The 70790-nt window shown below is 42.7% G+C and overlaps 4 protein-coding genes and 1 long non-coding RNA gene across 7 annotated transcripts in view; 3 read left to right on the forward strand and 2 right to left on the reverse strand.

Annotated features, from left to right (window-relative positions):
* Positions 1–8290: 8290 nt before the first annotated feature.
* Positions 8291–17281, forward strand: CCNG1 (cyclin G1). Its single transcript, XM_030571437.1, has 7 exons — positions 8291–8474; positions 9558–9821; positions 11155–11408; positions 12472–12550; positions 12642–12740; positions 13783–13977; positions 15506–17281. Exons 2-6 carry the CDS (start codon positions 9558–9560, stop codon positions 13972–13974), a joined length of 888 nt encoding a protein of 295 aa, XP_030427297.1. The 5' UTR covers positions 8291–8474; the 3' UTR covers positions 13975–13977; positions 15506–17281.
* Positions 17282–19526: 2245 nt separating this feature from the next.
* Positions 19527–28726, reverse strand: NUDCD2 (NudC domain containing 2). The gene is made up of 4 exons (XM_030571438.1): positions 28454–28726; positions 25978–26026; positions 21664–21815; positions 19527–20543 (listed from the first exon to the last, which is right to left on the reverse strand). Exons 1-4 carry the CDS (start codon positions 28640–28642, stop codon positions 20460–20462), a joined length of 474 nt encoding a protein of 157 aa, XP_030427298.1. The 5' UTR covers positions 28643–28726; the 3' UTR covers positions 19527–20459.
* A 201-nt stretch (positions 28727–28927) lies between these two features.
* Positions 28928–57257, forward strand: HMMR (hyaluronan mediated motility receptor). 2 transcript variants are annotated; one of them, XR_004001486.1, is made up of 20 exons: positions 28928–29022; positions 32355–32453; positions 33282–33370; positions 34313–34363; positions 35215–35403; positions 36677–36763; positions 39588–39688; positions 41772–41846; positions 43055–43233; positions 43962–44110; positions 44374–44588; positions 46124–46240; positions 48076–48234; positions 49694–49846; positions 49932–50031; positions 52374–52550; positions 53122–53284; positions 53812–53935; positions 55310–55337; positions 56220–57257. XR_004001486.1 is itself a non-coding variant. In XM_030571435.1 (18 exons), the coding sequence occupies exons 1-18, from the start codon at positions 28977–28979 to the stop codon at positions 53829–53831; spliced, it is 2169 nt and encodes a 722-aa protein (XP_030427295.1). In that variant the 5' UTR covers positions 28928–28976; the 3' UTR covers positions 53832–55174. The 2 variants fall into 2 exon arrangements, 1 of the variants encoding a protein (XP_030427295.1); XM_030571435.1 differs by lacking the exons at positions 55310–55337; positions 56220–57257 and having other exon boundaries at positions 53812–55174.
* On the reverse strand, positions 39167–50951 carry LOC115655717. Its single transcript, XR_004001487.1, has 2 exons — positions 50913–50951; positions 39167–39296 (listed from the first exon to the last, which is right to left on the reverse strand). It is a non-coding gene; the product is annotated as an uncharacterized LOC115655717 (long non-coding RNA).
* A 10892-nt stretch (positions 57258–68149) lies between the features above and the next one.
* The window catches only part of MAT2B (methionine adenosyltransferase 2B), a 15425-nt gene continuing 12784 nt past the window's right edge, over positions 68150–70790 (forward strand). Inside the window, exon 1 of one of the 2 annotated variants that reach the window (XM_030572133.1) lies at positions 68150–68318. In XM_030572133.1, coding sequence (XP_030427993.1) covers positions 68256–68318 — 63 coding nt within the window. In that variant the 5' untranslated portion in view covers positions 68150–68255. The remainder of the gene's footprint in view (positions 68319–70790) is intronic. The other variant, XM_030572132.1, reaches the window with a different exon arrangement.

Consider the following 70790-nt stretch of genomic DNA (forward strand, 5'->3'; position numbering starts at 1 on the left):
GCCCAGTCTGAGGCCTGAAGCTTGAACCAAAATACTTCCAGGCATCACTAACCAAAAGCTGGGCTGTAAGCCAAAGCCAGGCCCCACTCACAGAAGCTGGCAAGAAGAGGGCTGCTAGAAGCAGATTCATCCATACATAATTGCTAATAAGAGGAACTTGTGCCCAGATAGCATCAGAACACTCCACAGAGATAACAAGGAACAGGCAGGTGCATATTAAAGACAGGGTCAAAAGGACAACATGATGGATAGATTTGTTTGAAACAACACGATCAAAGAGGGAGACAGCCCCCAGTGAGTCAAGGGGCTGTACTTCCATACATCAGTAGGGACAGGGCCAGCTCCAGGCACCAGCGCAGCAAGTGCGTGTCTGGGGCGGCAAGCCACGGGGGGCAGCGTGCCAGTCGCCATGAGGGCGGCAGTGAGCCAGCCTTCAGTGGCACTTCTGCAGGAGGTCCTTTGGTTCCACAGCTTTGGTGGTAATTCGGCAGCGGGTATGCCGAAAGCACGGAACCAGCAGATGACCAGCAGAACCGCCACCAAATCCATGTGACCAGCTGACCTCTCGCAGAAATGCCACCGAAGGCTGCCTGACTGCCATGCTTGGGGCGGCAAAAAATATAGAGCTTCCCCTGCGTAGGGATGAGTAATCTGTCCTGTAACTGTATAAAACTAGGTCCCAGAGTGCACATCTTTGTTTGGCCTAGGGGGCAATGGAAAGTCCTGCCACTGACTGAGCCGATCCATTGCCAGGGGGCAAAATTTTTTGGTATGTCTTGTAGAGTCTATGGGAAACTATTACTATGTTTCATTTGACAATAAACCTGGCTCAGGTTCCTTCATATCTTACTAGAGTCTGTGGTCTTTGGGAGTTCTCTTGGGTTTTGCTGTGTCAGCTATCTGCGCAGAGCTGGGGCAGCACACAGAGGGAACACGCACGCAGTCAACTGTTATAATCATCGAACAAGAGCAGAGCACCACACCGGTAGCTACTGACAACACACCTGTCACAGGATTGGATTAGATGACCTCTCAAGGTCCCTTCCAGTCCTACGATTCTATGATAACTATTGTCTGGAAGTTCCCTCAGGAATCCTGCAAGGTCCTGAGTAACTTACATTCCTCTTGATTTCAGTGGAGGTTAGAGGTGTCCATCCCCTTTCAGGAGGCAAACAGCACCTCAGTGGATCTTAAAGTACAGGCTCTAACCCTTTCTCCATTTGCAAATGATTTAATACAGTCAACTACTCTGATATCTGTGTATCTATCTTCAGTTTTTTATGTCATGGTTATTATCTGCTTTCCGCAAAGGCATTGCATGTGATAATCAGATACTACAGCTGGATTCATACTATATGTTGATTTTCATTTTTTTTAAATTAAGCTTTATTAAGGTCAGTGTTTCCTGTATGTGTGCTTGTCACTGTAAGAAGACTAGACTGCTTTTTGCTGACACAAGCTCTTTAGATAAAATGTAGAGAGACAAAGTTTAGAGCCAAACTTCCAGGAACCCTAACAAAACCCAAAGTTTTCTTTGGAAAAGGTGAAGATACATTAAAGGACTGTATTTGCACACACAATTTAGGATGAACACTTCCTAATGCACATTTTAGTTCCTTTGTAGTTAAGGAAAACAATTTATCAGTTTATGATCCACTATGACCCCCAAATTCTTTTCTGCAGTATTCCTTCTTAGGTAGTCATTTCCCATTTTGTATCTGTGCAATTGATTATTCCTTCCTAAATTAGTTCTTTATATTTGTCCTTATTGAATTTCATCCTATTTATTTCAGATCATTTCTCTAGTTTGTCAAGATCATTTTGAATTCTAAGCCTCTCCTCCAAAGTGCTTTCAATCACTCCCATCTTGGTATCATCCACAAACTTTATAAGTGTACGTTCTATGCCATTATCCAAATAATTTATGAAACATATTTATTAGCATAACGCATATTGAGCCAAATTCTGCAGCTCTCAATTGTGTAAAATTCCTGTTGAAGTCAATAGGAATTTTACACAATTAGGAACTTCAAAATTTGGCCCATAGTTTGTAAAATAATTTGGGATCCTTCAATATGATACGCCCATAGTGGAACAGTGCCATAAATGTACATGAGTCTAAGAATTATATCTAGGGGAATGGAGGGACTGCAGGAGCCAAACAGACAGCTGACTGGACAAAAAGAAGGAGGGGAATAGGAGAAGGATATGTTCTAATACAGACTTTTAAATAGCACATCATAGATGGGGCATGGATAACTACAAAAAATTATATCATTAGAAGAATTGTTACAGCTGTCCTATATAAATGAAAAATATTGTTATTAGTGAAAGAAATTCATAAGTAACAAATTGGAATCAACTTGGTTTCTGTTCCAATTTTGTTAATGTTAATAATAATTAATAACAATAATTTGCACTTATTGTGCTTGTCACCCAAAGATCTCACAATACTTCTCAACAAATTAATCAATCTAAATAAACAATCCTTTGAGGCAGATAAATATTATTAAACCACTAAGAAATATTGTACACAAAAGTAGTGTTTGCCAAATATAAAAGAATAAACTGTAGGAAGAGACATTTTGTTTTCTAGGGCAGTTTTACAAACAGTGGACATAAAAGCAAATACACTACAAAAATATAGCTGCCAGTTTTCTTCTGAAGGAGAACATCGGCAAGGGATTGTTTGTCATTTGTTTATACTGCATGTGAGTTGGTTTGTCTGCTGTGTGTCTAACAGCAAGTTGTAGTCACTTTTTAAATATTCTAAAAGGCAGTGTGTAAACACTGGTTAACAAATTAAATAAATCCTGAAGGTTATAACTTCACTATGGAACCTCTTTTCATGGGAGGTCAATCTGTTTGCCAAACAGCTTTAACTATGTCTTAGGGCAGAGTCGGGACATAAAAATTAGTGTCAATATAAACACTTGCTTTCAGAATGATATTACACTATATATACTTTGCAGTTTACAAGTTTATAATTTGCAACTGTAATGACCTAGTATGTAAGAACTTCCAGTTTCAGCTCTTTGAATGACAGCTAAATAATTAACTAAAATTAATTGCTGTAATATAAATAACATTTGGCCCTGGAGTGAATAGGTTTCTGAATTCACTCTATCTCCGCTGTCACTCATAAACCTGTTCACAGGGTTGTTCTTGTATATTCTTCAGTATAACTGGTAAGGAAAGATCACTGAATGAATTAACAAATATTTTTATGACCTTTTTTTCCTTGTGCAGGTAACTTTAAAAGGGCTCAGCAGTGAAACTTCACATGAGAAATGTGTTTATTTATTCCTGCAAAGGTTTCCAACAAAGGAAATTTCTGGGGTACTACTTGTTCTCCAAAACATATAAGTAGTCTCATTGAACAAGTGTGAGCCAGATGGATCTGCTGATGTAATGCCTTCGTAATGAAACAGGACCCTGAAAAGGCTCCCCTCAATTGCCCAGTACCTCTGTGTGCCTCAAATAAACATCAAACATGAGCAATATATGTAAGAAATGTGGAGGGAGGGAGAGAAAGAGAAAGTATGCCCAATTAATTAGTCCAATTAGTGTTTTATCCCTAAATTCAAAATTACAATTAGATCAGTCAAAATCATACCTATACCCAAATTTGTTGAACCATTGGTAATACAAAGTCAGCCAAGCTTTGGTTCTAAGCCAATGCAGTTTCTACCTAACTATATAGTACCTAGGCTATTGCTAAGTTAAACGTATAACTAAAATCTTTGTTAAAATGAAATAGAAATCATTTCTTTCCTATGTGAAAAAAAACTGAGTACACTAATCAAATAGAGCTGGTGGGATCTAATAAATACAGTTGGGAACATATGGTTGCCGCATTCAATTTTAAGATATTGTTATTGATACAAGTGTTAATAATTATAGGAATGCTTACAATGTTTTGTAAAATATAGTTTTTATTAAAAGACTGGTAAAAAAAGGCAGGAAAGAAAACAGGCATTGGAACACATCTCCATACTCCACCATGTAAAATAAGTGACACCTTCGAAAATATAGTATTTCCAAGGGTGCCAAAGGAAGGAGTGCTGGGGAATATTGAAACATCACAGCCCTAAACTGAATAAGCACCTCAAAATTCAATAGGCAAAATTGCTGACAGAGCTTTTTATGATTTACAAGCATGGTGGGAAAGCATGTGCAAAATTCACTTGAAAATCCATGTTTGGAAAAGATAAGAATGCACAGGCATTAGAACATGTGTTCTGCATACCTTTGCTATTCAAATAAGAAAAATAAAAATTATGTTAATGAATAATTTAGGAAGATACATATGCACTGAACTATTGAAATATTACAAAAATTGCTGACCGGTTAGTTTAATGTTAAGACTTTATGACAAGTTGTGTTGAATGGTAAAAGGATAGCTGATGTAAAGTTATTGTTAATAATTAACAATAATAGAATGGAAAATGAAAAACAAATTATGAAAGTTTGAGTAAATGTATAACTGGGTATGTGTAATGTTAGATGGCATACAGGGACAAAATAATGTATAAAAAAACAAGTGAACACAGGCCAAACTTAGAGAACACTGTCCAGAGACTGAGACTACCACCATGAAGTGGAGATCTTCCTGGTACCTCAGAATTTGGTAACTTAGTCCCGTACCAGTTTTGTCTTATCTGTCTACTATATGTGTATGATCAAAAACTATACATAATTGACAATGACTCTGTCTGAAAAATTGATTAATCTGAAATGGGGTGGATTTGTGCTTAAGTTTCCCACCTTACATATAAGTAAGGCCTCCTAGCATAAATAATAGTTACAGAATTAATAGTTACAGAATTGAACCCTTAGCATGTTGGTTTCTCAGAATGTTAAAAGGCAAATGCTTGGCTTTATTCCCTCTTAGCTTGGACCTTTCTACCCTGTGCCCAGGCCTCTAGTTTTTCCCACCCAGCCTTACTTTATATATATATATATATATATATGGATCAACAATGTGATTCAACTTTCAGCTCTTGGGCTTTTTATCCCAGAATGACCTGTAGCTCCCAGAGCTCAGGAAAATTGCACTATATGCCTAGAGAATGAATCCCCACTCCCTAAGTCACTATCAGATCTCCTGGCTGGAGACTGTATCCTCAGGCATCTCTTAAGCCCTCTGCAATATGATTTGTAAGAGGTTGTTTAGGTCAATCCTCTTTTCCATTGTTCTTTATGATACTCCAGGAAGGACATGAATGGTAAGCTTGTGGCAAGCAGGCACCTATTTCACCCTTGTGGCTTAGTTTAGATTAAGGCCTGCTCTCTGCTGTTCCTTTATTGTTTCTCATGCTCCCACTACACTCACTGTTTGGGTCCCTTGGCTGTCAGGGAACCAAACCTGGATGTGGTGATTGGGTTCCTGCCCCAGGTAGGGTCTGGAGGCAGAGAGGCTGGATAGGTTGACCCTTCTTCTAGTTGCATATTCTGTTTGTATGTTCCTGGGGCATAGCTTGGTGCAAGTGCAAACCCACTGCTTTGCTTATTGCATGCAGTAAAGGCCATGTGTAAGGACAGGTGCATATGTGTATGTGCAAAAACAGGGCACACTTTTTTTTTTAAATTAGGTCTTTGCTATATCATTTTTACAGTCCTTGAAAGAATACCGTGGATTCAAGGTTTTTCACTATTACGAAATACTCTTCTTCCACAAGCAACATCTCCAATAAGGAGGCTGTCAATCACCACCTTCCATCTTTTGCAGTCTTGACTGTGTTGCAAAACTTCCATTCTCCTTTGGATACCAGTCCATCTGGTGATATTTCTGACATAGCTGGATCTCTTTCTTCCTCTTCCTGGTTTGCCTGCAATTTTGGCTGATATAGCCTGAGTACTGGAATTGTGTCACTCTGTGATCGGCAAGCAATATGTCCGCAGAAAGATGTTGTTCTCTTACCAAGGGTCTCATGTAATTGTGATCTTTTTAAACTTATCCTTCTCATCACCTCATTGTTCAGAGTTTTGATTATCCAGCAATTTTTTTAAAATTCTTCCATAACACCAAAAAGTTCAATGCTCAGAGTCATCTCTCAGTGCCTTTTTTAAGTGCCCAGCTCTCATATCCGTACAAGAGTGCTGATCATATGTTGCATTTCAGCAATCTAGTGCAGCTGTGTAGTTTTCACTTTTGACAACACAGAAGTCCTTGAAAATTGTTGAATACATCTTTAGCAAGGGGTATCTCTCTGATTTTTTTGTTCTATCCTCCATCTGATGTTATTAGACATCCTAAAAAGGGAAACTACTCACTACTTGACCATCAAGATAAAGGTGCTACCAAGGGCCGGCTCCAGGCCACAGCGCGCCAAGCGCGTGCTTGGGGTGGCACGTCGCAAGGGGCGCTCTGCCGGTTGCTGGGAGGGCGGCAGGCGGCTCCCGTGGAGCTGCCACAGGCGTGGCTGCGGATGGTCTGCTGGTCCCACAGCTCAGGTGGATCTCCTGCAGACACGCCTGTGGCAGCTTCACCGGACCTGCGGGACTATCGGACCCTCTGCAGAAATGCCTACGGCAGGACCACTGGAGCCACGGGACCAGCAGACCGTCCGCAGAAACGCCTGCGGGAAGTCCACTGGAACCGCAGGACCAGCAAGCAGCAGAGCACTCCCCGCGGCGTATCGCCGTGCTAGGGGCAGCAAAATTGCTAGAGCCGGCCCTGGTGCTACGTACCTTGTCCACTGCTAAATTTACTTATTTTTATCCTTTTTGTCTTCCTGACATCAATTATCATTCCATATTTCTTTTACTGTCAGCAAACCCCTCTACCTCCCAACTTTCAAGTACCATAGTGCGCACCTCATAACATAGTGCTGTTTAGACATAGCCAGGCCAGGCTGCTTCATACCTAGGCTAGGAAGAATTAGATCTTTGTTGATAAATATTGGTAAACACTGATTGCATAATATGCACACAGACCAATGAAAATTTTTTCCATCAATAATAACAGAAATGTACAGATAGATATAGTAAGAAAAATGCAGCCTGAGAATTTATGAGTCAAAATCAAGTGATTTAGACTTTCAGATTAGGCTTGTTACCAATGAAATAGCAAATAAATAGTAAAAATAGGTATGATTTGTTGATTTAAGGATATTTACTTCGTATATTTTGATGTGATACTGACAATTTGTGTTTTAATGGTCTATAAAGCTTTAACTTTTGAATCTCAGTGTCTACTGTCATTAAATAACTGTCTGATCCCCCCATAATTTCCTACAACTGTGAAAATGTAAATTGATAAAAATAGAAAAAAATGCTTAAAACACTCATGAGTTTGCACAAATATGAAAATTTAAATAGATAAAAATCTAAAAAAAATTAAAAATAAATATCAGTATTATCCTTTTAATTTATTTTTAAAATGTATTCTGACAAGCCTACTCATAATACAATATTGCTTAGATGTAGCCAGGTGAGGTTGCTGTGTTGCTCACATTAGAGATTTCAGCCCGAATCTCTCATTATTTGATGTTTTTCTTAAAGTCCCAGCTCGAGTTATATAATCAGGTGAGAAACTCACATTTCATTAAAAGATAAAGTAAGCTTCAACTTGGATGTTATTTCTACCTTGACATACAGATGTGCAAGCTGGAAATCCACCAAAGTTATAGACAGCTGTCTAAATGCTTTCAAGGAAAATAAATGTATAAATTTATAAATTTAAAACAAAATAGTGTGAGTTCAACAATTTAAAGTTTTCTAGAAGAGAAGACAGAAACATCAGGCCCCTGCTATATGAATGAAGCAACATGTAAAAGGTGCCAGACGAAATAATCCCTCTGTCAGATGGTACCTAGATTGGGAAAAGCTTATGGGACTTAAACACGTGCAAAGTGCAGCCAGCATAAGTAGGCATGGTGCAGAGTTATGTGGTGGTGCCGGAAAGATCCAGATTCTAGCCCTGCAGAGTCCATGGTGGCTCGTGGGCCGTTTGACCCGTGGCACAGCCCTAGCAGAGAAGCGCCCAGAAGCCAGGGACTCTGGGGAGCAGGGAAGCAAGGTGCCATTGGTGACCCTCAGGCGCATCTAGGCACGAGCCTGACCTTTCTATGGTTTAAGGAGCTGTCTCTGCCCCCTGGTGGCCAAAGCAGGCGGCGCTTCGGATCAGCGACTCCTCCCCTGCCCGACCCCCGAGGCTACATCTGAGGCCCGTAGACGCCAGCCACAGCCTCCCTCTCAGTCAGCGTCTTGATTGGCCGACTGGCTGGTCGATCAGATCAGGAGCAGCCAACCGAAGGCGAGTATAGGCGGCTTCCGCCCTCCCCTCTCTACATAAGGGCTAGGGGCTGAGGGTGGTGGGGGTAGGCGCCGCCGCCGTAGTGGGGTCTCGGGGCGCGCGGTTATTTATTTATTTTTAAACGTGGCGGGGTTTTAAGAAACGTTTTGTAAGTATTAATCTGCGAGGTGCCCGCGGCCCCGAGCAGGACCCGGCGCCTGCCCCCGATCACGCGGTAAGGAGCCGGCGGGGGGATGGAGCGTTCGCGGGTTTGGGCTGGGGCCGGGGGGAACGGTCCAGCCTTGGGCAGGTCGCGTGAGGGTTTGGGGGACCAGAGGCTCCAGGCTGGGCGGTCGGTTCCCCGACCCAGCCGGCCTGTGCTGTTACAGCCTGGGGGTGTCATGGGTCAAGCTGGAATTGCTAGGAGGAGGAGGAGGATTTGAAGCCCCCCCCCCACCCCGCACTAAGATTGTGTCTCGGGGTCTATGAGCCCGAATCCCTTCTCTCCCGAGCCGGGCGGACAAGCCCAGGCATGTCACCGTGGAGGGGGAGGTGCTGAGTGATTGGAGGGCTCGGGCAGCTGACGTGTGCCATGTGTCTGTGCTCTTCAGTCAGCGCTACAGCTCCGTTGTCTGCAAAGTGCTGAGCTCTCTCTTGGAGGAATACTTCCGAACTTGAGTTTGGGTTCCTTGCATACATGAAACACCAGCACTGATTCCTGTATAATGTGGGTGTTTCGGGGTGTATACTAAAGGGGAAGGCTGCTTGCTGGCTATAACACACCAACTGAAGGCCACCCACATCCATAAATAATAAAATCTTCTGTAAAATGTGTACTAGAAAATCAAAAGTTTAAGTTCAGATATATAACAGCAGAAATGTCTGATTAGAACAGTGGTTCTCCAACTTTTGTACTTGTGACCCCTTTCACATGGCAAGCCTCTAAGTGTGGACACTCTCCTTATACATTAAAAACACTTCTTAATATATTTAACACCATTATAAATGCTGGAAGCAAAGCAGGGTTTGGGGTGGAGGCTGGCGGCTCATGACTCCCCTGTAGTAACCTTGTGACCCCCTGAGTGGTTCTGACCCCCAATTTGAGAACTCCTGGTCTAGAACAATAGAGAGGGAGTCTTTATAAATCTAAGTAGAGCTCTCTAATATTATGATGTAATTCTATCGTGCTGGGGAAAATTGAAGAGCTTTCCCTTTGCCACTGATTGATATTCGGGCAAATGTAACTCCCCAGCATATCGTAGAGTCCCAAAATGCCTTTTAGTAGCTTCTTGCATTAAGTATTTGTGTTTCATTACAGATGATTGAAATGCTTGTAACAACTCAAGCTCAAGAATTGCTAGATCAGCTCAATGCTCTGTTGGAACAAGAGTTAAGATATCAGCCAAAGGCTTCTGGCCTGAGACTAATTGAAACTGCTCATGACAATGGCCTCCGAATGACTGCAAGGTTGCGAGACTTTGAAGTAAAAGATCTCCTCAGCTTAACTCAATTCTTTGGCTTCAGTACAGAAACATTTTCTTTAGCTGTGAATTTCTTAGACAGGTTTCTGTCAAAAATGAAGGTATGTTTTGGAAACATAAGCTTTTATACATTAACTTTCTATGGCCTTGCCTTCACTTAAGGGAAAAAAGTTAGCCATGCTTCATAGCCTCCTAACTTATGTGAAAACTACATAGTGTTTGTCTTCAATAAGATTTTAACTCTAGTTAAGAAGACCTTTATTCCAAGTGAAGATACAGCCTATGGGCTTGTCTACACTTAGAGTGCTATAATGGCACAGCTGTGCTGCTATAGCACTTCACTGCAAACATACTTATGCTTGCTTAACAGGGGAGGGTCTCTCATCTGTGCAAGTAATACACAGCCCCCAGAAGTGGTAGCTAGGTTGATTTAAGAATTCTGTTGACCTAGTGCTGTCTAAACCAGGGTTAGGTCAGTTCAACTGTGGGTTGTCAGAGTAACATCTCCGGTTAGTCTTAAACAGCAAACTTCTCTTGTACACATGCTTTCTCTTACTCCTTTCAATACAAAATGTATGTGTACATTCTGTAAGCTACTTTTTATCTTACTACTCTAGATCTGTAAGGTTCTTGTCCAAAATGCCAAGTGATCAACAGACATCAGATGTTGGTCAGTACTGAGTACTTCAGTAGTTTTTGGGAAGGAGGATTTGGGGACTGAAGCATACTCCTATAATTACACAGAGTGACCAGAGGATCTCATTATGCCATAGTGTATGCTATCAGAAATAAAAGTTCTCAAAGATACTTTTTATAATAATCAAAAGTAAGCAATTCAAAATCTTCCAGCTCAGACTTAAGGCAATTTAAGCATACCACGGAGACCATGCATATTCCTAAATGGGGTGGTGGGGTGGGAGTGGAAAGATTACTGAATCCAAAAAATATCCTTTAGAAAATTTTAAAGCCACCCTCATCAGATTAAAAAAGGACTAGACACACACTCGCTTCTGAGCACGTGCCAGTTTCTTTCAGTGTTTTGGAAGAAATGTCCATTAGTTAGATTATTCATTAATTCTTCTCCAAGGAACTTCTTGTACCTCACAGTCTAACTCTCCAGTAGGATTTTGGATTAGTGACCCTGATCTAACCTGGTATAGAAATGTCTAGATTTCTAATACAATAAGGAAAGGTCAGTATAAGAGGAAATCTCTCTCATGCCCCTGCTTGTAGAAGGCAGAGTGAGAAGTAATTTTGGGTGTCTGACATCGTGGTGTATAGATGTGGGATGGTTGAGTTACAGTATGCAAAATGATTGCTACCTGCAGAGCTTGGCTTAAAAAGAGAACCCAACATCTATTTTAGCTGAACACGTTTATTTTTCTGACTTGCTATAAAATGCTTTCAATATAATAAATTTGACCTTTCTTTTAGGTGCAGCCTAAACACTTAGGCTGTGTTGGACTGAGCTGCTTCTACCTGGCTGTGAAAGCAACAGAAGAAGAAAGAAGCATTCCCTTAGCCACTGACTTAATTCAAATAAGCCAGTACAGGTTCACTGTATCGGACATGATGAGAATGGAGAAAATTGTGTTAGAGAAGCTATACTGGAGAGTCAAAGCTACAACTGCCTTTCAGTTTCTACAACTCTATCACTTGCTTACCCATGAGAATTTACCTTGTGAAAGGTAAAACAACTATTACACTGTGACTTTGAAGCTTCACTGCCCACTGGAAAGGGCTGGTGAAGAAAATCACTCAAGTAATCTACTTTAATGTATACAATTTAAATCAAAAGTGAGAATGCAAACTTTTACAAACTGGTAAACAGTGGCTGATGTGAATCCCTGTGGATTGATACTGTGCTGTAATGAACAGAGCTTTCTCCTACTTCAGGGACAATGTTGATTACAGCTAAAATAAAAATGACCCAGGGCATAGTTTTAGATCAGGGAAACAGCCTTGCTGAACAGGTGCAGGTTAATGCACTGCTGCTCAAGCAGCAGTGTCTGGCAGTCTTTCAAAATCTTTTCTCTGAAAAGACAGCTGGTTTATGAATATCCTTAGTTACTTCAAGATCAAAACTTGCTTGGTCAACAAATACTGTAAGCACATCAAACGTGTAAAACCCCTTAGCTGAGTCAGAACAACCGGGGATATAAAGCCAAAACTTTTTTTACTTTACCATGTTGCCAGTCTTGCAAATGTATATAGAAAAATATCTGTGCAAAAAACAAAGCAAAAGCACATTAAGCTGCAACACTTAATTGTATAGTACAGAAACTGAGTCCTAGAGCTAGTCTACAATGGGAACTTACACTGGCATACCTACAGCTCTCAGGTGTGAAAAATCTACACCCTGAATGTAGCTATGCCAACCTAACACCTGGTATAGACACTACTAGTCCCCAGCAGAAGTGAGGAGGTGGATTACGTACAATGACAGGAAAACCCCTGTCACTGACATAGGTTACTGTATAAGCTGAATTGTAGAAGCAGCATTGCTGTAGTAGTATAAGTGTAGATATAGCGAACACCCCTGAACTTAAAAAGCCTGTCATTATTCTTTCACACACATTTCTGGAACTGATGGAACCCTTAAAGAGTATCAGATAGAATGCCTGAGTAATTTTGTATTAAATGCTCAGCAAATTTCTAAGGCTTTTGGAGTCTTGATTTGACTTATATACCTAAAAAGAAAATTTCATGCTCTCTACAACTAACTAAACTCTTAATGCCATTCTCTTACAGGAGAAAGCATCTTAATTTTGAGAGACTTGAAGCCCAGCTTAAGGCATGTCACTGCAGAATCATGTTCTCTAAAGCCAAGGTACGTGGTTTCTAATACCATAAGCACACTGAGTTTACTGCAGCTTAACAGTCTCAGCTGTCAGTATTAACATTTACTTTGTTTCCCTTAGCCTTCTGTTTTGGCATTATCTATATTGGCACTAGAGACTGAAGAAAAGAAACTGTTAGAGTTGAAAGAAGTGATAGAATGCCTTCAGATACATTCCAAGGTATGTCATTGGGATGGGAGGTGGGGGGAGAATGACCTTAACAGTGAAGGGTAGAGCCTCTGAACAGGTTTAACATTAGGTTGTTGAACAGAATTCTGCGTGTTTTTTTTTTTTTTTTTTTTTTTTTTTTTTGAGGAACCTTCAAGACAGATTCTAGTTTGCTATTGTTAAAAATGAAATAATTCTTTACTTGCTCGGACAAATTGGAGTTGACTTTTTTCTCCCAAGATGGGGAGATTTTGAAAAACTTGCATGTAACTTTTATGCAGCATTCATGTGACTGGCTCATAGATGACAAAAAGGCACAACAGTCCTTCACAGTATCCATGATGTAAATCAGGATTCTGCATCCTTTGGCATGCAGCCAGTCAGGGAACTATGCGGCTGGGCCGGTTTGTTTACCTGCAGTGTCCACAGGTTCAGCCAATCACAGCTCCCACTGGCAGCAGTTTGCTGTTCCAGGCCAATGGGGGCTGCAGGAAACAGCAGCCAGCACATCCTTCAGCCCATGCTGCTTCCTGCAGCCCCCATTGGCCTGGAATGGTGGACCATGGCTAGTGGGAACTGCAATTGGCTGAACCTTCAGATGCTGCAGGTAAACAAACCAGCCCGGCCTGTCAGCAGATTTCCCTCACGGGCCGCATACTAAAGATTGCCAATCCCTGATGCAAATAAACCGCCAAGGAAAACCAACAAGTCAAGTTTTGGCTCAACTTGACTATTACTATCATCTACAACTTATATGGTGTCATTCTGTGAAACTATTGTGAAACTTGTTCACAAGGGAACAACTACTCCATTCTGTTGGAGCTCAGTAATCACAAAAATAATGTGAAGTATTTTGTCCAAGCTCTTGTGTGTTAAGAACTAAGGGCCTTCAGCAGTCCATTGGCACCCAAGCTTGTCCCCTTCACACCTTCCCCCAACTGGCATGTGGTACAAGGCTTTTCTTAATGTAGCTTGCTTGTAGGAGGTGGTGAGGGTAGATTAAAACCACTGGAAAATGAGTGCTTCATTCTAGCTTCAACCTTTCTTCATTCAGACAAATAGCAGAGATCTAACTTTCTGGAAGGAGCTGGTATTAAAGTGCCTTGCAGAATATTCATCAAACAAGTGTTCAAAACCAAATGTTCAGAAGCTGAAGTGGATTGTGTCAGGACATACAGCACGGCAGCTGAAGCATAGCTACTACAGAATCTCGCACCTCCCCACAATCCCAGAGACTGGCTCGTAACAGGTAACTTTCTTTAGCTGCTTTCAACTTCAATTTGTGCACAAACAGGAATCTTTAAACAAATAACTTTCTTCATGCTTACTAGACTGGAGGAGGTTTCTTCAGCCCCCTAGGCACAGCCTAGATATTCAACTTAGTTGTCAAACAAAGCAACTCTTCAATTTAATCAACACATTCCAAGTGGCCTGTCAATCCTTGGACACCTACTGCTGACCTTTAGGTGCATCAACACTAATACCTGAAAATATAAACTGGCAACCCTCCCAATGTCTCCATAGTGAAGTACCAGTTTTCCCATACTGTGGTGTCCATCACTTGAATCTCACTGAAGTCTGGAGCACAGCTAGATTAGCAGAGCAAGTGGTGGGATGTGACAAAGATGCCAGGTGGTTAACCTGCTTCACATTCTGATGCTTACAAGGAAAAAGAAGAAAGGAAGAAGTGTCTATACTTGAGCAGTAGGTCAATGTATTAATCAGTGCACCAAAACTTGTAGTGAAGGTTGGTTAGCCCATCCTCCAGACAGAGTTACTGAAATTGGCTTGCCTGTAACAACAACTTTCTGGTTGTCCTAGGACTCCTATATGCATGTTAGGAACAAGTCCTGAACATACAATAAAGATTCTGAGATAATTGTCATAGAAAAGTCTACAAAGCTGATGTTATACAACAATGATTTTCCTACAAAAATACCCTGTCAACTGAAGTAGTATGTAATGCATTAAGACACTGCTTTCTTTCTCACTTCCAAAGCTCTACAGTAGAAATGCAGTTACAAACACCAGAGTTAAAAACTGACCAGTCAACCACACTTCATTTGGACCTGAAAGTATGCAGTCAGGCAGTAGAGATTTGTGGGGTGGGGAAGCAAATACTGCACAGTATAGAATTGTGTTAAATGTAAACTGCTAAAAATTAGTCGGTGTAAAAATTGACACAGTAAGAAAACTGTTTGTGCTTTTCACTGTTTGAGATGGTTAAAAGCATTTTTCTTCTACATAAAGTTTCAAAGCTGTATTAAGTTGATCAGTTGTGAACTCTTGAAAGAACTGTAACATTTTGTTCAGAGTAACAAACAACCTCCATTCCTGAGGTTGTAACTGAGGTTCTATTGTATCTACATAGTTTAAACATGGTTAAACTGAATCTGGCAAAACTAGCCTCTAACTCTTTGTCCTGTGCATTGACTAGACAAGCTGTTTTCCAACACTTTATTGGAACGCTGCTTTTATCTATCCAATGTATAATAAACCAGTCTTGCTGAAACAGATTTTAAAGGCCTGAAATAAACTTGAGGGGTGAGGAGTCTAAGCTGGACATAAGTTAATTACTGTTTTAGCCTATTACTCAACTAACTTTCACTGCTGAGTTGCTACTTTCATTTCATTTTTTTAAATGACTGCCATTAACTGTCTCTTCCTTGGAGTATCCTTCCCCCTCCCCATCCTCTTCCTACTTTTGGGGGCAGAAATTTTCTTATAACAGATATAGTACAGCAACAGCTGTTTAGTTGACTTAATGTCTCTCTTAGTGTCTGCACAGGAATCTTAAAATAGAAAGATGACTATCCTGAAGGCTGGCTTACAGAATTCAGCTGTGGAATTGAAAACTGAAGCCTAAAACCTGACAACTGTTCAACTCGTGGGAAAACTAAAACATCCAGGTTTCTTTAATAGACCTTTCCAGCAAATGCAGTTGTACTGGTGCTGACTACAGGAGTAGTGAACAGTTCCTGAAGGATGAATGACTAAAACCTGCCTGAATATTGAAATATGAAAATGTAACAGTGAAGAATCGTAATACTGTTTATAGCAGTGAATAGCCTCAAGACAACTCAGTAGTTAACTGACAGAACAGCTAGTGTAGTTTAACCTTGGTTACTACAGCTGTGGCTGTTTAGCTGGATTACATAACTTCATGCAATTTGATTTTCCACCTCCTAAAACTTGTACTTGAAACATAGGAGGCATAATGTGCTTCAGGACTCCTGAGGCTACCAAACAGTCTCTGACATCTCCCTGATACTGCACTGGATAGATAACTGCATCCCAGAGACTAAGTCAAATGTTTTGTATTGTGTTTTTCTTTTTGAGTAGCCATGTCATCGTGCACAAGGCAGTGGTCCTTTGATGCAGTGCTGTCCACCTCCAGTGCAGAGTTGACAACTCTGGCTAAGATGATAAAATACAAATCAGACAGATGCTATGCTGGGGCAAGCCTGCAGTTGTTACTCTGTATCATTATTGAACTTAGCCATCCTTCTACCCTCATTTTGTGAAGAGTGTAATTTTGGGAACTTTGAATGGTGGAGATTGAAAGCATGGCTTTCACAAGCAAACTGCACCCTATATCAGTTTGCAATGTCAGTAAAACTGCTACTTTGCTATTGCTGTTTAAAGTCAGTTGTAGAGCCTGACAAAATCTTCCCCCTAGATTCCATTCTAGACAATGGGGCAACTTCTGATTATTATGCAGATGCTGTTTGCATGCCCTCAATAGAAATTGTACCAGTACCACCACCATGTAAGATGACATCAGCTTTTGTTGCCTAAATAGGAGATTGTATCTATTCCTTTAATAGTTGGAGTTCTGAATCAGCTCTGCTACTTTGAACAAATACAGCTTCATTCCTTGTTTGTCACTAAAAGATCTAAACCTGTGTGTCAATACTAGCTCTTCAGCACTAGAGGAATGAGAGAGTACATTCAAAAGATGTTCATAAATGGGATGCCTAAGCACAAATAAAGCTGCAGCATTGTATGTCATGAAACAAATGTCTGAAGCTGGGATGTAGGCAGTGAGCTCTGAATGCTCTGCACTGCATTGCATGAGAACCTCTTACTGGTCAATCATTAACTCCTGCATGCACCCTAAACTTATCTGGGCAATGGGAGAAAAGAACTGTCAATAGTTAAATAAAACATGGGGCTGGTACACTAACATCTACTTTCCAATGTCAACACTGATTTTTGGGGAGCTCCTCACCTTCCTTCTAATGTAGTAAAAGCATAGTCAAACTTCCTACAGAACACTTTAAACTACTGCAAGTAGTGAACAGCTTGAGGAGGAAAATTTTTTTACTATAAACTTATAGGTGAATGTTGTTGCTAACCTTGACCACGCAGATAGCAGCGGTAACTACATACAGCGTACCTAACTGGTGAAAGGGGCAAGGGATGTAAAGGATAGTACATGCTATGCAAGTTGAATGCAACTGCTGAAGATGCACTGAGCTAGTTTTAGCAGAAGTAACATTGTTTTAGTTTCATTATAGAATGTACCTTTCAATAAAACTTATTGTAATGCAGGTAGCTGAGTAACTGTCCTTTTGACCCTCTTCTCAATACCTATTACAAAACTGTTTGTTTCTTTATTACTATTCTGTGAACAGTAATTAAACTTCCCCCATAAATGCTCTTATGAAAGTAAACTTAAACTGTAGGTGCTAAGAGCTATTGTAGAGATATCATTGTCATCTATTTTAAAACAGCTGTCAACTCCTGGTGTAAGGAAAGATGATTTTTTTGTACTGGTGACACCTAAGACCAAATCTTGATATGTTTGTTTAATGTACAGATGATAGGGTTGGTTTTCACTTCCCCTCTCTAATTTGATTTTAAATGTCAAAGTAGGAGCCAAATGTCTGAAATAGACTAGCCTTTTTTTCTAAATGATTGCTCCATCTGAAATGAAGGGTATGGTAAAGTCCACAGTGGGTTGCAACACCACACTATACTAGTAGGCTACATCTTCCTACTTTAAAAAAAAAAACCTTGGATACCTTCTATTGGGATACTCAGATTTTGAACACAAGGCTTAAAACTATCCTCCCCAAGAACTGGGAGTTTGGTATTAGCACCTGTTTCCATAGCTAATAAAATTAGTGTAGGAGGGCTTCAGAACAGCTGTGAGGAAAGCTCTACTGCAGCCCTAAACAGAGCATTATAGTGGCCTTCTTACATAAGCAGTTCTTGAGAAAGGACTAAGTGTCCATTACATACCTTTGCTAATGCTTTTACAATTGATTTTGAAGGGTTGACTAAGCAGTTACTTCTCCCTCAGCTGTAGGGGTAATTTCTTGACTGGAGCTGTATATGAAAGCCTAAATGAAACTGTTGGATAACTATGCTCCTATCCAGAAAGCTCACATTATCTCTTGGGTTTATGTCTGAGGCATCTGAAGAGAACAAAAGGGATTAGAACTCAAGTGAAATCATATCTTACATGTGCCACTCCATCTCTTCCTCATGAACCCTAGACAGAGTCTTGTACTGGGCTGACTATAATAGAAACTACTTTTAGGCAATAACTGGAAGTGGATCATAACAGGGCCTCCTTCCACTACTTTAAAAAAAAGTCTTGTCCCCTAACTTCAAGATACATAATCACAGCTAACTGGCTTTTTCCTCCTGTGTTTGGTACAATTCTAACCAGTTGCAGCTTAGTTGTAGGTTTGGTTAAAGTTTTGCTATCTCCCATTTATATTGCAGTAACATGCTCATCTTGGCCTGTCTTTGCAGAACTCTCCCAAAGCATCACAGGGCTCCAGAGCCATGACTGCATAGGAATGTCTGCTGTAAGGGTACAAGTTGTCAAATGCAGGTTATGGAGAATACAGAATTCCATTTTTAATGATGGTCTAAGAATCCTACTTAGTACTACTGCTATAAATAGGCAGTTTGCACAAACTTTTTCTTTACATATTAACTAAACTTTCAGTTAACTTATTTGTACAGTACCCCCTTGTAGCATTCACTGTCACTTGCTGCCACACCTCACAGACCAGATACTTTTTGCCCTTCGGTTTTCTTTTTTCCATCCTCTTTCTTTGCCCTGGATTTGTCCATACAGCCATACTCAATTCTCATGCTATTTGTCAGAAATAAGAACTAGTTAGCTGGACATTTTTAGAGTCTAAGCCTTTGGACTAATGCACTAGTGAAATTAGTGGTGATGTGAGATATTTACCCTCTTCCCTGTCATAATGGCTCAGAGGTCTGAACCTCTTCTATAAAATGAAAAAGTTAGATTCTACAGAAATTAAATGCTATCCCAGCCCAGTGGATCAGGTAACAGCTGACCTATGTGCTAGTAGGTTTGATATGGTTTCAGGGAGTGTTACAAGATAGTAGCTTTACTATATTTGTTCCTAGGTGTAATGGAAGGGATTGACAGTATTTTACAAATGGATTAAGTTCTTGCACCCTACACTCACTCCTTCCTCTGTACTCCCATAGCAGTTGATCAGCTGACACTCTTAATTAAGCCTGAGATTTTAATGGATTGGTGGCTGCTGGCAGATCACTGTTAATGGAGACCTCTATTCAGTTCATGCTGTGAATTCCAGGTCTATCTGTAAACATGCATAACAGTGCAAAGCATGATGCAGGCTTCTTACTCTTTTAGATAGGGAGATGATTTGGCTTTTGTAATAAAATGTTGGACATATATTCAGTCTTTGCTGGCTACATTAAGAATTAAAATAGGAAAGTCTTAGAATATATAACTTTTATATAAAGCACATAATATGAAGTAGTCAAGCACCAGCCAAAACCTGTAAGTAAAATTTATATTTTCTTAAATTCAAACTGTACACTAAGTGGGGACAATAGAAATGCATAACTGCACATTTATTTTCTTGCACAATGGTATGTAAGTCAACATTTTGTTCAGTGTTAGTCAGGAAGAGGTACAATATGGTAGCTCTCACACGGGAAGTTTTTTAAATTCTAAAAGAAAAGTTTTAAGTTCTAAGTACACAACATCCTACAGGCACCCTTTCAGAAACCAAAACCTCTTCTCCCACAAAGAATATGAAGTTATTATACTGTAAGTAGACCTACGAGTACTGAAACCCAGGCTTCAGCCTAAACCTTTTGACTTTCTGCTACCATGCTGTCTGTCCTTCAGCAACATTTGGCACAACACTAAAATGTCAAAACTTATTTTATGTATCTAAGAGTAATATTCCTGTTTCCACCACTGGGGTTTTAAGAATGAATTTACTAACACACATCAGAGGGCTGCTAACCAAATGAGAGCTACAAAAGTACATTTTTAAAATTTAGAAAAATACAGGTCTTTCAAATTTAAGGATAATGGTAAGTGGCTTGCCTGTAGGATTAATTCTCCACAAGATGATGAGTGCCTGACATTTATATAGCATTCTATAACTGTGCCTCTTTCACGTCACAGTGGAATATTTCCACAAATCCATACTGCTTTAAAACAGTCGACACCTTTAAAGTACATATATCATGTGTGCATATTTTTCATTAATATCAAAGTTAGCACACAATTAAAAATGAGCCTCTAGCTTTGCTGTTTGCCTTGATCCTACTGAAAAGAATCCTCTGTAAACTATCCACAGAGACAGTATTCGATACTCATTCTGTAGACAGGTGAAGTCTTTAGCAACGACATATTCCACTCCTTCAGTTTAACACAGAATTTTTCTCTGGTTCTTTGGAACACAGCTGAAAAGTTTATTTTTCAAGTTTGGAAAAGTCGGGTCCCCCTTTGCTGTAGTTCCCAGAAATTTCTGCCCCACTGAAGTCAAAGCCAGGATTCTGTACAGAGATAAAAGATTCATATAAAGGTTAGTATTCAATATATCACTATATAAATCTAAGTTTTTTAACATTCTCCTGAACTGATAAAAGCACACAACCTTCTGCTTGTTATGTTCCTGGGAATTGGCACAGCTGAAATTATCCAGGGAGAGTGAAAATTTTTTGCACACACACATCAGCAGTTACACACACAGAGATTGAGATTATGGTTGGTGGCTTGCCCAGCTACAAAAGTGAGTTTGCAGGCTCTTGCCATCCCAAGTTTAGGAGGCAGCTAGATTTCCATATCAAGAAAATCTTTTAAATGTTATTAGGGAGCAGGGTTAAATATTACAGCTGTTGACTTTTACAATGTCCCTTTAAATTGTTATCTGAAAGGGGAAGTTCCTGCAGTACTAGACAGCTCGTTTTTATAAAAATGCTGCTGTTTTTTGTTAAATAAATTGTGTTGATTCAGCACTTGCTAACTGTTAAACTATAGTAATTCAGCAGAGCTGTGGGAATAATGCCAATACACAAAGATGGTAAAGTGCTATAAGTAGTAGTCACAGTGCTGGGAAATAAGTTTAGCATGAAATCTACTCAAAATAGAGGAAGGAATTATTTGCCCAGTGAGTTTATTCTCCTTTGTCTTCAAAACAAAGTTTTGACTGTGTGTTCTGTATAAATATACTCAAGGAGACTTGATTTTGAAAAGTAAACTTTAAATACAGCTATGTAATCATTAAGAGAGAGACTGCCATATACAGGTCCTCTTTTAAGGCTCAATTCTCCTGCTGTTGGGTACCTGCAACTTTCACTGAAGTCAAATGCCAAGATTCTAAATGAACTATGCATTACTTTCCAAAACGAATACCTTCTTTAAATTCTAAAAGAAGAGTTTTAGGTTCTCTCAAATTACAGAATGGCATCCTACAGGCAAAGGTTGCTATCCTAATGAAGATTCAACCCATTAAGTGACAAATCAACCAGAATGGGTTAAAATAAAATAGTACAAATGGGTTAACTTTGTGTATCTCTGATGAATGTAAAAGAATTTTTCTCAGTTTCATGGCCATAACCTGTGCATAATATGTATAAATAGGACACAAACAGTAATCAGTGTCCTCTGACTTGCCTCTCTTTGGAATCTCTCCAGTGTAAGTTTCCTCTGCATCTGGTCCTGTACCCAAGGATCAGCGGCATACTCATTTTCTAACAGAGAGGTCCAACAATTTCCAGCATCTCTATTTGTCTTCATTAGAATAATACGTATCAATTTTCTGTCTTCTTCATAAGAAAAATAGAAATAATCATTGGACTTAGTGCTATACTCTTTTTCAGCCAAATTTAACAATATTTTAGTGAACTTTCTGGTGAAACTTCATTCTCAAAGGCTGTGCAAAAAGATATTTCATTCACTGAAAATGAAGACAAACTCAGACGTCCAGACCAATGTGCAATAAGAAAACTTGAAAACTAAGGAAAAGAAGATCCCTTTATTCGTATGTTTAGAACACTGTACATACATATTTCCTCCCTCCAAACTAAGTGGAACCTTTCTAGAGGGACTGACTGATGAGGAAAGATTAATTTAATTAAATATAGTAACTCCTCACTTAACATCCTCCAGGTTAACATTTCATTGTTACCTCACTGTTCTATTAGAGAACACGCTTGTTTAAAGTTGCGCAATGTTCCCTTATAACATTTGGCCACCTGCTTTGTCTACCGCTTGCAGGATTCTCTGGCAGAGCAGCTGGTTCTCATGGGAGCTCGGAACCATGGTGGGTCTAAACCCTACCCCCCCGGCCCCAAATCAGCTCCCCTCCACCTTACCGGTGCCTCCCCTCTCTCCCCTCCCCACATCTCCTGCCCCCTGCAATCAGCTGTCTTGCAGGAGGCTGGGGGGAAATGGGGAGGAGCAAGGACACAGCGTGCTCGTGGGGGGCGTGTAGCAGGAGCAGGCAGAGGCAGGTGGGGCCTTGGGGGAAGGTGTGGAATGAGGGTGGGCCTGGGGCAGAGCCGGGGTTGAGAACCCCCGGGCAAAGTCGGTACCTGTGCTTCTACCTGAGTAGCAAAGGGGGAAGCTGTTGCTGCTGCTACTCAAGGTGCTTCCTAGCCTAAGGTGGCACCTTCAGCCTCCTTGCCCACCTCACTGTCTGCAGAGGGCTGTGCCTGTGTTGGTAAGGCAGGGGCCCCTCCCAACTACTGTATGTTTGTAAACACACTCTACATACACACTACACTCCAGCAATTCATTATTGCTTTATAGCCCAACCACTGCCCTCCTTCCTGCTTGGGAACAGGATGCCAAGCCAAGTGCCTGCAGAAGCTCCGCCCGAGGCCACCAGCCACCTGCAAATGCTGCCTTGCTGTCTTGCGCCTGAATACACAACATTCCATTCGCTCTCCTCCGCCCCCCCCTTTTGCGGGAAGGGGGTAAGAACACAGGGTGAGAGCTGGCCCAAAGCAAGCTAATAGCGTTCCAGTCCCTGCTTCACCCTAGCAAGGGGGAGAAGCTGCCTAGAGATGCACAGAGCCTGGCCCTACTCCCATGAAAGTCTGAAATCCATGGGAGATTTGCCATTCATTTCAATGCCAACTGCTTCTCTCTGCCCCTGCATGCACACAGCAGGGAGGGGCACAGCCCTACAGCAGATGTTATTTTCCTCCTCTTACAACAGTCACAGCTATATTGGCTGCAGTGCTGCCCTGGTGCTGAGTGCCTGGTTACTATAGGAGGTACAGCAGGGACAGTTTTTCCAGAGCACCCTGGAAGAAGGCCTTTGTTCTTCCAGCAGGGCTCCTATGAAAGTAAGAACGTGCAATGAAACTGACTCCATAACTAGTCCTAGCCTAAACCTACAGGGCTTCCAGTAGGGGAACAGATTACCATGGAGAATGACATGGGTTTTCCAAATTCTCTCTCTTTCAATAGTTGATTGATGCTGCATGACCCCAACCCCTCCAGGCTGAAGGGAGCAAAGAGTAGCACATGCATGCACCGTCCAGAGGAGTATCACTCAGCATCATGAGTCAAAAACATCCAGCAAGTGATAGTGGAGTACCTAGCAATACCATTAGCAGTAAGCAAACCAGGAAAACCATTAGTCTGGGTAGTAAATTAGACATTAAGGCATTTTGATGCAAGCGAGCATGCGGTAGACATTGACATCGTTCTAGGTCTTACTCCGACCACTCTGAGAACAATACAGAGTAATGCCAACAAGATCAGGGCTAGTGCTCGGTGTGTAACATCACTTAGTGCTACTGCAATAAGTCGATCAAGAAGTAGTTTTCTGGAAAATAATGGAGTGTCTTCTTTCAGTGTGGACAGAGGACCAAAACTAAGTTTGCTAGTAATACAGGCTAAGGCAAAAAATTTGTATGACAATTTGAAGAGAGACCAAGGTGAAGGATCACAGACAGAGATGTGCATGGCAAATCAAGGATAGTTTGGTTCAAGAGACGCTTCCACCTGCATAACATCACAATGGCTGGTGAGGCAGCTAGGGCCGATGCTATAGCAGCTAAAAAATTCCTGGACTATCTCAAGAAAATAATTGAGGAAGGCGGCCATTCCCCTAAGCAAGTCTTCAATGTTGATGAAACAGGCCTCTACTGGAAGAGAATGCCTAAGCTGACTTACATTTCCCGAGAGAAGACAGCGCCTGGATTTAAAACAGCTAAAGACCACATAACCTTGCTTTTAGGTGGTAATGCTGCCATAGATATGAACATGAAACTGCTGACAGTATATCAATCCAAAACATCACGAGCTCGCAAAGGAACACCCTTCAGTCATTTGGAAATTCAATAAGAAGGCATGGATAACTGGAGCTATTTTTTCAGAATGGCTGATTCTCTATGCTGTCCCTGCATGGAAGGAATATTGTGCCAAGGAAAATCTTGATTTCAAGATTTTATTGCTTATTGATAATGCACCAACTCATCCAATCAGTCTGGACAACCTGTGCGAAAACATCAAAGTTGTCTTTCTGCCACCTAACACCACATCACGCATCCAAACTCATGGACCAAGGAGCCATTGCTGCATTTAAGGCGTATGACTTAGGCCGTAGTTTCAACCAGCTCATCAGAGGCACTGATGGGGAAGACAAACCTACAATTCAGGAATTTTGGCCTGACAAAAACATCCTCAAGTGCTTCAATAACATTGGTGAGTCCTGGGCCTAAGTTATTCAGGCATGCACGAATGGTGTGTGGGGGAAGTTGCGGTCTGAATGTTTCAATGACTTAAAAGGATTTAAAGATGTTGTCCCCACTATACTCGGCTTAGTCAAGAAAGCAGGTACTGATGAGGTGGAAGAAGCCAACTTCTGCTCACATAGAGAGAAGCTAAACGATGAAGATCTAATGCAACTAGAGGTGATGAGAGCAATGGAAGAAGAGGCCCAAGAAATTTGACTGCCAAATACCCTTCTGAAGCTTTCCAAATGATTGAAGCTGGCTTGCAAATCCTTAGTGATGATGATCCTGACAGGGAACGCAGCTCCAAAGTGATTAATAATGACTTGCTATAAAGAAAATTACCAAAAAAAAAAAAAAAAAAAAAAAAAAAAATAGCAAAACAACAATCTCTAAATGTGTTTTTACAAGTTGGGAAAGTTCAGCAAGAACAGCAGCCAGATGATCCACCCTCTTACTCGACCACCTCAACCAAGCTTCACAATCCTAAGTATAGTATTAAATTGCTTGTTAAAAATAGTTTAAAATTTATACTGTATGTGTATAGATGTCTTTTGTCTGGCAAAAAAATTTCCCTGGAACCTAAGGCTGCCCTCTTTACATTAATTCTTATGAGGAAATTGGATTTGCTTAAAGTTGTATTTTTCAGGAACATAACTAGAATATTAAGTGAGGAGTTACTGTATGTGCATCTTGGCTAAGGGAAAACAATGAAGCTGAGGTCATGGTAACAACTTTCAAAATGCTCAACACTAACAAGGGCAAGGAATTACTTTGGACAGCATACTGAGATATAGAAGTAATGGGATAAAATTAAGAAAAGGAAAATTTAGGCTGAATGTCAAAGGGGAAAAAAAACTGAACAGTCTCTCAGTGACGCCTGATTGCTCACGACTTTTACAACTAGGTGAATGGAACCAGCACTCCGAAGTATACTAATGGAACAATCCTGCATTGACAGGGAATGTACTAGATGACTTAACACAGTATTTTCCTTTCATCTCTAATTTCGATAATTCTCTCTAATTTCTATAACTCTCTCTAAAAAAACCAAAGACATCATTAGGCTGTTTTTGTATTGTGATCTAAAAACTGTATGTTTGAAAAAAGCAGATCATGACACAATTATAGTACACTCTGGTTCTTAAAAAGAAATGAAATCTAATGTGGAGAAAGATTTGAACATACACAGACATTTAACTGTCTTTCAAAATTTCATGTAAAAGAAGCAGATAGTTACCTAACGTCCATGTCCCTTCATCAGCTATTGTACAGTCAAAGAGTTTACCCTGAAAAAGACATTTACAAGGTTATGTAAAATGGAAGTCTCTCAAAATCTGATTGATACGGAATCTCAAAACATTACTCCCAGTTTATACAGAAGTTTGAAAACCTCCTATGGTTTAAAAAGTAACTATGGGCAACCTGGTACTGAAAAGCTCCAATGATTATTATACCTAAGAAAGTAAGTAAAAATAGTTATTAAAAATAATTGCTTAATACAATAAAAATACCTGTCACTGTTTCAGTATCTCCATTCAATGAAAGGGACTGTCTTTCTCAGTGGGGGGGTAGGGGATTCCCATTTTAATGTGACTTCCCATCAAGGTTCCAGTATGTCTGTAAAGTGCCATGCACACCTATGGCACAATATAAATAAATTATAATGATGCAAAGAATTGCTAATTACCAGCACCAATGGGAAAGCAAATGGGCTTTCCAATGAGAAAGGAAATAAAGTCAGAAAGTTTTGAAGTACTAAGATACATACACTGTAGGATTTGTCTTGCTTTTAACTACTGAAACAAAAACTTTTATACATATACCATAGAATTTGCACTGCAACAACTTTGAAAACTTTCTCATTTCTAATATTTTTTTATTAGAAAGCTGATTTTTTCATTCCTATGGATACTCTACAATTCATCATCATTAAATGTGTTTTACTGTTTGCTAATGAAATATATTCAAGAGAAAATTTGTAATACACTGTTTGTAATTAGACACAGTAACTAAAAATATTAAAGGGACAGTGCCAAGACAAAAATTTTTAAAAGTCATTACCTATGTTACCAATACATGATTTTTATTATTTATTTGTACAGCATTTTGTACTGAAGGGGAAATCTCAGGTCTCCATCTTCAAATGCTTAAATCAAATGAAGTCAATTGTGCTAATTTGAGGAGTGAAGGAGTAGACCCCCATGCTTTTATTTCTACTCCAAAAGAAGAAGTACTTGTGGCACCTTAGAAACTCAGTTCCACTTATGTTATCTCGTACTAGTAGAATACTACAGTTTTCATTTCAAGCACTGCAAGGAAGTATTGTAATTCCCTCAAAACTGTTTTAACTGTTTTTTGTTTTATTCAAAAATAGCAAAACCAAACAAGAAACATGCTAGCAGGTTTTGTAAAAAAGAAAAAAAAAATTAAGACCTTGGGCATAAAGTTACTTACTATCTCTCTTAAATGGAAAATAATCAACCTCATGGGTTGAGAAATGAGGCAATATTCTGAATTGTTTACAATGTTGCTGTAGCTGTGTCAGTCCCAGAACATAGAGAAACAAGGAGAGTGAGATAATATCTTTTAAGGGAACAATTTCTGTTAGTGAAAAGACAAACTTGCGAGCTTGCACAGGTCTAGACCAGAAGAACTGTGTACAGGGCTCTCGGGGCCCTGGCCTGCAGCTCTAAAGCCCTTTTCAGAATGCTGCCCTGCGAGCACGGCCCCGCGGAGGACTCAGGAGGAGCGGTGCAACTGCAGAGGCGATTTCCTCTTGAAAGAGCCATTTCCCTCTAGCTGGCGTTGAAGAAGAAAGCGCTGCTTCTCTCCAGCTCCTGGCTGCCCCTGCTTCTCCTGAGTCCTCTGGCTAGTGCTCACATTCCGAAAGCTGTTTTAGAGCTGCTGACCAGGGCCCTGCAGCCCCTAAAGCCTGTGCGTTCTGGGTGGCCTTGCCTGCCAGGAGTGGGGTGGTAGCTCCCAGAATCACGGCCATGGGGGCAAGGCTGCGCTGTTTGGCGCAACCTGCACACCCCCTGCACCAAACAGGAGTGCCCCAGGTAAGTGCTCTGCACCTCCTGCCTGCCCCAGCCCTGAGCCTCCTCCTGCACCCCCAGCCCTAAGCCCCTGGGGTAAGCCAGGGGCACTTCCCACCACAGTACAGTATACAATGCCTGTTGTATGCCTCCAAAAATTTTCCTTGGAAACCCCCAGTCCTCCTGCATTTACATTCCATCTTATGGGAAAATTTGATTCATTTAACATTGTTTCACTTAAAGTTGCATTTTTCAGGAACATAAGTACAACGTTAAGTGAGAAGTTACTGTATTGAATTTTAGAACAAACAGTTTTTAAATCTGCAGGAGCTACACCCCAACCACCAGAGACTCTATAGTCAAAGGAGACACCACGCAGAGGGCCACGTCAACGACACATGGGCCCTCAACCCCCCCCCCCCCCCGTCTAATACCACGGGGCTAGAAGCAGCGTCTCCCCCAAGGCTCCCCAGCAGTGCGAGCAAGGGCAGCAAGAGATTACACGTTCCCTCCTGCAGTAAGGACCAAGGGTCAGCGAGCCAGCGCCAGAGCAAACGCACGCCGCCGGGCTTGACTGTCTGCAACAACTGCTAGGGCCTCCCCCTCAGCTCTGCGGCCTAGGCCGGGCCCTGCCCCACTGGCAGCCTACTCGGCCAGCCTCCCCCTTCCCAGCGCTACCTTGAGCACCTCCTGGCCGCGCACGGCCAGCGCCAGGTGCCGGCTCTGCAGGTCGCACTGGATGTCCTTCCCCCGGGTGCCCGGCGGGACCTGCACCTCGATGAACACCTCCTCCAGCGTCTGGTACCAGCAGCCCCATGGAGTCGCGCAGGGCACCGCCCCGCTCCGCTCCTCAAAGGGACCCGACATTGGACTCAACGGGCCCCACACCGCTCAGCTCACGGTACACTTCTTCCTTCCGCTCCGAAAACAGCGCGGTGCGCATGCTCCATGGCAGGCACTGCAGTTTTTGCGCACGCGCCCTCCAGCCTCTTTTCCGCGCATGCGCTGGTATCGCTTGTTTCCCGTGGGATCTGGTGCGCATACTCTAGGCAGAGGCGGTGATTGGCTGGGTGGCCTACAGGCTCTCAGGCGGTGTTCTGTGATTGGCTGTCGGGGCGTGTTAAGAAGGCGGTTGGCAGTTTGAATCTGAAGCTGGTCCTGGCGAGCGTGAGTGGTAATTGGGGCTGAGCGCTGTGCAGCTATGGCTTTCCCCAAGGCCCCCCTCAAGCGCTTTAACGAGGCCACTGGTGAGCGTGCGTGGGGCACGCGCCCTGGGTAGCTTGAGGGCGGACCCGGCCGTGCTGTCGCTAGCCCTGGGCGTTTAGTGGCTCTTGCGGGGGAGGGTGCACCCAGCCCCCGTGGGAGTGGGAGGGTTAAGGGTGCTCTGTGGCCTTGCAGGGGAGGCGATTGGGGGCCGGGGCGGCTGGCCTTGATGATGTCCTTGAAGCCTCCCGTTAGGGCCTGGTACAGCTGCTTGGCTGGGCTGGTGCTCACTAGTCATAGCACCCGGCTGAGTGATGCTGAGTTAATCGTCCCTGAGGCACCCGTAGGCTCCCAGGCTTGCCTGCCTTTGTGCCTTGATTAACTAGCCTACTGCTAACTCCTGAAGGTTGGCGTTGGTGCAGCGCTGGAAGAAATGGATTGCCAAGCATCCAGGCGGGCAGCTGTCCATGGCCTCCAGCCCTTGATCAAAGGTTATTCTGGCTCTGCGCACGCTCAAACGTCTGTTCAAAGAGGTCTCAGGTCAACAATGCTATTCTCAAGGATCGGAGGGATAGCCGTGTTTGGATCAGTAAAAAGTGACAAAGAGTCCTGTGGTACCTTATAGACTAACAGACGTTTTGGAGCATAAGCTTTCATGAGCGAATACCCACTTCGTCAGACGTGTGTGGTGAAAATTTCCAGAGACAGGTATAAATATATGCAGGCAAGAATTAGTCTAGAGATAACAAGGTTAGCTCAACAAGGAAGGATGAGGCCCTCTTCTAGCAGTTGAGGTGTAAACACCAAGGGAGGAGAAACTGCTTTTGTAGTTGGCTAGCCAGTCAGTCTTTGTTTAATCCTGTGCTGATGGTGTCAAATTTGCAAATGAACTGAAGTTCAGCAGTTTCTCTTTGGAGTCTGGTCCTGAAGTTTTTCTGCTGCAGGATGGCCACCTTTAAATCTGCCATTGTGTGTCCAGGGAGGTTGAAGTGTTCTCCTACAGGTTTTTGTATATTGCCATTCCTAATATGTGACTTGTGTTCACTTTCCCTTTTACATAGGGATTGGCCAGTTTGTCCCTTTGCTATATACATTGGCCATTGCTGGCATATGATGGTATATATTACATTGGTGGACGTGCAGGTGAATGAACTGTAGATGTTGTGGCTGATCTGGTTAGGTTCCTGTGATGGTGTCGCTGGTGTAAATATGTGGACAGACTTGAATTTTTGTTACCACGAATACTGTCAGCAGACTTATTTCAGTAAGGTAGCAAGCTCATGCTTATGGATTAAAGGGCACCTCCTTACCCACATCCTCTGGACTGTGAGCGATGAAATTGCATGCATTGGAACCTGGCCTAACTGCTCAACTTTTTCTAGGGCTGCTCGGTTGTCTTCACTGGAATATAAATGACCTATTTATACCTGGTATAGAGTACTCAGAGTATGTCACCAGGGCGTTGGAGCAGAGCCTGGAGCTGGAGCGCGGAGCAGTGGAGCTGCAGGTTTTTGCCTGGAGTTGGAGCACAGCTCCAAAGCCTTGTATGTCACAAGCGTGCTTGACAGGGACTTCTGTAGTTGCACTGTAAATATTCTGTGGGTCACTGTCACTTGATGCACCGCAAGCTTCATCTTCCTTGACTGTGGCTTCCAGTCATTTGTGAAACTCTGAAAAGATGATGCTGCTTCTACTGAGCTTTGCTTGTGATCTTTCTAAACATATATGCTTTAATCTTGTTTCTGGGATAAATTCTATGGCAGTGGTCTCCAACGCGATGCCTGTGGGCACCATGGTGCCCTCCTAGTGCCCAGCAGGGGAGAGAAGCCATGGCCCCATGCCTGCTGGGGACAGAAAACTCTGCGGCTGCAGGATGAGGGCGCTGGTGTTCTCGGTCCCTTGCAGGCGTGGGGCTGCGGCTTAAGCCAGAGAGAAGCCATGGCCCTGCGCCTGCTGGGGACAGAGTACTCCAGGGCTGCAGGCTGCAGGTGCCAGTGTTCTCTGTTCTCCTGGCTTCTCTCTGCACTGCCCAGAACTAGCGCCAAAAAACCCCCCAAAACGTTCTGACTCTGCAGAATGGACGGAATGCCTCCCCGTAGCATGTGCTGCCCCAGGCATGTGCTTGCTACACTGGTGCAGTTGTCAGAAATGTTATAACATGGTCAAGAAGGTGGTCCAAACTATTGAAGAAATTTTATAACTTGTTTTTTGTTTAGATCATATCCCATCCAAGGACAGCAGTCCCTCCATCTCTTTTTGGCTTTTTAGTACTTGATGTCATGAAGCAGTAATGTGTTTTTACACTGAATATTACTGACTACAATTTTTCCATTCAACCAAAGGTCACTGTAGCTGTCCAATCTTCTTAGCGTGGAATCTCATTTCTTCTTGAAATGGAACTACAGATACAGGCCACCCCCTCACTAATAAAGGGGCACCTAATTAGATGGTTTGTTTGTTAATTAAAGCTTTAATACAAGATATAAAAAAACAAAGATTATATCCACAAAATCCTAACTGGTGACAGTTTAATATAGAGCTTTAAGAAATTGACTGTCTAAGAACTGCCTCTCAGAATAGGTATTAGTGATGGACTGCATTTATATACAGTCCCACCAAAATATACTTGGAGAGGTCAGAGGGTGGCAATTCATATCCATTCAATCCCTGACCTCAGTGTCAGTTAATCAGCCTTGGAAACTGAAACAAGCTGACAGACTCGCTTAAAGTAGCTTGCCATATTCTGAGACCACCGAGGACAGGATATTGCCAGCTGAAAGTGTAAGAGCAATGATGAATCCATGCCGGTGTGTTCTCCTATCTTTCTTGTTTCCCTTCAAAGACACTTTTGCAAGCAGTTTTTAAAAATTATGCACTTGGAAAAATGGCAGAGTTCAAATGCGCCTCCCTCTTAAAGTGGAAGGGACTACCTTTTGAAAGTTTGTGCCATTCAAAGTGCCAACAACAGTGCTGAAATAGGGCTGATCCAGTCTTAAAGGAACAAGATTGTCTTCTAATTGCTCCTGTGTTTCCAATAACTACTTGAATAGACTTTAATGCACTAATTTTAAGTCTTTCTGCGGTATTGAGTATAGACCACTAATCTAGTTTATGGTGGTGGTCCATACACAAACAGGTATGAATGCTCTGCTATGGGCATAACTTTACTGCAGGTATGATCTGCAGAATGCTTGGACAAGCAATGTCTGTCTGTCTTCTGCGCTTTTATTTGGATATCTCTTGTGCAGATTAAAAACTGAGAAATGTGGTATAGGTCTGGTGGCAATCAATCCATAAATATAACTCTCTCTCCTCTTTCAGATTCTCATAACTAGTGTTCTCTCCTGTGCTGAACATCTCATTCCCTCATTTCTAGCTTATGCCCCATCACCGGGGTCCTATGAAGTCAAATCTTCAGAGGCATTGAAGGGACCTGTGTCTTTTGACAAATCCCAACGCTTTAGAAAGCAGAAAGGTAAGTAGTCCTACAGCTTGACAAACTTGCAATTACAAAGTTTCAAAGGGCTTGCAATGCTGAAACTATCACCTGGTCTATACTTAAAAATTAGATCAACCTAGCTGCATTGTTCAGGGCTGCTGAATTTTGCATCCTAAGCATCATAGTAAGATCAACCTAACCCTGTGTAGATGCAGAATAATTTTTCTGTTGACCGAAGCTTCCACCTCTTGAAGAGGTGGATTAACTACATAGACAGAAAACTTCTTCCATCAGCACAGCTGTATCTCTCTTGCCGTTGTAGCGTAAACGTGACCTTGGTCCTGACACACTGCTGCTTCGGTTTGCTTTCTCAGTGCTTGAGATTATGGTCTGTACTTTGCTTTTGCTTCACGTTGGTTCATTAACCACCTGCTTCTATTTTAAAAGGCTGCCAGCAATTTGAAAAATATGCTTATCTGAATTTCCCTCCTCCAGTAATACTGCATTATTTTCATTGAAACATTGGACTTTTTTTCACTTCATGCATTCCATCCACCTACCTGCATAGTCAGTTTCTCCTTCACACTGCAACTGAGGAGCTACAGTAAGCTGTAAAGTGGCAATATTTCATTTCCTGAGTGTATATCTCAGGACGGGTGGTAAATTCAATAGAAACTGAATAGACTGTGAATTGATGGTGTCCATCTAATGTGCCAGGTATAGAAGATAGTTATAGTTTTATCAAACCTTCAGATTTGAGGTGGGCATTCTAACAAAGATCAAAGACTCTATCAAATGTAGTCTTTCCACAAAAACAGTCACTCAATCTTGACCTTTTAGTATGGTGAAACTTTGTCTCCACAGGGGAAATGGAAAATCAACAGAATTTGAACAGTGAAATGAATGACTGCTTGCCCAAAACTGCAAGAAGACTTAAATCTCTGGGATCAACAGTAAGACTCTTTTTTGTCTCTGGTATAGCTATATTCATACTATTAATTCTTGGCCAACCTATAGTTTTAGTCCACTCTGAATTTGGGTGTTTAAAACAATGCATTCTCCAAATTTTGAATCGTTGGATAGGATAACTGCGTTTATTTCAAGGCCTATCCTTATGCCCATCCTGTAGGGACTAAGAAAGAAGTCCTTTTCTTTTAAATGGAATGTAGCTTAGTCAGACCTGGAATAATCCACTTGCTCAGGGTCAATAGAAACTCTACCTGTGGTTGGAGAGGTGATGGCTTTTTCCTGAGAAGGGAGAGGTAAGGAATAGACAATTCAAGTGCTGCTCTTTCTGTTTAGAGTCTGGGAGAGAGAGGAGCTAAGTAGCTATTGCTGCCTTTCCCACAGAATAAAGTGAAAAGCAGAAAGCCCCAATATGGGGACATAAGAGGCTGGGGGGCCCCAAATACTAAGGATGCTTGGGTATTCGGGGGAGGAGAGAGAGACTGACTCACACTTTCTTTTCCTTTCCCCCCCCAGCCCACCCATGAAGAGAAGGGGTAGAACCACTTAATGTGTGAAAGTCGATTAAATATTTTGTAGTTTTGAGGGAAGGGGGGGGTTGTTTTTTTTTTTTTTTAAATTAAAAAAATAAACAACCCTATGGGCTAGTAAGTTAAGTGTTTTGAGAAGTGGTAGGAAGTCTTGCTAACACAACTTCAGTGTCAGGTTTTCAGTATTATATTATGTAAATCAATATAAAATTCTTATGATTAGCATACTAGTTCAAATAGTCCAATATGGTTCTCATAGTGGCAGTTTATTTTGTCAGTAATTTTCAAGAAACCCTGCAATGGAGTAATCAACCTTAACTGAATACCTGTTAGTACTTAGTTTTTGTGCTCTTGGGTATGAGAATATGTAACCCTTACATGCTTTTCTCCTATCCAAAGGATACAACCATCATGAAAGAGCTGAAAAAACAAAAGATGCTTGAGAAAGAGGTATGAACAGATTTCTTTATGGCTTTTTTTAAATTACGTGACCACTATTGGCTTCACATGGAAGGAATTAAAATTGCTAGCTAACAAAATATGTAACCTGACACATTGATTAAGCTTATGAATAGGTCTGTAAAATGACCAAAGCAAAATTTTATCAAAATAACTATGTACTAACTACTAGGTTTGTCAGTGGTACAAAATCATAACACTTTGATTTAAGCATTGCCTGTTCTATAAAGGTTCTTATAACATGCTCATAATATCTTAGCTCATTCCATTAATGAATTCATCTGAATCTTCTAGACTAGCAATACATTCTGGAGCAAATATCTCAAAGCGAATGAGAGAAACTGCTTTTTCTTGTCAAAAGGTGGGATATTGCTGAAGGTGTAGCTTTGGAATTAAGATACAAACTTCAAGTGTGGGGATGTTAAACTTCTCGCTCTCACTACTAAAACTATATATTTTGGCTTCTCTCCACTGTTAAGGGTGTGGTGTTGACATAAGTGTCTTTCCACCCTTCAATCCAGAGGGCCAGTTTTGCTCATGTGGCAAATTAGAGAAACCATGAGATTATTTTTGACTTGCACCCTGGCTGAAATAAACTGAGTAGGGCAAAGTAGCCGGATAAAATGCTAAGGATACAAAAGCCACTAAACTTAATGACGGGTAAAGATCTTCTGTAGTAACACTCACATGTCCTTTCCCTTTTTCTAACAGTTAAAAGTTGTTATAACAAAGGATAATCTGTCTTCACAGGAGAACAATGGACATCATTCAAACTGAACTTGTTTTTGTTTGAATATTTATTACACTCCTCTAATTTCTAACAAACAACTTGTTTCCTCTAGATTCGTGCATTAGTGAGAGAACGTGGAGAGCAGGATAAAAGACTCCAGGCTCTAGAGGAGGATTTCATGAAGTCTGAAGCAAAACTAACTGCAGCAGTCAGGGAGAAAACATCACTCTCAGCGAATGTTGCTTCCCTGGAAAAACAGCTTCTTGAATTAACAAGAACTAATGAATTTCTAAAATCAAAGGTATTTGTCTGGATCTGGATCCACTTAATCAAGTTAGCAGAGACTTGCTATGGTTTTGTCACTTTCTGTGCAGGTGACATCCTTAAGCTTGTTCACAAGTAACAAAGTTAATAGTTTTTAGTCTTCAACAGTTAAGAAAAAAGACTGGACCTGATCCCTTTGATTTGGGGTTAGTAGGTTGACGAGTAGGGCTAATGCTCACTCTTGTGTGAATAGAGTACAAGGCTGTACTTGTAAATTATATGGCAACTTAAACTTTAATTGCACTGTTGTCTTTCACACTTTCTCACTGTAATTTTGGATGAAACTATGTTATAACAAAGTTGAAGTAATACTACAGGGTAGACAGTGATGCTTGGTGTTACTGTCTGCAAAACATCCTCATCTTGTGCCTATGTGGGCTCTACCAAGACAGTGCGTAAGACGCACTAAATTATCAACCAAGATGCTGTGCAAGGAAAGCTTTGTTTTGGAGGACACTGACAAAGAGCTCTTAGGTGAAAAAGGTGGAAGAAGATTAAAGATAATGGGTGAAATTCTGTCTCCATTGGAGTCTATGGAAACTTTGCCACTGACTTCAGTGGGGCCAGGATTTTACCTACTAGCTTTGATTATCTTGACCTAAGCAATTCAGGCATATCCTACTCTCAGAATAAAGTCCAATATCAAGTGTGTACTTGTGTTGCTGAGTTCTTTTGATCAAACTTGTTAGACTTGACATGTGGCAAGTTGAAATCTGCTGTTAATCCTAAAGTGCAACTAGAATTTATGCATAGGCAAATGGTAAACTTTCAGTGGAGATTAGTGACTTTTTCGGTATAGTATGTTTCTAGGGCTCTAGCTTCATCCCTTCAGGTTCCTGTCCTCACCAGCAATGGGACCTATTATACCGTGTTAAATACATAAAACTGATTCAGGTAAATAAAGTAAAAGTTTTACAACACTTTTTTTTCTCTCAAGCTACACTGCAACACTTCAGTGGTAGATACTGTAGAACTTTATAATTTAAGAATATAAAGTCACAAATATGCCTTTTTAATGTAACATTTGCCTTGGCTTGTGCACTTTGCAGTTTATTAAAAGTCAGTTTACAAGTACTTTTTCCCCTCTAAATCGGTAAGAAATGCAGATATCTTTTGGAGGCAGGATTAAGTGGGGGGGAGGGAAGGAGGGAATTAATAAGGGTCAGGGAAGGCCCTTAAGTGAATATGTGAACTGCTCTTGTGTAGGGCTAATCCTGTGTTAACCAGAAAGTGTTTTGTCTCTGTTCAAGTTTTCTGAAGATGGCACACAGAAAAAAATGAGCAGTCTATGCATGGAGTTAATGAAACTCAGGAACAAGATGGAGACAAAGAGTAAGGTAAGTTACTGTACTGAAATTGCTCATATGACAGGAACTTGGATCTCTTCCAGAATTAGAAGCAGGATACTAGCATTTCTACATGGTAGCTTTCAATTGAAATAATGGGTTCTTCCAATTCCACTGTCAGAAGTAGCTATTCCACTGTTTAAATGGGGAGTGAGCGAAAGGGCTCAAATGACTTCAAGTTTGCACTGCAAGTCTACAGCAGAGACAAGAGCAGAATCCAGATAATTAGGCTTCAAGAAATCCTTAGATGTCACAATATCCATGTGCCTGAGATGGACCACACTGAGAATGCCACACTCGAGGCAGACTGCAAGAGACAGGGCAGATATTCTTCAGATGGATATCAAAAGAACTTCCGTAGCACTGCATTGGTCACCAAGAAGCCAAACACAGTCCCTTTTAGGCATTCCAGTCATTGGTTCTTATCCATAGAATCAGAATATCAGGGTTGGAAGGGACCTCAGGAGGTCATCTAGTCCAACCCCCTGCTCAAAGCAGGACCAATCCCCAGACAGATTTTTACCACAGTTCCCTAAATGGCCAGACAAACAAGTCTAGCATTGTGAGAGGTTACTGGAAAAACGCACTTCATTATATGAGGTTCTACTAATCCCAAAGGATCAGACACTTACATATTGACCTGGGGTATCTCAGATCTTACCCACATATCATACTGTCAGCTTACTAAAGATTGGCTCACTAAAGATTTTTATTAAGGAGAATTATTGAATGGCTAAAGAATCATATACATACAAGTGACTTTCAGCGTTCACAGATCAGGATCATAACAGTGATGGAATAGACTTCAGGCTTCCAGAAGATTGGAAGGGCCTCAGTCCATAGTGTTAAATATTCATTTTAGTTGTAAACCCATAACCCAGGGAACTGGAGCAGGAATGAGGCAAAATGGAGATGGCTCTGGCAGTGTTCCTTCTAATTTTTCCCATGCATGTGTGGAATGAATTTTATGTGCACCAATATGGAGGAGATGTTGGTGCACATAACAAAATTCATGTGGCAAGGGTGGGGCAGAGGGTTGGAGTACTCTGGGGTGGGGCTAGAGATGAGGGGCTCAGGACTGGGACAGAGGGTTGGGGTGCAGCAGGGGAGGGCTCTGGCTCAAGGGGAGGGCTCTGGCTCAAGGTGTGAACTCTGGAGTAGGGCCAAGGATGAGGGGTTGGGGGTGCAGGTTGCCCTGGGCTATGGCAGGAAGAGTGTGCGCACACACCACACACCCCTCCAGCTCTCTTTCCACAGCAGCACCTGAGATTGGGGGGGGGGGGGGCCTCTTCCTGCTGCACCAGCTCTAGGGTTGGGGGAGGAGCACCTCTTCATCACATGTCCTTACATGGTTTGCAAAATCACAGGGGTCAGCATTGGCTCCTGGCCGTCTGAGGCATCCACAGAGGGGCTGGCAAACTGTGGGCCAGATGCCTCCCGCCAGCCATTTTTAATCTAGTTCTCAAGCTTCCTCTTGGGAGTGAGATCTGGGTCTTGCCCTGCTCCCCAGCTGGAGCAGGGTCGGAGGCTGCCCCACGCAGCTCCTAGAAGCAGCGGCATGGCCCTCCTCTAGCTCCTGTGCATAGGGCAAGCCAGGGGGCTTGGCTTTGCATGCTGTCACTGGTCCAAGTACCACCCCTACAGCTCCCATTGGTCAGGAACCATGGCCAATGGGAGCTACAGGGGTGGTCCCTGCAGACAGGGCAGTGTGCAGAGCTACCTGGCTGTGCCTCTATGTAGGAGCTGGAGAAGGGACCTGCTGCTGCTGCTGCTGCTGCTTCTTCCGGGGGCTGTTTGAGTTAAGCAGTGTCTGGAGCCTGCACCCCTGAGCCTCCCCCATGCCCAAATCCCTTGCCCCAGCCCTGATCTTCTCTTCCTCCTCCTGCCCTCCAAACACCTCAATCTCCACCCAGAGCACCTCTTATCCCTGGCTCTACCCCAGAGCCTGCACCCCCAACTGGAGCCATTTCCCCTCCCACCCTCTGAACCCCCTTGGTCACAGAGCACCCTCCTGCACCCCCAAACCTCTCCTCCCCAGAGCCCTGTCCCACATCATGAACTCTTCACTTCTGTCTGCAGCCGCAACCACAGCGCCCCCCCCCCCCGCATGCCAACCTCCAATTTTGTGAGCATTCATGGCCCGCCATACAATTTCTATTCCAAGATATGGCCCTCAAGCCAAAAAATTTGCCTGCCTCTGCAATGGCCCATTGTGAGAGTGGAGTGTCCTTAATGGGCCACCAACACAGAGTTGGCTAGCCCTGATATAAATCTAGTTCTGAGGTGTCACCCAGGCATACAAGTTTGAGATACAAATATTGGATATAGATCTGTAACTTCAGATACAGTGATGCATGAATTTAACCAGGATAATCATAGCAGACAAATTCGAACTTTTTCCATTGACACCTTACATGGGATACACTTTTTGTATAAGATGTTGCAATTGAATAACAGCGATACAAATGGTCATCTTCAATCATACAGCATTATAATCCAGGTATGTGTTTAGACCCCACTGCCTCTAGAAAGCAAACAAAATAGCACCATTTAATTCTGTAAAAATCACTGCCATAAATATAGCTTCCTGATATACTTTGTCACTTCATATTCATCTTGAATTCCAAAGTCATAATTTGACTCCAACTGCATTGGCTGTGTCAATAGTAAATTCTGATTTATGGTGGCAAACTCTCCTGGATAAATAAGCCTGTCACAATGCCTAATAGGAATATCACTTGTTGGCTATATTTTATGCTTGTAAAACGTCTATAGCTATTAACTACTTTTTTTGTTCTTTTTTTTCTCTTTAAAGAATGTCCTTGCTAAACAAGAAGACATGGAAATGAAGCTGCAGGCAGTCCAGAGGAATCTAGTGCATTCCAAAGGAAAAGTAGCACAGCTGGAAGAAAAACTGTAAGTAATAGAGGAATTACCTCTGGTATAAATTGCCAGCTCTCATTGTTGGTTATACTTAACTGTAACATGGCAAATTAAATAAGTGTCAGCAGATGCTAAGGAGAAGAGAAGTACTGAAAACAGGGGGTTGACAGGAGCTTGCCAGTGGATTGGAATCTGGTGTAGCAGAAAACTAATAGAAAGTGATCTGTAAATCAGGTTTAGGCCCTGTGTAAGAGGTGCCTAGTATAGGACCCTGCCCCTTAGTGTCTATTTTGTAGCGAGACAAAATAGCTCCTCTAATATTCCAGTTGTGACTGGAATAGAAATCTGTCAACCTTGAGTGACTTCCATTCCATAGCAAAAAGAAGGTATTGCATCCTGCAAGGTTTCAATTTTATTTTGTGTCAACTCAAGCTATTGGCATACTGTAGGTAACCAGTTGACCAATGTTAATATCATTCAGGTGAGCTAGCGTGTATAATATGGTAAGGATAGTTTAGAGGATTAAAGCACTGGACTAGGACTCAAGCTAGCTGGATTCAGTTCCTGACCCAGACATAACCTCTTCAGTGAAGGTTATGCCTCCATTCTACAAAATGGGGAAGAACAATTGTCTCCCTCACAAAGGTGTTGTGAGAATTTTTGACCTGAAGGTCCAGCTATTCCTCTCCAACTTGCTCTAATACCCATTGTGGAGAATGCCTTTCTAGAAGCCAACTTTTTCTTGCACCACCTCAAGCTGAGGCACTTGATTTGCAGCCTTTATATATCATAAAGGCAGAGAGGCAGGCCCCATCCATCACCTCCAATTCTACCCTGAAGCCAATCAACAACCAGTGTACTTCACCTCACTGTGCAGGCCACTGCTTTTCTACATCACTGCACATTTCAAAATGGATCTGAAGTGTGACTCATACCCAGTAGCGTAGCTAGGGGAGCAGTGGGTGGGGGTGGGGGGGCAGTGATTGCTCCCCTACTGAGCACAAGTGGTGCCTTGTCAATTTCCTGGTGCCTTTGTACTCACCCAGGGGGAGCGATTTTTAAAAAAAAGCACTGTGGTGTTTTTATTTTACTCATCCGGTGGTGCTCTGGGTCTTTGGTGGCAGGACCTTCACTCGCTCCCAGTCTTTGGAGGCATTTTGGCAGTGGGACCTTCCGTGCTGCCAAAGAAACCCGGAGCGAGTGAAGGGTCCACCACTGAAGACCCAGAATGCCGCTGGGTGAGTAAACGTGCCACCCATTGTGGCACCTTCTTTTATTGCTCCCCGTTCCCTCCATCTGGCTATGCCACTGCCCATACCACCCTGTGCTGAAGCATGTGTGAAGTAGAATGGAATCCTCATTACACAAATGTTTTGTACACTTTTCAATGTCTCAGGAGTCAAATGCCTGAGCTGACATTGCACTTTGAGTTTGATAATAAAAGTAAAATTCATGGAACTGGTGGTAGTGATTCTGCTGGTAAACTTAGAGCTAATAGTTCCTGGGGAATGCAATTGGTCATGGGAGACATTAGTATGTACAACTGGCAGCTAGATGTAGCATTTCCCAACTGATGTCCCTAATCATGAAGTCATAGATAGGGATCTGAAAAAATCAAGTAGATTTTTCTGCCTAATACCATCTTCTCACTGCTACCAGAAGTAGCAGTTACTGACTGGGCAGGATCTCATGCCACCTCCTTCCCAGACTGTAGGACAGAGAGCCCCTAGGCTAGGTATGGAAGAGAGTGAATTTATTCTGTGAGGTTAGCATGAGCTCTCCTTAAAGTTTGTTTATTGCTTCCCACGTGCATGTGAATGGCTGAACATTCAGTATTTGAAACTGACAATGCAAAATCTACTGAAATGCAACTCTAACAGATGCATGAGGAAACGTGTCTAATTTCTTATTGTGTGGTACTGAATTACTTGTCATTTAGGTGTATTCTGGTTCATGATTAGATGCCTTAATACTAGCAATCCACAGATGAATGCAGAATTTCTGTTAGTTGTCTTCAGGCAGCTACTTATTAACCTCTGGCTCTGTGCAGCTCTTCTTGAGTATCTGGTTTTAGAACTGTCATGTTAAGCGCAGCATCTAAATTTCTTATTTTTAGAACTGCTACTGAGAGAGACATGGTTGAAGAAAAGTCTGACACTGAGAAACTCTTGGAATATATTACAGAACTCAGGTAACGAGTTTCTATTTCAGATTTGACAAATCAAGTGTCACTTAAGCTTCAGTTGTAGGGGCTTGATCAAGCTTTTAGTGGTATTTCTAATTTGAATTGTACAAAGATCAGTATTATAACTTTTTCCTTTTATATGGGATAGAGGGCATCACTAGTCCATTTCTTAGATTTAAAACCTTCAAACTAGCTTGACTCTTGGTAATTGAGCAAGGCTTCACCTCTCCATAGCAGCATAGAAAGATACTTCCATATACAAAATTGTCTGGTCAACACTACTTATGCAGAGTTTTTATGCTGGATTTTTCCCTCTTAGGCCTTGTCTACACTGCTACTTACAGTGCTGAAACTTTCTTTGCTCAGGGGAGTGGAGGAAAAATACTCTTTTCCCCGCCCCCCCCTGAGCAAAGAAAGTTTCAATGCTGTAAAGTGGCAGTGTAAACAGTGCTACAGCATTGGGAGGTATTCCCCTTGCAGGAGTTTTTACTACAACGCAACTGCACAGCCATTTTAAAATGCTGCCATGGCAGTGCTTTGCTGGCTGTGTAGACAGATGGTTCAATACAGATGCCTTCCAAGATCAATGGGACAACTATGTGTATTGCAGATCCCAGTATAGAGAAGGCATGTGCACAACTGGTGTGGAATTGGGCTGCAGTACATTCTGTAGCACTTCCTTTGTTGGGGATCCACCCTGCCCCTTAAAAGGGTGGAGAGAGATGCAAAGACATACTGTTAGAGAGAGGGAGGGACCCTTAAGCAGAGCCTTGTATCTTCATGCAGTGAGTCAGACATTGTAACTTTCTCGGATCTGTGCAGTTCCTGCATACATCTGAGACTGGTTTCCACTTGTCTCTGGAGAAGGGGCAAATCCCCAACCAGTCCAATTGGCTGGGGTCGCGGGGGGGGGGGGGGCAGTCAATGGAGAGAACTTCATAGGATTCTTCATGAATATTTTTCCATAGGAGGAATGATCCGAGTCTTAGTTAACTCTCAAAGTAGAAGCTGCATTAAAGGTGAACTATAAAGACCTGATCTCCATCATTTGTCCTGAGCTCTTCCATCTAGAAATGAATCTTTCCCAAGTCCTGTTTAGATACTTGTGACGTCAATGTTACCCAGGATTATGTTGGTACAAATTGTGACAACAAATGTAAAATTAAGCAAAATGTAATGCTGACAGGTATCTGGATTTTTTTCCCCCCCCTTAGTGGAACTGCAGAACAGATAGAGAAGTACAAACTAGATCTTGTCCATATGGAGAAGATACTGGCACAAAAGGACCAGGACATCATGGCCTTGAAAGATTTTTTTACAACAAAAGAGGAAGAACAATCTAAACTAATCAAAGAGCTTAATGAAAGGTGTCAGTTGCTTGAACAAGAAAAAGGTAATTGTTGAAGCCTGTGGGCTGAGTCTCTGGACCCATGTCCAAACTGATTTCATTTAGACTTTATGTAACATTCTGTTGAAATGTAGGTTAGCGTGTCCCAAGTCAAAACTGTGGTATGTCGTTATACTGAGCTGCTTCTTTACCTGTTATTAGCCCAGATTATAGTCAGAAGTATTGCTACTAACCAGTACTGAAAACTTCACCCAGCAGCAGATGGAGGGGTCGGGGGAGGTGGGAATGGGGAGCTGTCTGAACCAGTTAGCTTGCATTCTGGAATTTCCAGAGTAAGTATGATTCCACTTGAAAAATCACTTGGTTCTAGTTCCATATTCTGACTGATGGGATGTGAGCCATTCTCCAGGCAGCAGTGCAGCATTGCATTGTCACGATTCACTGCTGCATATTGTGGTATCTTCTGGCTCTAGACTCCACTAAGTGACTCATTTCTGTACACCTATCTGTAATCCCAGCAGTTGTTCTGGGAGACGGTCGTGCTTCCTCCTGCCCCATTTTCTTTAATGCTAAAAGAGAGAGCCTCTTAATGATTGCTCTTGTCACCTAGGATGGAAGAATGTTCATATGATAAACTCAGCAGCTCACCAAGCTGTGAGAAAGTCTACTCTTTTAAAAAAAAAAAAAAAAGGCACCACAGTATACTGTAGGGCAAAGCTCTTAATTATTCTGTCCTCAAAGCATTCTTATATTGGCATCTTTCTCTTCTATAGAGAAACTCTTGACTGAGAACAGAGAAAACGAGAAAAGTATGAGTGCTGAAATAGAAAGCTTGAAAAAGAGACTCCTCCTAGAGGAGCAAGAACACCAAAAACTTCAGCAGAAACAGGAGGAGATCTATTCTCAGCTGCAACAAGAGAAGGTAAACAAAATATGGACTTGATCTACGTTCTTAGCAAATGCTGTTGAATTCTTGCTCTGGTTTAGATCAAATCAATTGTGGATGTATTTATGAATAAGGGCTTGTTTACACAGAGAAAACTAAGTGGCATAGCTATAGTAGACTAACAGCTAGTCTACCTCATGTAGACAAGCCCTTACTCTTCATGAAAATTAAGATTTACTGAGTAAACTCAAAACTCCTTTGTACTAATAGCTATATATTTGTGCTGTCTGTACCTGTAGGAACTTTCCACTTCCATACATCAAAAACTGTTACAGTTTCAGGAAGAGATGACAAATGAGAGGCTCCTTTTGGAGGAAGAACTAGAAGAAGCAATGGATGAGTTAGATAAACTGCATATTAAGGAAGAAAAGGCTGATAAATTGGTAAAGCACTTGGAACAAGAGAACAAGACCAGAGCTGAAGAGCTAGCACAGATGGAAGCAAAGCTGAAAGGGTTTGTGAAAAGAGTAACTCTAACTCTAACTGTTACTTTTAATGAATTTGGAAATACAAATGGCAATCCCAGGTTCAGTTAAAAAAAATTCTCAGCAGAATACTGATTAAATTGACCTGTGGCCACCAGCTCTTTTTTCTATAGTAGTTGGATCTAATCCAGTATCTTCAAAAAGCAGCTCTTAATTTTAGCAACTCAGTCCTATCTGTTTATAAATAAGGGCCCTCCCAAATGCACGGCCAAGAAAAATCTATCATGGACTGTGAAATCTGGGTGGGTGGGGGTGTGTGTGCGCTTTTACCCTATACTACACAGATTCAGGGGATACCAGTGTTTCTCGAATTGGGGTCCTGACCCAAAAGGGAGTTGCAGGGTGTCGCAAGGGGTGAGAATCATGGTATTGCCACCGTTACTTCAGAGCTGGGCAGCCGGAGAGTGGTAGCTGCTGACTGAGGGCCCAACTCTGCAGGCAGAGGTTTGTGCTGTTGCTGGCAGCAACTCACCCTTCAGAGCTAGTTTCCCAACCAGCAGCCACTGCTCTCCAGTTGCCCAGCTCTGAAGGCATCACCACTGCCTGCAGCAGTAAGGGTAGATGGTAGCAGTACCCCACACACACCCCTGCCATAACCTTGTGATACCGCCCCCTTCCCCCCCACCACCCACAACTCCTTTTTGGGTCAGGACCTCTAGAATTACAACACTGAAATTTTAGATTTAAATAGCTGAATCCATGAAATTTTACTACTTTTAAAATCCTATGACTCTGAAATTGACCAAAATGGACCATAAATTTGGTAGAGTCTTAGTTATAAGGACACCAAGTTGTTTGGCAACTAAAGGACTGAAGTGTTACTGTTCAACCAGTCTTTTTTTTAAGATAACTTTGCAGAAAAGATGTTAAGTCAATTACTATTTTCATTTTTGTATCCAACATTACGGTGTCTATCAGAATGTAATTTATGAACTGCTCTGCTAGACAGTTTACTGATTCTGGATAATGAAAAAGTATATAAAGCAAGATGCTGTGCACAAATGTACTCTATTTAAGCTCTTATTAGACTTGCTAGCTCTAAAGAGAGCTATTTCTCTTCCATGTGAAGATAAAATCTAGAAGTCTCTAGCCCAACTGGATAACATTGACTTTGGGGTTCTGGAGAAATTAAACTAGCCCAAGGAGATCTGCTGTGAGGACTAGAGAAGAAAAACAGTTTAATCTCAGAGTTGAGATTAATTGAACTAAGCACTTTACTTGCAGCTCTTCTTCCTGAACTCAAATTCCTTCTACTTCCATGGTAAAAATCCCATCCTACAGACACAACTGAAATTAAAGCACTGGGGAAAGAAAATGATGTAAAATTGAAACTGCTAGGCAGACTCTTGAAAGTGGTATTGAGGAAAGAAATACCTCTGATCCAAACCAGTGTAACAGGAAGCTGATAGAGCAAGTCTGTCATGGCCAGTACGACCACTGCTGTTTGTCCTACACCAGTGTCAAGATTTGGACTAAAGAATGGAATATTAAAATCTATTTTCAGGAAGAATGTTGAGTTAGAGAGAACGAATGAAACACACAGTAAAGCCATTGTTCAGCTGCAAGAAGAGCACAGCAATACGCTGCGTAAACTTGGAGAAAGTGTTGCTGAATTTGAAAGGTATGCAAATTAACTCTAGCTGCTGGAGGGAGATATAGAGGAGTGGGATTTCACAGGCTCAGACTTTCGCTTTTTCCAAGTAGGTGCGCCGCCTGCTCCTCCACCCTGCGTCTCCTACCTGCTGCCAAACAGATGATCAGTGGGTGACTGGGTACTGAGCACCTGCTTTTACCTCTCTTCCCTTGCCGCGCCCCCTCTCACCCCCCGTGGTTGTTCTAGCCTTGAAGCACCCATGGAGTCAGCATTTAAATCTTTCAACTTCTTGTGTACGTGATATGTGCCATACACTATCAATGTTAGTGGAACACCCTTTCCAAATGATATTTCCATTCCTGAAACCAAAACTACATTAAGACTGTATGCATTGGCATTGTGCAGCTTAACTTTAAGATCCAGATGAATATTATGACAGTTAAATGTCTGATCACAGGCTGTTCTCTGATTAAGGGATACTGTTGCTTTAATTGCTGGAAACTACACATGATGGAAAGTATTTTAAAACTGAACTGGTAATCTTGTACTTTTAAACTCTCTTAAAACTGGCAGAGGATACAGAAATAGCAAAAACACTTTGCTTGTCTGCCAGTACTTTCCTAAATTTTTTAAAACAATGAGTAATTACATCAATCTGATTTTATGTAACTGCTATGCAAAAGGGCATTCAGAGAGTTAGGTCTGACCCCTTGGTGACTTCTGACAGAAATGGGGAGTTTTTTGTATTTGGTCATCTGTACTAATTGAAGCTTTGGTACAATTTCAACAGGATTGTAGACACTGCTTATAATTTGAGCACTCTGATATATATTTGTATAATATTTGATGTGCCATGAATGACTTGGAGTATGGTTATAAAACTTGCAGATGGTACCATGCTGGGAGGGGTTGCAAACACTTTGGAGGACAGATTAGAATTCAAAACAACCTTGACAAATTGAGAATTGGTCTGAATTCAACAAGATGCAATCCAATAAAGATAAGGGCAAACTACTACATTTGGAAAGGAAAAATCAATGCACAACAAAGATGGGGAAAACTAGCTAGGCAACAATACTGCAGAAAAAGATTTGGGGCTATAGTGGATCATAAATGAATTAAGAGTCAACAATGTGATGCTGTTGCAAAAATGTGTAATATCATTCTGGGATGTAAAATGTGGGAGATAACTGTCCCACTCTACTTGGTGCTGATGATACCTTAGCTGGAGTCTGTTTCCAATTCTGTGCACCACACATTAGGAAATACGTGGACAATTAGGAGAAGACCACAACAAATGACACAAGATTTAAAACACCTGCCTATTAGGAAAGGTATGGGTTTTTGTGTGTGTGTGTGTGGGGGGGTGGGGTTGTTAAATCTCTAGCCTAGAATAGAAGGCTGAGAGAGAACATGATAAACAGTCTCATATGTTAAAGGCTGTCATAAAGAAAAAAGTTATGAATTGTTCTCCAATCCACTGACGTTAGGACAAGAAACCAATCTGCTTAATCTGGAGCAAGGGAGATTTAGGTTAGATAACAGGAAAAAGTTATAACTACATAAGGATAGTTAAGCACTGAAACAGGAGGCTGCGGAGTCCCTGTCATTGGAGGTCTCTAATAACAGATCAGACACACACTTTTTTCACGAATGGTCTTGAAATACTTCCTCCCCATACTGAGGCAGAATTAACTAGACCACTTGAAGCACCTGGCTCTACATTACTATGATTCTGTGATAGGATCTCAAATAAAACTTGCATCAAACTTATGGTGGATTTATTACTGTCTTCAAAAGGACTGAACACTGCAAAATGAAGATTAACATCTGTTGCTTAAATGCTAAACTTTTCCTTCTAGTTACAAGGGATCTATGACTGAAGAAATGGCATGTCTCCGACTGGACAATTCTTCTCTACAGGAGAAAGTAGTTGAGCTGAGAAAAGTAGGCCAGGATATGCAACAGCAACTCCAGGAGCTGGAACATGCCAAAGACAAGGCAAAAGAGGAATATGCAAGGTAATGGACATCTGATTATTCCTTAAAGTGGTTTGAGGGGGCACCTTTGACATGCCTATGGCCAGACCATATGGAATATTTCTCCAGTACAACTACTGGTATGAACTGTTTCTCATTGGAGGAATAGACCTTCAGCTGCAGGGCACTGAAAGGTTGCTGTGCAAAATCCACTAGTATATGCAATGCAGGTTAGGAAGTGACTCAATTCAGTTGGATAGCTAGCTACAATACCTCGTCTCCCAGTGACTGACACACACACACACACACACACACACACACACAATCCCTCCTCAACTTGGGTAATGAACTATCAATCTATTTAATTGTTTGTAAATGCTTGTCACCCGAAAGCTTCTTGCTGTTGGCTAGAGTGAAAAGGGAACTTCAGTCTTCTCTCTACCCCTACTTACTGCTTCTCCAAATGCCTTGTGTGACCTAAATCTCTCAGCTCTAATTCTGCAGTTTTGGGGTTTGTTCCTCAAGATGCCTGACTTAAAGTCCATCCAGGTCAACTATTTGTGACTAATCTGGGCTACCTAACTTTTTATTGCTCTTTAATCTAGGCCCTAAAGATACACGACAGTGGTATTTAACTGTCTTGAAAGCTGTCACAAGTTCACTTTATTTAACATTTTATCTCCAGTATTTGACTACAACAGGATATGTCTAAACCAAAGGCTTACCAGTGAATGACATAGCATTTTAAAAGCCTTTTGGTAAGATTATAAAAGAGCAGTTGGCCTTTTGACATCCAAACTGATTTTTTTTCCAGCTCTGTGTACAGTGAAGTTTGTAGCTTGGATACATAGTGACTTCTGTAAGTTACTAACTCTTCAGTTTAGAATCTTACAAATAGCTTAATACTCTTCAAGTTCACACCTCCTTGAAATGCTTAAGGAGACAGAAGTGTACAATTCCTGCTGGATTTATTAAGGGGCTCTTCTCATTCAGTAGTCAGAGCTTTTACTGCTTACATTAACTGTTCAATTACACCTGTTTAGTTTAGCCTTGCAGGTCTGTCGGCATGAGATGTATCCTTCTGCGAGTAGCTTGAGTGGGTAATCCGTTAATAGATACACACCAAGTTGTGTCCCTAGCTGTTTTTGTCTCTGACAACTACTGGAATAAGACACAATACCTTGAATTAACTTAATGTGTGAAAACAGTCCTCCATTGGACAGGTCAATAGGCTTTACAGATGCTTTCCTTGCACAGAAAGATACTGCCTGAACTACTGAAACATTACGAATATTGTAGGCTTAATCTGATAGCCCCTTTCTATCTCTCTGGCTTCCTTATGCAACACTGCCTGTGCAAACCTTGCTATTTCAGTCTAACCATTCTTTCTGTAAGTATAGTGGCTGGAATGCTGCAAGCTTTGCTTACTGCTGATTAAATCTGAAACTCTCCAAATATTTCATGAGGAAGTAACAACTGTTTTAACTTTTCCCTTCCCTAGGATGCTTCTAGATGCCCAGACAAAGCTAGCGCTGAAAGAAGCAGAAATAAGGAGAACCAAGGAATCCTGCATTGCACAGATAACTAAACTTCAGACAAAACTGGAAGAGCAAACTGAAGACTTCAAGAAACAGCTTGAAGTTGAAAGATCAAGGTGACTCCAGATCTCTGACTGGTTTAGTAATGGGAATACTTCTAAGACTAGATTATAACAAAACTGCTTGTGTATTTCTGTTCAGGAAAACTATAGATGAAAAGGTGGCTGCTGGCTTTGAAGAAGAGATACAAACCTGGCGTGCGCTCTATGAAGACTTGCACAACAAAACTAAGCCTTTTCAGGTTAGTCTCTGTGCTAAGCAGCATCTACAGATTAAGATTCATTACCAGTGGGTCAACACTCATCTATAAAGAGTTGGAGTTAACTTGGAAGATATTACTAGGGCCTGGTTTACACTACACGTTTAACCCAAATTTAGCGGCATTAAACCGATTTCTAAGCCTGCACCCATCCACACAACGAAGCCCTTGATATAGATATAAAGGGCTCCTTAAACTGATTTCTGTACTCTTCCTCGACGAAGGAACTAGCACTGAAATCGGTATTGCCATGTCTAATTAGGGTTAGTGTGGCCGAAATTTGACTGTATTGGCCTCCGGGCAGTATCCCACAGTGCACTATTGTGACCGCTCTGGAAAGCAATCTGAACTCGGATGCACTGGCCAGGTAGACAGGAAAAGCCCCACGAACTTTTGAATTTCATTTCCTGTTTGTCCAGCTTGGAGCTCTGATCAGCATGGGTGGCGATGCAGTCCCAAATCCAAAAAGAGCTCCAGCATAGACTGTACAGGAGATACTGGATCTGATTGCTATATGGGGAGACAAATCTCTTCTATCAGAGCTCTGTTATAGAAGACGAAATGACGACAAAGCATTTGAAAAAATCTCCAGGCTATGATAGAGTCCACAGCACAATGCTTTGTGACAAGCGTAACGGAAAGCCAAAGAATCAAATGGACACTCAGGGAGGGAGGGAGGAGGTAGTGAGGACTCCAGCTATCCCGCAGTCTCTGAAAAGCATTTGCATTCTTGGCTGAGCTCCCAATGTCTGAAGGGTCAAAAACATTTTTTTCCTGGGTGTTTCAGGGTATATGTCGTCAATTTACACCCTGCCCCCCGCTCCCCTCCCAGAAAGAAAAGGGGGGGGGGAATCATTTCTCACCTTTTTTCAATGTCACCCTATGTCTACTGCATGTTGCTGGTAGACAGGGTGCTGCAGCGCTGAACACCAGCATCCCCTTCCCGTCGGCAGATGGTGCAATATGACTGATATCCGTCTTCATCAGCCCATAAGTGCTCCTGGCTGGCTTCGGTGAGGTCGGCCGGGGGCGCCTGGGTAAAAATGGGAATGACTCGTGGTCATTCCTGGCAGATGTTACAAAACAGCTGGTAACCATCCTCATAGCAACTGGAGGCTGAGCTCCATCAGCCCCCCGCGCCCCCCTTCATGTCTAAAGAAGAAAAGTCCAAGCAGTACAGAATAATCATAGCAGCTGGAGGCCTCCTCCCCCTCATTTTATCTCACTAAAAAGTCCGTGTTTCTTATTCCTGTCTTCATTATTACTTCATCACACAAATGGGGGGACACTGCTACAGTAGCCCAGGAGGGTTGGGGGAGGAGAGAATCAAAGGGTGGGGTTGTTGCAGGGGCACCCCCTAGAATGGCATGCAGCTCGTCATTTCTGTGGGATCTCTGGGGCTCTGACACGGAGTGGCTGTGCTCTCTGGTTCTCTAGTACACTTGCCCCATATTCTAGGCAGGACTGACTCTATTTTTAGACAAAACATAAAGAAGAGAGTGACCTGGGGAGTCATTCCCATCTTTGTCCATGCACCCCAGCTGACCTCAGCGAGGCCAGCCAGGAGCACCCATGACAGCAGCAGATGGTACAAAATGATTGATAATTGTCATCTCATCGCCAATTTACAATGGCAGACAGTGCAATAGGGATGTAACGGTCTCAGCTACCTTGCAAAAGCAAATGAATGCTGCTGTGTAGCACTGCAGTATTGCATCTGTCAGCAGCATCCAGTACACATACAGTGACAGTGACAAGGCAAAACGGGCTCCATGGTTGCCATGCTATGGCATCTGCCAGGCAATCCAGGGAAAAAAGGGCGCAAAATGATTGTCTGCTGTTGCTTTCATGGAGGAAGGATTGAGTGACAACACTTACCCAGAATCACCCGTGACACTGTTTTTTGCATTGGGATCTCAACCCAGAATTCCAATAGGCGGGGGAGACTGTGGGAACTATGGGATAGCTACCCACAGTGCAATGCTCTGGAAATTGACGCTAGCCTCGGTACATGGATGCACACCGCCAAATGTGCTTAGTGGGGCCGTGTCCACTCGACTTTATACAATCTGTTTTACAAAACCAGTTTATGTAAAATCGGAATAATCCCGTAGTGTAGACATACCCTATGCCACTAATTCCCTCCCTCCCTCTTGCATATGACTTTCAGTGTCCCAATTTGGGGAAGAGATATTAGCTGGTTATCACGAATTTCTTGTTCCACTTAAACTTAATGGAAGTGTTGGGGGCATAGCTATTCTTCTTAAAGGAATAGGCAGTGATAGTTCATGGTTCCCTTATCTCCTACTCAAACTCTCTTTCAGCAACAACTAGATGCATTTGAGGCAGAGAAGAATGCTCTCCTGAACGAACATGGTGCAGCCCAGGAAGAGCTGAACAAATTAAGTGATGCATATGTTAAGTTACTGGGCCATCAGAATCAGAGGCAGAAAATCAAACACGTTATGAAGCTGAAAGATGAGAATGCCCAGCTCAAACAGGTTTGTCAACTGACATGTGTAACACATGTATCATGTCAAGCCACTAAGCAACATCACCCTAGTTTAAGATAAACTATCTAGATGCTGACAGTAAACATTTGAACTTATTCAGAGTTTAACACTAAAATCTGGGACAATTCTCTCTAGCCTGGAGTTGGAATGAGCCACTTCAGCTCCAGGCATCTACATCTGGGCTAGTGTTTAATGTTTGACAAACCAGGTAATAGCTGTGAGAGGATAAATCTCTCGGCTTGACCTCTTGCTAGACCTAATGGAAATGGATCCCAAGTTCTATATTGCCACACTGGCCAGAGCCTTGCAAAGAAAGCAGGGGATATTAGTGTCTTGTAGCATCACCAATAGACTGTTTAGTACTTCTAGAATGCTATGCTCTTGAGTCAGGTGTAATTAATAAAGCTTCCAGCCATCCAAATATCTTTTGTCTTTCAGTTTTTACAGACTTCTCTTGACTAGTGTTTGTTAACATAGCTTAACTTAACTGACTCATGACTGCTTCCTTCATAATGCGATGACCTCAGAATTATACTAAAGTTTTTGTTTCCTACTTCAGGAGGTTTCAAAACTGCGTGCTCAGGTGGCTAAGGAAAAACAAGCACAGAGAGAGCTTCAGGAGCAACTGAATGAAATTCAGGGCATCAGGCGCTTTGATTCTTCTAAAGCTTTTCAATATGATAGCAAGGAAAATGGTGCTCCCAAAACTCCTTTAAAAGAAGGTAAGTATGGGTGTTAAATCAGATGAGTGATACTCAAATTGAGGCTTGCATGGATCTCTTGTGGCTCGTTCAGCACATATTAAATCACTGATTTAATTATTAACCAATCAGGATGCTTTTACTATGTTAACCTATTGTAGTTGATAAAATAATACGGAGTCAGTCATTTTGCTGTAAGAATGTTATTTATTCTGTTGTGTATATAAAAATAGTAAATGAAACAATGAATTCACACTACTGTGGCTTGTTTGGGTAACACTGATCACTAATTTGGTTCCTGAATCACTGAGGTCTGAGTATCAATGGTTCAGATCATGTGTAAGCGTCCACACTTGCCTGCAATTATCCCTCAAATATAGTCAAAACAAGACTTCACATTATATAAACTACCTTCCATATGGGGAAATGCAGAACCATAACTTAGTAGCAGTAATTAATGTCTTGGTTAATATGTGAACTTTGAGTTATTGTTTATCTAGAGTAGTAAAAACATTTACAAGAAGCTCACAGCAGCTTTTCTATTGCAGGCAACAGGAACAAGTGCTGATCTGCTCTTGGTTTCAAGATGATCCTGTTAACTTGTTGGGAAAAGCTAAATGCTGCATTGAAGATTCAAGGGACCATATGTACATTATAAAATCAAGGATCAAGGTTGCACAATGATGGGTGTCTAGTAAGAGCCCTTAAGGGAAAGGCTTTCTTAAATATTTTTAAAGAACAATGCTAGCTTTATAACTTATTACCCAGCGGGTAATGGATGACTGTGCACTGGAAAGGTTCTGTGGTCAAAGCCTGCTTCACACTGGGACCCAGGGAAATATTTGGCATGTCACTTCCTAGTGTGTCTAAACTGTCTCAACTGAAGAGAACAGAATACCAAAAATAGATTTAAAATCTGTCCATCTCTATGGCCATTTAGTATAATGGGTAACAAGTATTTAATTTTAATTCAAGAAATAGTGTGTTTACTTGGGTTGACTGCACATGATTCTTATACATTAGGCTAAACTTTCACTGGTTTGTTCACACGTACTTACTGATGGAAGGAGCATTTCGTGAGACCAGTCATCTATGTTGGCTAGCTTCACATGTCACTCCCTAAACCACAGAATAGATGTGAAATCCTGGTTGCCAAGTTGATCTCTGGCCAGTTCCTGGGAGAGTCCATGCCACCTAAACCACGCTTGAAATTCTAACTGACAGTCTTGGAGGTTAGTGACTTAAAACATCTTGCTGTAGAAGTCTCAGGTCAGGATTGGCACAGACAGACTGAGAATTTTTGTTTGTGACCTGCCTGTGCTCCTACATCCTGGATGAGCTTCCATTTCCAGGTATGTTGGTGACCTTTAATGAATGCCAAACTCACTGGGCTCTTATACAGTTAACACTTCACTTTATCTAGCTCTTTGCACAAAGTCAACACATGGAAACACAAGGAAGCCGGTCTTCACTGGATGGAAGATGTTCTATAAGTCTTAGACACTGGCAGTATGGAAAGACAATCCATGTGCTTTGTTAAAATGTTATACTAGTAAATGTGTAAGGTGGAGTTTTTTTTTTTTTTTGGTTGAATAAAAATGGTTTTAATGAATCGGTCTGAAGTCCTAAATCTTAGTCTTAAGTTGCCCACTTCTTCTCTAACTAATACCATAAGCAAAATAAACATCATTTCTTTGGTGCCTTTAATCTGCAACACTTCTTCTGACATGACTTCAGGGGGGAGGGGAGGGGTGTGTATTTGAAGCTAGAGAGAAGCCGCGGCCCCGCCCCTGCTGGGGACAGAACTCGGGGGCTGCAGGCTATGGGTGCTGGTGTTCTTGGTCCCTGGCAGGTGCGGGGTCATGGCTTAAGCTGGAGAGAAACTGCAGCCCCGCGCCTGCCAGAGACAGAACTTTGGCCCTGCAGGCTTCATTCTATGTTAAAGAATAATAAATATATTTGGACCAGCAGTTCAATGATTAACTTTTTTTACATAAATAAGATGAAAACTGTTATTTTGTAAAAACTCCTTAATTTTTCTTACAGGTAGATTAAAAAAGAGCAAATTCACATGGTAAGGTGAGAGGGTAATTTTACATGTAAAAAAGTATTAATATAAATTATTTGGCAATTACTCTTATGGATTCATATATTATGTATATTAAATATGATTTTCATATATTTAATGTACAAATACCAAATAAGCCTTGAAAAATTGTTGGTGCCCACCACACTCTTCTGAAAACATGAATGTGCTACTGGCCACAAAGATTGGGGACCATTTGGCTAGAGTATCCTAGCTTTCAGGATGCAAATTACATAGCCACTCATGCGCTTTGATAACATATCATGTGTTCTACATGTATTATCTCCTATGTACACTGTCCTTGAGGTGGCTGTTAAAAAGTTTATGGATAGTCATGGACATGATTGAGGGGAGGGGGAAAAGTCTGAAAAAGCCTACCTTTATCGGGCTTGTGTGTGATTCATTCTGTTTACAGTGCTATCTGGGCAAATAGCATTGGTAAAGACACATACTACTTGCTGTCTCAGTTGAGAAAGTAAAACTGAAACTTGGCTCTTAAGTACCCTGAGACAGAACCTGTCAGTTATAATAGCTGATAGTTTCATCTGCACAGTACAGTTATTTGAAATCCTAAGGATTTGTTTTTAGTATACTCATTTATGTTGACTCTGAGCGTAGTGGTAGATGAAAGGGTGGGAATAGCAATCACATTGAAAGTATGTTGAAAAGGGTGGCTTGTGACAGAGGTGAGATCTTTGAAGCATGTCATTGTGGATATGTGGGTATATTCATAGACACTTGAATTAATAAGATGTGTATACATCTTTTGTGGTCCTGGCTTGCTGTAAGTAGATTCCCAGCCCCCTGAAGCTTTGTAGCTATCCTTTCCACACCCCCAAAAGGGGCACTGATTTTGTTTACTACTTTCAGGGGACCAGAGGAAGGAAGACTGACTAATACAGATTCAGGGCTTAAGCTCTTTCAGAACAAAGAACTGAAACTTTGGACAGACCTACCAGGGTCTTCATGCAGAAGATGTGACATCTGATAAGCTGTGTGTGCAGACAGTTTTCATTCTTTGTAATGCATTTGTCTTAAGTGTATTTCAGTCTGAAGTCTGGCTGATTACTAGTAAACTGTATTAGCCCTTGGGCAATAACAGGACCATGTGTCAGTACCCTCAGACTTCCTAAAGTGATTACACTTGGAGGGGGAATTGCAGCCTAAATGCTTGGTGTGAAGGGAGAGGAGGCAAGCTCCTGCTCTGAGAGAGGTGACTAGAGATCTAAGACCTTAGTGGGGAGTGTTACCTCCTCTCACAGCTCAGAGGTTCTGAGATCCACAGTGGAATAGAAATTAATAAACCCTTTTTAATTGTAATAAGCAGTTCAGTGTGGCCTGGAGTTCTGTGTTAAGTTATGATTGGCAATTCCCACTGTAACAATCACCATAAAATCATGTAGTTAAAGCATTTTGAAATAAAGGCTTTGTTTTACTATTATTCCCTGTAACTAGACGTTCTTTTTGGGAGAGCTGTTTGACATTAACTACTTTCTGAGAAGAAGGGGTGTGTTTGTGTGTGTGTATTCACACTCTAAGGGGAGCAAAGGAACAGCAAAGATGGAAAATACAGCTTGTCTTGTCCTGACTCTCTCTCTCTCTCTCTTATTAAAACAGTAACCTCATGGCTGGAGAAATACAAGTACAGTACCTGTGTCTTCTCAGCTACTTCAAGGCCTGGTAAATGTTCCAATACAGTAATTCCTTGCTTAATGTTGTAGTTATGTTCTTGAAAAATGCTACTTTAAGCAAATCCAATTTCCCGTAAGAACTAATGTAAATACAGGGATTAGGGTCCAGGGAAACTTTTTTTGACAGGTGAAAGACATTCTATATGTATATGCAGTATAAGTTTTAAACAACTTAATACTGTACACAGCAATGATGATGATGATGATTGAAGCTTGGTTGAGGTGGTGGAGTCAGGGTGGGATATTTCCCAAGGAATACCTTACTGTTAAATGATGAACTTGCACTTAACTGAGCCCTCAAGGGTTAATACATTGTTGTTAAGGTAGCCTCACACTTTACAAAGCATCACAAATGGAGGGAGAGGAGACATGGCAGAGAGACACACACACTCTGTGTGGGGAGGGGGGAGAGACACAGAAATACAGTGTCTGTGAGAGGCTGCGCATTGCCCCTTTAAGTATGCTGACCCCCCTCTTTGTACACTGCCTTTTTAAGTAGATCAAGTTGAGGCAGCAGCTGCCAGTAAATTCCCTCTGTCATGTCCTCCCCTGATCTGTAGAGATGGGGTAAAGGAGCAGGGGGGAGGGGGAGACCCTGACATTAGCACCCCCCCTTTCTCTCCCCCATTGCACAGCAAGCAGGAGGCTCCCGGGAGCAGCTCGAAGGCAGGAGCAGCACACAGCCCTGCAGAGAGGGACAGGTGAACTGCTTGCAATGGATAGCCTGCTGGGCAGCTGCCACAGAGGGAACTTAAGGGAGCTGATTTTGTGTGTGGGGGGGGGGGGGAGGCTGCCAGTCCACCCTGGTCCCAAGCCCCCACCAGCTAGCTCCAAAGGCAACTCTTTCTGCAACCAGTGGACAAAGCAGGTGGCTGCTAAACAATATAAGGGAGCTTTGTGCAACTTTAAACGGGCATGTTCTCCAATTGATCCGCAATAAAACATCATCCCTGTTAACGTGCCACTTCCCACAGCTCCCATTGGCTCGGAACAGCAAACAGCAGACACTGGGAGCTGAGGGGCTCAGTGCCTGCAAACGCTTCAAGTAAACAATATGTCCCAGCCCGCCAGTGGCTTACCCTGATGGACTGGGAGCCAAAGTTTGCCAACCCCTGAAATATAGGGTCATCTTATGAAAGAGTCATACAGTTTTTGCTATTTTTACCTAACCATCTTGGGGGTTGGCTTATAAACAAACAGGCTAATGAACAAGTATATATGGTAATTATGATCTCAACTGGGTTAAACATTCTTATCAAAGTTACTCAGTAACATAAATTATAACATGAGAAAAATAAATGTTGTTAAAAATAACCAATATATTTTTTTCCCAAATTATCAGTATCCAAGTTTCACAACTTCTATAAACATTATTTACTATTTATCACGGTATTCATTAAAAGTTTTTCTTGGTTGTAAATTTTGGAGTAGAGAGCAACTGATCTTATTCCATCCTATAAGGTTTTAAACTTCCATATGCCAAAAAAGGCATTTTTATTGTCCGTTTGTTATAATTAACAATTATTCCTGGTATTTGCTGGTTAATGTTGAGGCAATACAAGTGAATCCTTGCTTTCAGAAATACTAAGGCCCTGTGAATATCAGTTTGTTTTTGCTTAACTGTGCAAAAGCAAATGATACAACCAAACCTAGAAATTCATAAAATTGAATACATGCCTGTAAACAGTAAAATTGGTCAAGAATTTTCTAACAAAACATTTTTTGGTCAGGAAAAGTCACTTCGTCAAAACTGAAATTGTTTATGGGAAAATATCTGCTTCAATTAACCTCCCAAGTAGAAAAAATATTTGGGAAAAAAAGTTTAGAAATTGCAAAAATTCCATTTTGACTTTTTCAAAATAAAAAGTTTAATCTTCTGGTTAATGACTTGTTTTAAAATGTTTTATGCTAAAAATTTAATTTTTTAAAGGTTAAAATCAAAATGAAACTTTTTTCAAAATAATCCAAACAAAATGTCTGTTGACCTAATGCATTTTTGCTTATTGGTTTGTGAATATCCTTGAAATTGAAATTTTACCTAATCCAAATCAGGATGAAAAATTTGCAATCTTTAAATTTCTCATGGGATGGGAAAACAGTTTCCTATCTCACTCTAGTGAATAGTAAAGGAACCTAATTGTGTGGGGTTTTTTTGTGTTGGTAAAATAAATCCAAAAAGGTAATTCTCCCCCTCCTTCCTCTGTGTTTGGTAGGAATATTACACTAATCCTGATGCTGATTTTTCAGAACGGTAGCATATGTGCAAAGATTACATTTATTTAACTGAATTTGTGAAACACTGTATGTTGAGCCTATCTTCAAGGTGTTGGTTACAGACACCCTCAACTCCCACTGGAAACACTGAGAATTGAAGGAGCTCACCATCTGTAGAATCTGACTTTCTACTCCTAGTCCTTATGTTTCAGTAGAGACCAGGAGCCTTGTTTGAGGAGGCAGTATTTGCTTGAGAAGAGTGATCATGCTGTTTTACAATTAAATCTACTTTTGTTTATGAGCAGGAAAGAACTAATCTGTTCCTTATCTAGTTCGGAGTCTGGAGGCTGATTAATTTTGTATTCTCTGAATAGAGTGGCACCATTGTTCCTCCCCCCATTTGTACTAACAGGAGAATGGCCAGCTGTTTCTTGTGGAGAGTTAATTTCTTCAGTTGGAGCCACTGTGGAGACAAACAGCTTCTGATATAAACTAGAAGTGAAATGAAGGCAACAATACGACATCCAGTGAATTCTAGAAAGAATTCTGACTTCATTAGAAAGTCATAAACAGGTACGTTTGGGAAGACAAACAGAAACAAGCATTTAAAATTAACTGAAATTCATTGTCCTGGGAGAGACTCAAGCCCTGTCTTTGCTAGAGTCTAGTTTGCAGTGAAAGATTATTTAGTGTAATCCAAGAATAACAAATTCCAAACATTACATGTCCCATCTATTCCTTTGGAGTCAGACTTCAGAACTGTCACCTAAAGCAGAGTGGCTAAACCTCACCCGATATTTTCTTCTCCATCTCAGTCACTAGGAATGTCACTTATTTATTGCTTGTAAAGTCAACAGAGATGGGGTCTCTAAAATGGTGCCAAATCTCTTAATTTTAATATGAGTCTCATTATATTTTGTGTTTTCTTAAAACACTACTCCTGGAGTTGGCTTTTCTGTGACTCATTTACATTTTTTATAGTTTCTAGACGTTCTGGCTGCTGATGAAAGCTTTAAAATGTGACTAAATCAGGGTGGATTAAAATCAATGATTTTTTAAAAAAAACTTTTAAAATTTAAATGTTTTTTAATTTAAATTGGATTTTTTAATAAAATGCTTTTTGAGGAAAAAACCCATCTAAAGATGGTTTTAATTAAGAAACATATCTAAAAGATATCTCCATCATGGAATAGGGATTATAAATTCTAATTCTATAGTATGAGACAATATAGTCATGGAACTCATTTACAAAACTTTTCTTAAACATTACAGTAGTTCATGGATCAGGGACCCAATTTTATGCGGTTCCAGGGGCTTCTGTATAAATTATTTAGGTTAATCTTTTTATCTACCCAATGAGACTCTGCTCAGTCTAGAATATACCATCAGAGATGCTTAGTTTTGCAGTTGTCAAACTGTGGACTTGTGTCTCCAGAGATAACATGCTTGTTAACAGCAAAAATGTTTATAAATAAATACATAGAGGTGAGAAAAAACAGACAACCCTATGTGTCTCTGAAAATTTGTGTACACAGTCAATTCATTACCTCTCTCTCTAAAAGTGCAAAGTTTCTAAAAGTTCAATGAATAGAAGATAGTTGGAGGCAGAATAGATCTGGACAAGGAGAAGAAGTCTGGAGATAAATGTGCGAAGGGAGGGACAGGCAGTAGAAACAAAAGTGAGACTTTGAGCAGCATATTCCATTAGTCTTGAGGTCTTTCTGAGTGTAGCCTTCATTGATTTGAGATCTACCATACCATTCTCTCACTAGAGAGAACCTACAATGGCAGCAGGCTGTAAAAGAGACCCAGTTTGGAATATTTTAATGAGGTTCCTCTACCTGTGGGTAAGACAAGCATGTGTGCAAAATGCAAACAGGGCAACAACCAAATGCAAGGCCTGGTTGCCTGAATGAAACAACATCATGAGAAGTGTTCCTTCTCAGGAGGAAGCTGTGTTGATGAAAGGAACAAGTCTGAACATGCAGGATCTTCAGGTTGGCAAACTTTTTTTTTTTTTTTTTTTCATACTTCTTTCTTAAGGACTGCCTGTCTTCCTTCTGGACTATTCTTGAGTTCTCATGTTTGAGCAAAAAATATAGTTCTATGGTACTATCATTTTAGATGCCATTGTGATTAAAAAAATACCTGAAATAGGCAGATCTTCCTTTTACAATTGCACCTTTAAATTAGTACTGAGTGTCAGTGAATGCAATGAGTAAATGAGCAGTAAGGTGGTAATAATTAAATGACTGCATTGACTTATTTTGTTTAGGAGAATCCATCCTCAACATACAGGATTCTGAAGACTATCCACCTTCAAGATCACCATCATTTTCTATAGTTTCAGAGTTATCTGCCAATGATAGTGTTTCATGAACCATTCAAGAAATATGTTTGCTGCTGATGTTTTAAAGAAAGTCACACCAGTGAACTTGTGGAAGTCACTTAAGCACTTGGATTCAGAAACTGTTGAAACGATAATCTCACTTTTAACAGCAGTAGCTTCTTCTGCCAGTGCAGACAGAATATTTTCTTCTTTTGGACTAATTCATTCCAAATTGAGAAACCGTTTGGAACCTGAAAAAGCAGGTTTTTCTTTTCCAGATTATGAACAAACAGGAAAATGAAGGTGAAGATGACTGAGTTTGCTGCAGAAGCCAATATTTTAAGTTTCTCATGTTGACCTGGCTGACAGTTGATTTATTTTTTGTTTGTTAAATACTTCATTTAACTATTTTAATTAAAAACAATTTTAACAAACAAAAACAAACTTGATTTTAAAAAATTTGAATGTTTAACTAAATTCAACATTCATATGCTTGTTCTGCTAAAATATTGTGCTTGCTGTTGAAGGAAAAAAATCCAGAATATATAATGTTGTTGTTGTTTGTTTTTTAGTTAAATAAAACAATTTAAATGTCTGTCTGGTGATATTCTCCTCCTAATACAGCATGGCAGGAAAATCCTCCAAATATTAATGATAATTCACCTCTTAGTGACTTCACAAATATCTGCTTCAATTACCTCTGGTAAATGAAATAACCAAACAATCATTCATTTTCTGATTTAGCTGTAAAACTCATCGGAAAAGTTTTCAAAGTGGATACATTTTGTCCCTGCCTGCAGGTATATGGGATCTTGGGGAGCAATTACCACACAGGTGGGGTGCCAATTAATTTCTTTAGTAAAGGGAAAAGGAAGTGGTGGGAATTTAACAATAAAATGCAATGGGATGGGGTATATAAGGTGTTTACAATAGACAATGGGGGGGTTAACAGTGGGGTACAGTAAGTGGGGTTCAGCACAATGGGATACAGTACAGTCAATAAGCAACTTAATTTTATATAGGAACAACTCTAGATACAGTGTGGAATGCAAAACATACCCAAAAGAAAATGCAAAATAAAATGGTAGCTTCTATATAAAAATGGTATACAAAGTATATTAGAGAAATGGAGGCAACTAATGGGGTGTTATAACCACAAGTAAAATGTGAGTCACAGTGCAATAATACAATATGGGTGATAAGTGAAATTATGCAATGTAGAAAATTACTGACTTAATTTGTGAGGCTGTGATAGCACAAGTGTACCTAAAAGCTGGGTCAAGAAACAGGAGGGGGGAGGGGAGTGAGTGATTAATGGTATCTGACAAGAGGAGAGTGCAGCTGCAAGCAGCGAGAGACTCTGAAGCCCAGAGCAGCAGTCTTCAGGAGCCTGCGAGCTGGAGGTACGGGAGACAAGAGCAGTTGGAGCGCACTTAAGGGGAGTTTGGGAGCAGCAAGAGGGGAGGGCGCTGAACGTGTAAGCGATGGGAAGGCGCGTGGAGAATGGGGGAGACAGCTGAGGGAAGAAACAGGCTGCAGCAGCGGAGAGCACTTCAGGGAAATTGCAGAGCAGCGGGGTGAAGACAAACGGAGCAGTGTGATGGTGATCTTCGGTAGGAGGGGGCAGTGGAGGAGCGGGGGCACGAACATGGGATGGAGGAGAGGCAGTAGAGAGGTGTAAAGAAGGGATAGAGGGACACCCCCCCCCCCCAAAAAAGGAAAGAAGCGTCAAAGGGTTAGGGAATTTACACAAGGGGGGGGAAGCAGCAAGGGGTTACAACAGGGAGACAAAGAAGTACACGGGGAGATTGGAGCGGGGGAAAAACAGACATGGGAAAGTTCAGGGAGAGATTGGGACAGCGGGAAGACGAATTCAAGCAGTAAAAACCTTATCTATCCTCTAACTTAATCAAACTTATATAAATTACAAGCAGCTTATATAAAGTAATAAAACCGGTACAGAATACAACCAGGCAATGGCTTTTTTAAATCTATCTTAATAAACAACAAATATCACAATTCTAAGCAAACTATAACAAGCAACTATAAAGAGCAAGAAAACAGCAAACTATAACAAGGCAGGTGAAACTTACAAGCTCTACAATCTTAGCAAACTATGACTTATTAAACTAAAAAGCAAAACCTACAGTGCACCTTATGCTATGGGGAAGTTACAGAGGGCAGAGTGGTATGTGCCCAGGATACAGCTCCCAAGGCAGACCTCAAGGAAGCCAAGGGATGGTGGCTGCAGCAGTGGATACAGCTGAAAGCAGGGAGCAGAGCTTAGCAGCGGCACAAGCTTATTTTTAGCAGCAAAGCGCAGCGGAGTTTGAGAGGTTTTAAGACACAGACCAAGGTTTAGCTTGAGTTTGTGTGCTACGGAAACAGAGCCAGCAGCTAAAGTAATAAAATAAAAGTATGGAAAGTTTCACAGAGGGATTCTTACTAATCCCCAAGGCAGCAGCAAAGGCAGAAGCAGCAGCAACATCAGAAGAAGCAAGGAGGGCTCGGTACGGTCTCTATAATCAGGAGATCTCTCAGGCAGCGATTCGTTCTTCATGGGGGGGGTGTTAAAAACCGGGGGTACGCTCAAAAATAAAACAAGAGCGGAGAAAGGACCCCCCAAAACTCCTGGCTGATCAGACCAGGCAGCAATGCAGGAACCTTTCTGATGTTTGTTTCAAAAATGTCTGTTTTTAAAGGCAAACTTAGGCAGTTTCCCGCCAGTAATCCTGATAGGCTCCCTCTGTCACAGGGGAGGACGCACAGGGAGAAAACTGCAGGTGAGCACAGAGACATGCCTGGGCAGAATCCTGTGCAATAGGTGATTCAAAAGCACATGAGGCCTATGACTCATGCCCAGGATCTTAAAAACACAATAGGTCTTGCAGCTCTGGACATTGCCTGCTCTACACCGAGCCCAGGTTCAACAAGGTGATAACAGGACTAACTCTTTGAACTGCGTGCTAAGTGGCCATCCCTCAAAGGGATGGCCACTTAGCACGCAGCACAAGTGGCCATCCCTTTGAGAAGGGCAATGGCTCTTGGTAAACAACTTAAGGGGCCCTCTCTTTGAGAAGGGCAGTGGCCCTGGTAAACAACTTAACAGCCAGGGAGGGGCGGTCACAGGAGGAGAACAAAAACAAAATGGAGTATGGGGACAGCTGTAAGAAACAAAATGAAGTAGGGGGATAGCTGTAACAGACACATTTTTAAAGTGATTTATCTCTGAGCTGTGAAGAATATGTATTAAGGTTATAAAAACAAGAATGCACTTTTATGTAGAAATCCATGATTAAATCGAGTCTTCCTGACTAGTGATTTAAATCATGATTTGAATCAAATCCACCCTGGACTAAATGCTCAAAACCAGAAAGCAAATAAAAAGTACACAAATGGTATAATGGGGTGGGGGGAACTTTCATTATTTTTAAGCCAATTTTATGACTCTTGGAGGCCTGATAATTTTTGAATGCTTGACGTTGACAATACTGCTATTAACATTTAACCTGGTCTACCATAGCTGCAACAATAGTGGTAAGCTGGAGAGTCATCACTACTTTTTTTTATAGAAAAATGTGTTACTTTTTTTTTCCGTTTTGGCCCTGTCTTCACTAAAAGACCCCCAGTCCATTCCCGATGAATATCAGCAAGGGTGCAGGTGAACATCACATAGTTCAGCTAAAATGTAGACAGGGAATAACCAGGTTCCACACTGATTCAGTATCTTTTTACTGTAAGGATGGGTAACTTTTCCAGTCTAGAAACAGCAAGAGAGGCACCTTAGCCTAATGCACTAAATAACCTTGCCTTACATGGATTCAAGGTCTTGTGGGGAACAATTACATCACTTAAGTCACATATTTATTCACAGGAGGAGTGAAGGTTACACAGGCAACCTTAATTTTGACACTTCCTGACTCTTTATATCCTCACTTACCAATCAACATACTTAATATTTTAAAATATTTAATATATTTTAATTGAATTTCATATAAAAGGCCAAGTTCTGTGCATAAGTGAGTTAAGTGATTCTAGCTACGTTCAGAGATTCTTCTTCACTGAAGCATGGGTAAAGGTATAATTTAAGGACATCCAGCTACACTGGTGATCACTGAAATCCTCAAAATTGGGCACTTATGATTTTAGAAAACCAGTGCCAAAGCCTCTAATTGTTCAGCCACTATTTTGACAGGAGAATTTTGTTCCTGCGATTAAATGTATTGGGTGGCTCCACTGATCTGTATGCAGCTTGAGAGTGGTTTGAGAAAGTAGCATTAGGATAACAGCTCCACGTGCAAAACAGGAGATGTACTATCACAACACAAGCTGTGATGGACTGGGGCATAGAAACCCCCCGGGACACTTGAAGTACTGTAGAGCAGCAGTTCTCAAACTTCATTGCACCGTGACCTTTCTGACAACAAAAATTACTACATGACTCCAGGAGGGGGGACTGAAGCACTAGCCTATCCGAGCCACACGACTCTGTATTAGGGTGCCAAAGCCTGAGCTCCACTGCCTTGGTCTTCGGCCCAGGGTGGGGGAGCACCAGTAATTGAGCCCCAAGGGCCAGGGCTGATGCCCTTGGGCCCTGGATGGTGAGGCTCAGGCATTGGCCCCGTGCCCCAGCAAGTCTAATGCCTGTCCTAGTGACTCCATTGAAAGGGGGTGGTGACCTATTTGGGGGTCCTGACACAGTTTGAAAACTCCTGCTGTAGAGGGTTAATGGAGCTGCAGCATCCAAACAACCCTCTGTGGCTGTGAGGACACAGGTGGTCTCTGCCACTGCATACTCAAACTGGCTCCATGCCCTCCATCCAAGGCTAGGCAGGGGGGTAGGGTGACCAGGTATCTGTTTTTTGACTGGAACATCTGGTCGAAAAGGGACCCTGGCAGCTCCGGTCAGTACCACCAACCAGGCTGTTAAAAGTCCATCAGTGCTGCTGGGGAGCTAAGGCAGGCTAATCCCTACCAGTCCTGGCCCTGCACTGTGCCCTGGAAGCGGCCAGCACAGCAGTCTCCTAGGTGGGGGTGGGGGAGGAGGACAGACATCATAGGGCTCCATGTGCTGCCCCCACCTTGAGCACTGGCTCTGAACTCCCATTGACTGGAAACCGTGGCCAGTGGGAGATGCGGGGTGGTTCCTGCAGTCAAGAGCAGTATGCAGAACCTCTTGCTGTACCTCCGCCTAGGAGCCTAACTACTGCTGCCTGCTTCTGGGGCGTAGCATCGAGTCAGAACAGGCCCAAAGCCTGCCTTAGCTACCCTGCTGACTGGGAGTTGCCAAAGGTAACTCTGTGCCCCCTCCCCAAACCCAGAGTCCCATCCTGTCCCCAAACCCCTCATCCCTGGCCCCAGCTCAGAGCCTGTACCCCCAGATTAAGGCCTCCCTCTGCACTCCAGCCCCCTCCCACACCCCAAACCTCTCTATCCCACCCCCATCTGAAGCCCCCTCCTGCACTCCAAATCCCTCAGACCCAGACCCAGCCCAGAGCCTGCACCCCAACACAGAACCCTCACTCCCTTGCACCCTAACCACCTGCCCCAACGCAGAGCTCCCTCCCACATCCTGAACCTCTCTGCCTCACCTAGGTTGATCAAATGTTCCAATTTTATAGGGACACTCCCAATTTTTTGGTCTTTTTCTTATATAGGCTCCTATTATCTCCCACCTCCCTCCTGATTTTTCACACTTGTTGTCTAGTCACCCTAGCCTCAGCCTGGTGCCCCCTCTGGCCCCCCACATACCTCAACCCCAGATGGAGCCCTCCTCCTATTCACACCTGCCCCAGCCCAGAGCCCCCTCGCAGACCCTTAACCCTTTTGCCAGAGCCCCCTCCTGCGCTCCAAACCCCTCATCCCCAGCCCCACCCCAGAGCCCACACCCCCAGCTGGAGCTGTCACTCCTTCCCCCCATGCCCTAACCACCTGCCCCAGCCCTGATCTCCCTCATGCCCTCCAAACCCCTCAGTCCCAGCCCGGTGCACACTCCTGCACCCCAAACTCCTCATCTCCACCCCACAGCCACCCCCACAGATGAAGCACTCAGGCCCTCCCACACCTCTGCCTCAGCCCACTGAAAACGAGTGAGCTTGGGGCTGCCTCAGTTATCAGAGGGGGCTGAGTTCTGGCCCGGTGCTGGGGCCTGCCCAGGTCCAGGAACTGCCCTGTTGGCCCCGATGCCCGCAGCCCAGCAGATGGAGGGCTTGACCCAGGCCCCACCAGCACCCTCCCTGCCGCGGGGCCTTGTCTAGACCAGGGCGTAGCTACCACCAGCCAACTCAGTCTGAGCGAAGTGTGGCCTAGGCGGCACCAGCTGCAGCCCAGCCCCCCGCTGTCACTGCACCCACACTGGGGAGCAGCGGGGCTGGGCTGGTTCCCCTACCTGTCAAAACAAAGCGTAACAGGGCTTCTGCCCCTTTCAGAAGCGTAGCGTGGCGGGGAGGCCCCCTCCGGCCAATGGGCTCCTGACCATGCCCCGCGCGTGCGCCGGCTGAGAGCGGGGCCAATGAGCTGGCGGGATGGAGCCTCGCGCGCTCCACGTAACCCCGTCTCTCCCGGCGGAGGAACCAATCAGCTGCCGAGCTGCGCAGTGAGCTCGGAAGCGGTTATCCGCAGCTCCCGGAGCTAGGGGATCAGTGGCGCAGCGGGAGGCCGAGGCCGGCGGGGATGGTTGGCCGGGAGAAGGAGCTCAAGATCCGCTTCGCGCCGGGGCAATGCGAGCTGGTGGAGGTGAGCGGGGCGCCTCGGCGGTCCGAGCGCTGGGGTAGGGTCCGGGCGCGTAGAGCGGCCGGGGGCCCTTAGGCCGATTCCCGCGTCTCCCGGGGGCAGTGGTGGGGGAGGATCGGCCTGCCCCGTAACAGCCGCTGGCGGGGCTCTAGTCACCGACACCGACTCTCCAGACCCCTTCCCCGCGGGCAGCACCTGCGGCCTGTTTCTAGCTCCCCCCCGCCCCCCCCCCCCATAGGCCTGCACCCCGTAGAGCCACTGCCTTGCGTCGGCGCCACATCGGGCAAGCTCCCGGCTGGCAGGGCCGCCCAGAGGATTCAGGGGGCCTGGGGATAAGCAATTTCGGGAGCCCGTTCCGTAAAAACAATTTGCCATACTATAGAATATTATATCTTGTGGGGGAACCTCTGCAGGGCCTGGGGCAAATTTCCCTACTTGCCACCCCGTCTGGACGGCCCTGTGGGCTTCGTCGGGTGGCGCTGTCCGCTTTCACCCCTAGTAGCAGAGCTGGGGGAGCGGGACAACTTCTCTCCTGTAGCATGACTCTGAGTGGAGACCCAGCTCCCAAGTAGCCTGCTCATCAGCTGGCCTGCCCACCACAGCTCTCCAAGCCAGCTAGGGTCACCTAGCGCCCCAAACAAGCAGCCCACTGCACAATGAATCCCCTAGTTTTGAAATAAGTGTTCCTGCTGCCACATCTGATGTAGCTCTACACCAAACGTAGCCAGACAGTAATGCTTACCAGTACTGCATTATAAACATGACTGGACATAAAGAAGGAAAACAAATCTAATTAGATTTCTGGGCGGTAAGCGGTAGTTATTTATGAAACTGTTATCAGATCATCCTTCAGCTTCCTGTCCCAGGGGAGTAATCTCTTTCTGCATTACCTAAAAGTATGTATTCCATTTACTTGAATATAATGTTACGTTTAGTGGGATCCATTATTACCACTTCCGTTGTATATACTCTTTAATTTAATTTTAATAAATCAGGCTTGTGCCTCATCCAGATGTTTACCTCCAGGGGGAACGATAGCACTCTTTTTGTGATGGTCTAAGACTCCATCCTCCTCCTTTGAGCGATTGCTCTTGTGTATTCCACAGTAGGTGTGCATGCTTGCCACGTGCACCAATGCTGGAAGTTTTTCCCTTAGCAGTACCCGTAGGGGGGAGCACTGCTGCGACCCCTGGAGTGGTGCCTCTGTATCGCGATATAAGGGGAGCTGCGCACTCCTCCCCTCCCTCCGCCCAGTTCCTTCTTGCTGCCAGTGAAGGTAGTCAGAGCTTTGCTCTCCTGCTTTGCTATAGCTCTCCTATTAACCTTAGTAGTACTCGTCTCCAGTAGTTGGATAACTTCTTTAGTTAGCTGCCTGGTGCGGGGCATGCCCCATACCCCAGGCTTCAAGTCGTGCGACTCCTGTTGCAGTTCTGTGCCAAGAAGTGACCCACACGCTCAGTGTCTCCACTGCTTGGGCGAGACCCACATTACAGACCTCTGTAAAATCTGTAGTTTGTTCAAGCCCCGAACTAAACGAGAGAGGGATATCCGGCTCTAGGCCTTGCTAATGGAATCTGCGTTGGCTCTCTCCACCAGCCGGCACCGCTCACCCACTAAGAAGCAGGGAAAGAATCAGCGGCACTGACAAAAGGACAGGGGTGAGGCCAGACCTGAGCTGGGCAGCCCACGATCCCCCTCGGGACCCAGATCTCTGACTCACCCTGAGCGGAGCCCGGTCCCGTCTGCGTATGCCTATCCTGCAGTGAGAATGCTGTCGACACCGAAGGCTGCATAGGCCGTGCGTGACATCCTCTCCCTTCCGGTGCCGGTTGCGCCGCTTCAGACAGGCACCTGGTCCTGAGGGAAGCTGTTGGGAGCACGCCAGCCTCCCCGGCAAGACACAGTCTCTGCTCTGAGGACTGTGCGCCGCCCTGTTCAGCAAGGTCTTCACTTAGCTTGAGTCAATCCTCCATTCTACTCAGATTGGCTGACTCGCCTGCATGGGAGTCTCAAGGGGCCTGTACATCCCACTGTGGGGGACAGGCATCGAGACAGGCGGCGTCGACGCTCCTCAAATTGTGGCCACGGGATCAGATCCCGACACCGTCATTACAGACACTCAGGTTTGAGTGCCCTCTCCACCAGACACCACGCTTGGAGCTCCCCTCAAGAGGCACCTAGGCATCATGGCTATGACCGCTGGGATGGCTACGAGAGCAGCACCGATGACGAGGAGCGTTACTTGTCAGAGAAGTCCACTTCTCGAGGTCAGCTGTGACACAACCATAGACACTCCCGCCGCTCTTACGACACCGTGTGGTCAACGGCAACCTCGACTTTGGCACCCAGCCACCCGTCCCCAAGCCGTACCACCCCTCGAGCAATTTGCACTGCCCGGTACCCAAGCCGGTCAGTGGCAAGGGGCACTGTGGCTGCAGTTGCCCACCCAGGCGAGACCCTGCTTGGTAGCCGGCG

The sequence above is a fragment of the Gopherus evgoodei genome, chromosome 8 (assembly GCF_007399415.2).
Source record: "Gopherus evgoodei ecotype Sinaloan lineage chromosome 8, rGopEvg1_v1.p, whole genome shotgun sequence".
In the NCBI taxonomy this organism is placed as follows: domain Eukaryota; kingdom Metazoa; phylum Chordata; order Testudines; family Testudinidae; genus Gopherus; species Gopherus evgoodei.

Coding starts and splice junctions, on each gene's coding strand:
- HMMR (XM_030571435.1), top strand. CDS start 28,977: ATGGCTTTCCCCAAGGCCCCCCTCAAGCGCTTTAACGAGGCCACTG. Junction 32,454..33,281: donor ACGCTTTAGAAAGCAGAAAG/GTAAGTAGTCCT, acceptor TTGTCTCCACAG/GGGAAATGGAAAATCAACAG. Junction 50,032..52,373: donor ACAAAACTAAGCCTTTTCAG/GTTAGTCTCTGT, acceptor ACTCTCTTTCAG/CAACAACTAGATGCATTTGA.
- CCNG1 (XM_030571437.1), top strand. CDS start 9,558: ATGATTGAAATGCTTGTAACAACTCAAGCTCAAGAATTGCTAGATCAG. Junction 9,822..11,154: donor GGTTTCTGTCAAAAATGAAG/GTATGTTTTGGA, acceptor CCTTTCTTTTAG/GTGCAGCCTAAACACTTAGG. Junction 12,551..12,641: donor TCATGTTCTCTAAAGCCAAG/GTACGTGGTTTC, acceptor TGTTTCCCTTAG/CCTTCTGTTTTGGCATTATC.
- NUDCD2 (XM_030571438.1), bottom strand. CDS start 28,642: ATGTCGGGTCCCTTTGAGGAGCGGAGCGGGGCGGTGCCCTGCGCGACT. Junction 21,816..25,977: donor TGAAGGGACATGGACGTTAG/GTAACTATCTGC, acceptor TTTCTTATGAAG/AAGACAGAAAATTGATACGT. Junction 20,544..21,663: donor TGGAGAGATTCCAAAGAGAG/GCAAGTCAGAGG, acceptor ATCTCTGTACAG/AATCCTGGCTTTGACTTCAG.